Source organism: Galleria mellonella, unplaced genomic scaffold (genome assembly GCF_026898425.1).
Source record: "Galleria mellonella isolate WM207_F2 unplaced genomic scaffold, CSIRO_AGI_GalMel_v1 utg588, whole genome shotgun sequence".
NCBI lineage: Eukaryota > Metazoa > Arthropoda > Insecta > Lepidoptera > Pyralidae > Galleria > Galleria mellonella.
The window spans coordinates 1,207,425-1,279,513 of record NW_026442124.1 but is presented as its reverse complement, the minus strand read 5'-3'; the positions used below and the strand labels follow the sequence as shown (position 1 = coordinate 1,279,513).

The 72,089-nt window shown below is 32.4% G+C and overlaps 1 protein-coding gene and 1 long non-coding RNA gene across 2 annotated transcripts; both read right to left on the bottom strand.

Moving 5' to 3' along the window:
- Nucleotides 1-27,982: 27,982 nt before the first annotated feature.
- Nucleotides 27,983-28,857, bottom strand: LOC116412797 (uncharacterized). The gene is made up of 2 exons (XM_052899587.1): nucleotides 28,837-28,857; nucleotides 27,983-28,584 (listed from the first exon to the last, which is right to left on the bottom strand). The coding sequence occupies exons 1-2, from the start codon at nucleotides 28,855-28,857 to the stop codon at nucleotides 28,012-28,014; spliced, it is 594 nt and encodes a 197-aa protein (XP_052755547.1). The 3' UTR covers nucleotides 27,983-28,011.
- A 31,830-nt stretch (nucleotides 28,858-60,687) lies between these two features.
- LOC116412770 (uncharacterized) lies at nucleotides 60,688-66,951 on the bottom strand. Its single transcript, XR_008253417.1, has 3 exons — nucleotides 66,867-66,951; nucleotides 66,687-66,748; nucleotides 60,688-61,455 (listed from the first exon to the last, which is right to left on the bottom strand). It is a non-coding gene; the product is annotated as an uncharacterized LOC116412770 (long non-coding RNA).
- Nucleotides 66,952-72,089: the final 5,138 nt, after the last annotated feature.

Genomic DNA, 72,089 nt, shown 5'->3' with positions numbered 1-72,089 from the left:
ATTTTCAGTATGATGTGAGTTTGACAATGTTATGAACCATTTCTTGGTATAGGTAGAAAAAATATCGAAGCGGACTCATTATTGTCTTTAATTATGACAGTTTACCATATAGGTATAGATGACTGTCGATGTCTTTGGTCAGCGGACTGGGGACAGGCATCCGTAGTGGATCTCTCCTATATAAAGCAGCTTATGCAGGCAAAAAGCATTTCTGGAACAGTTTCTTTGGATTGATATTGTGTTGACAATTATGAATGTCCTGTGTGAACTATTAATTAAACGGATACTTTAAAAAACCAACTGTTATTATTTAAGCATTGTTTGCTATATAATATTCAAATATTGTATTAAAAATGAGGTTCTCAATTCAACGTTTTTATTTTATAATGCGTTTGATATAAATTTTTCTACAATTACATAATAAACTAGGTAGAGAGTATTTACTTCCGTCTTGGTTTCAAATTAATTTTGTTGAGATTAAGTATCCTTTTTCAATACTACGTAAACTTATATGCCTACCTTCTTGAGGAAACTAGTATTTATGTATCATTATTGTTTTAATTAAATTTAATAATCATAATTTAATAATAAAAGTAAAGGAAAAATAATATGATCCGACTTTCTATAAATATAATTTATTTCTTCTTCATCGAGATCGGCAACAATAAAGGCTATCTTAATGAAATAAAGGATCTGGTGTTCATACCGAATTAATTTTTAAAACGTTTAAGCTAAGAAGTTTATATACAATCAGGTGTCTTCTACGGCTTTAAAGATATATGCCGTGGATAATTCGTTACAGTGAGCTAATTCAACTACAACTACTCCCAATATGACGCTTTATCCTTTAGAAGTAATATTAATTGAATTTGTGTCACAATATCCCGTAGGAATCCCGACGAGGAATTATTATGTATTATTGTAATGAAACTTAGAAGTAAACCAAATTTTCAGTCTTTTTCCGTATTATTCAAATTTCTTTGATTGGGTAGGTACAGAATGTTCCGATCCATCCGTTCCGTTGATTTCAGAATCGATAGTATCGATTCTTGAAGCCAAACTGAGCAAGTGCTTGTACCGATGCTCCAACGACCATGTTTAATTGCGGCTATTAGAACAGATGGCTTATTCATTTGTAGAGCAGTCGGTCGTTGCGCTCGTGTCGTAAACTGGCGATTCGTTCCCGTTCTGACGTTATTGTAGCATTTTGTCTATGCTCCGCCATTTTATCGAGCCGTTTTGTTGTCTCTGACTGCATTTCTGTTTACAATAAAAGTTTTTACATCTTCACTAAAAATCTATGATTATACACAATTTATTAACTTTAAATATTAAATATTCTTTAAATAGTATGAAACACTCACTCTTACAGTCACTGTCCATGTCTGTCTATTTCTACGAGTACGTTTATTTCTTCTAAACCACACAACAGATTTTAAAACAGTTTTACAGATATTTTTTACAGATTTTTTTTTTATGCAACTTAGAATGACAAACAAGCTGATGGCCCACCTGATGGAAAGTGGTAACCGTTGCTTATAGACATGAGCAGTACCTGTTTCACCCATGATACCCCCCATGCGTTGCTATTCTTGAGGACTCAGGTGTTATTCCTCTGTACCCAGTAAATTCACACCATATCCCACCCTTCAAACCGAAACACAACCATGCAAACACAACTGCTTCACGGTAAAAACACAAATGGGACAGAGGTACCCAAGCGATTGACTTTTGTACAAAGTCTCCCTCTGGTGAAATGTACAGTACATCCCAATTTAACTTTTATATAAATGGCTAATTGCATTTGCGAGAACTATGAATGCTAGTAGTATGTACCTACCTAACAGGAGAAACCGGGGGAAAAAAGATTGTTAGTAATTGGGATTGGAAACACTATTACCAGCAATATACCATATCAGGTCGACCTCCTCGCGGTTCCCCTTGAAACCATCGTGATTGATTCATTAGTGAATTCGTCACGATGGACTAACTGACCTGCTTCATTTTTACCTATTCTTCCTTCCTAGTACCAGCCAGTGTATAACACTAATGCAGGCGGATTTACCATTCCATTATCATACATTGAAAAATAATAGGAAAAACCATGAAAGATTATAGGTATCCACAACATAAAAGTGAGCCGAAGTATGATGGTTAATGGGGATAAATCCTAATAACAATACTTTTACTATTCTGCTATAATACGATAAAGACAAATCGATGATGATGGCCTTAAGTAAAATCAATACAATTTATACAAATACCAGAGGGAGACTTTGTAGAAAAGTCGTTGCTTGGGTACCTTTGTCTCATTCGTGTTTCAACCGTAAAGCAGTTGTGTTTACATGACTGTGTTTCGGTTTGAAGGGTGGGATATAGCGTGAATTTACAGGGTACAGAGGAATAACACCTGAGTCCTCAAGAATGTCAACGCATAGGGGGTATCATGGACGAAACATTATACTCTGTTATGTCCACGGTACTGCTCATGTCTATAGGCGATGGTTACCACTTTTCATCAGGTGGGCCGTCAGCTTGTTTGCCATTCTAAGTTATATAAAAAAAAATTGGAATAGAATCATGTAAATATAAATTTGTTACTGTGTTATTTGTTATTGTATACACTACGTTAGTAGCCTTCGATTCATAATGTATTAATGTTTTGTCCATACACACAATTAATAATGGTACCTGTATTTTCATTCAAGAGTAGAACATATTGCTTCACAGAAAACAACAGTGAATACAATCCCGCCAAAACCTTAACAAAATATTTCATAGATCTATACAATAAATTTAAAACATTTAATTTAAAATGCGGAAACATGTATTTACGAATAAATATGCCAATAAGAATTTTTTGCTCCGCAAGGAAAAACGAAAGCTTATATCATCATAAAATTAATATGGGACCAATACCAGAATAAACCCTTCGTAAATTGCAAAAAAGATTAAAATTAGCGACAAAGTTATGTAACAGAATTTTTCAATCAGTAAGATGTTAAATTACTATTTCAAAAATATACTACCGAACTAAAAGCTTATCTACACTATCCAAATAATAGTTAAAACACTATCTAATCTAAAACTAAGCATGATTTAAAAAACAAATAGTCAAATAGCCCTTCTGGGCTCATAATTTATTGAAGGCCGAACCGTCGACAGTATTTTGTTTATATATAACAGCTCAATTAGCATTATCATCACTTGATTGTGTGATAAGGCACGTAAATACTGTCACGCCTCTTTTATGTATGTTACATGTAGAAACTGAGTGGCATTCAACAAGATGTATTAATTATTTACTATATTATAATGTCAATTGTATTTCTAATATGAAAAAAATATGAAAACTATAAAAAAGACCTTAGTAGTTACGTATTAACCGAATGATTATAATATCGAAATTGACATTAAAGTCTTGAAGTAGCCAGATCAAAATTTATTTTATTATAATAAAAAAAATTGAGCTTTAAATATTATGTATACCAATTTAGAAATTACAGTGGACATTACTATTATTTACACAATTTGGAATGGTATATAAGGTCACGGCCCATTTGATGGAAAATGGTAATAATTGTTTATAAAGATTGAAAATTATCGAGTACATTGTCAAGGTCATGACAATCCTATCTTTAGCTAAACATCACAAGATAAAAAATATTTGTCATGATGATTGATGATCCATGGTATTGCAACGATTTGTCTGTATTTATGAAAAATTTATATGGTATAAAACCCAATGCGTCAACATGCATGAACACATCCCTAGTCTGGCAACCTATTTGAATTCAATTTTGCTTACGTGAGTGGTGAAAATAAATAAAAGTGAACGAAGCTATGATACGAGGCGGGTTGCGAGTTATTGGTCCCCGTGTGCCGATGCGGCCGCTCAATTTCTCTAATTAATTAACGATCTCTTAGATAAGACATGCTGACAACCTTATTTGTGGCGAACAAATCTTTCAAACATAAATTTTACCTTACACGCTCTAAACTTGTAAACGATATAAATATGTGATCCATAGACGATAGGTAAATTGCAAAAGAAATATCGTACGATGTATTGGTACAGTTTCAATATTTTATTCTTTAAGCATACCTATGTATGCTAAACTACATTCTATGACACGTTTATTGCGAATTCGTTACAATGTTTCGACGTTTAGAAAAGTGCGTAATTGAATATTCTCGCGGCGTGTACCATAGCGTTCTCGCACTAAATATTCGTGAAAGATTCACTCCAAAGATCCAGCAATTTACATTTGTCACATAAATAAAATAAGCAAGCGGCCTCATTAGGCGACACTGACAGTACAGTCGTGCAGACGACCTGCTTACTGCCCGGTGAGCACACTCCATACTGCTACTGCTAACACATTACATTACACTGAAAAAAGATATTGTTCCCGTAGATTTATATATTAATAAAATTCTTAAATTTTCCAAATTTTAATTTAAAAATAATTGATATCAAATACAATATGAAATGAAACTCTTTTGTTTTTTTTTGCAGTGTTACTCAGGTAGTGTGCACCTTATCGGCGAGACCAGTTGAGCGAGAACCTTTATTCAAAAATTTAAGTCTATTAACGCACATAATTTATATGACTACACTATCAACGTTTGGTGACAAGTGACTCAGGGCTGGTGGCGCATGACATCTATGCGGTGGCCGGTCCTCAGGATCGGTCGCTATCGAATCCGAAGTACTATAAGCATTGGTCAATTTGTCGTCTGCTATCCCACCCTACTATCCTTTATGAACATTTTTTGTCCAACTATTTTTCACTCGGGAAAAAGTTATGAGGTTTTTAGAGATGTATACTTTTATTGCAGTAATTAAGATATGAAGTTATATTAGGGGCTTTTAGTGGAGCGGAATTTATCCGTATGGATGCATTCTTTGTCTACTATAATGTTCATAATTTTTGTGTAGAGAGATAACTTTAGTAAAGGTCAAAATGTAAGAATCACTATCTTTTTATAAGCACTTGATTTATAGTTTTATTCAATTAAGTTTAAAATGAAATTCTTAATACATATTTAAAGATATTGAACACTTATTGAAAGATAATAAAGAAAAAGTTGCCTATTATTTAGAAAAAAAAAAAATATAAATAGACACGATCAAAATATTAAAATAGACATACTGTAACTTTACATCTACTTTGCATGCACATTTTTTGCCTTACAAGAAACGCTCGTTTGAATTACTTGAGCTGAATTAAGACTCCTATTTCCTACATGATATTGGTGACAATTGATAAAACCATAAATTTATGTAATACTAGTTTTTACGACGGACATTATTCGTATGATCAGAGTATATTAATTGACCGTGTTCAAAAATAGCGTATTTCCTACCCCATTAGAAAAGGAGTAAGGGATTATCAGTGACGGGGACTATAATCTTATATGTTGATATTGATAAGTTGACTTCCACGCGGTTCCCTCTGGAAACGATCTTGGTTAATTCTAGTGGAATTCGTCACGATGGGCTAACCATTCCATTATTATCCATAAAAAAAAACATTAGAAATGCTACATGTATACCAAATTTTATGACGAAGAATTAAGTCATATAGTCATCATAGCTTAAATGACATTTATTGACTTATATATAAATTCTTTATTTAACTTATTTGATGAAAAATAATGTCTATGTAATCTATGCCTTGTAAACTCAATAGAAACACTATTTTTATCACCAAACATACTATAAGATATCACTTATTTTTTGCTGTTCCTGAAAAATGTTTTTTTATAACTAGTAATAACTAGTTACACTTACTACTTAAACAAATATTTACTTACTAGTTAAACAAATGTGTTTCAAATAGAAATATACAATAAAGCTTATACATATAAACTGAAAGTATTTGCCTTTGTATACTCTTAACCGAAATACAGCATATAATAAGTACAGATGTTTGATGGCAAAAATAAGAGTCTAATAGAGATTGTTAAAAAAAAATTATAGGCACATGTTAGATCGAATACTACATCCCTTGTTGATGATGTAGAATGAACAGAGAACTCATCGCTATAACCTCAAAATGTTATATATAAAACCGAAACACCATATATCTAAACATGCAAGTCTTATACCTAGATGTAAAAGAAAATTTACATTAATAATTCTTGTATAGCTGTCAGGTCATTCCATAAATAAATATAAGAGTAACGAGCCAATAACATATTCTATGTACACGGTGACCATCGCGCAATACAGACGCCGGTTGGCGATTCTGTGAAGTCGTTTGGAAAGCAGGCTGTGATTTGCAAGGTCACGCGTATAACACGGATGTTCCCGATATTGAAATGTACAGACGTGCTTTATTCACCTACATATCAACACATGCAATTTGAAAAGATCCCAGCCATATAGTCGACAATTTAATAAAATAAACCTTACATGACACACGGAAGTCATCGTTTCGTTTGGAGAAAAGACCGTACTCGAATGTTGCCGAATGCGACAGTAGTATGAGAATCGAATACTCATATTGAATACGAAATAGATGAACGGTACGGCACTCGGTATGGTAAATTCCGTATTGCGAATTATTAAATTATTTATGCCGCATATCGTTGCGACTACCGATCGCTGAACCACAATATCGGGAATCCCTGTTCACTACTAATGCAATAATTTGGCGTATTTTGCAATCGCGTATTGAATATTGAATAGTTGGTAAATAGTTTATGTTCTGAACGTGGATTTCAGAGGACGTGATCCGATGTGAACGGTAGCAGCGCATAGCGGTGGGAAGCTCGTTGTGAAATTACGCGACACCCACTAAACATACGTTACCAAGCGGACATTGCAAATAAAATTTTATGTTCTCGTTGTGTTTGGATTTATATCCGATATTCGATGATCACTAGATCTATTCATGCGCCTTTGAATGGTCAATCACATTTACATTACTCACGGAAAACACCCTATCTGTAATCATTTTGATCGATAAGATGCTGTCACTGATGAGATTCTCAACATCGTTGATCTTCTGACAAATTTTGCAATTTTTTATTATTACCTTTTTTTTTATTATGCCCATAATAAAACGAATAAGAAATAATGTCAAAATTATCTGCACTATGGACTACTAATAAGAAATCATTTATAATCGTAATATGACAATTTAAATGAAAATATTTGAAGTTGTTCCTCTGTATTACTCATAACTATTACCTACATTCTGAAATTATAGCAGAAGGTAAAATTTCATGCAAAATATAACCCTAGTAAAATCATAAATCTACTAGTTTCATATATATACACATCCAAAGGTCAATAAGTAGACTAAGCATGAAGATATTTTATCTTTTTTAAAGTAGATATGATCTATCTCAGGACCAAATATTCAAATGTATTTAAGCATAATAGAGTAACAAATGTGTAGTGGTTTAGATATTTTCGTATACAATCAACCCTACTTATGGAATCGCGTGCATTCAATCACTGACGAAATAGAAATTATTTAATTTCAGCGCCTCGAGGGAGTCACTATTTGCCTGCGATTATGAAGCGGTTGTACTGCGTGTGATATAGTTTGTCATAGTCGAACATCGCGTGATCTGACACCATTGTTGACTTAATGGAGTGGTAGCGAACAAATTTAAACACTGCTTACATGATTATATCATTCCATAAATTGCTTTTAGGACCTTAACGATGCATGATAAATAAATTTATTGAAGCGTTATGATTTGTAATTTGATAGTTGAACTTCGTCCATTGAATTTTTTAAAATTTTCTATAACTAGATGCATAAAAATTAAAATTCACAAAACTAATCGTGCAAAATTACAATGTGGAACATTTTAGTGCTTTGAATTTATTTTTTCCTTTAATTAACATAGTGAAGTAAATTAAATTACCAGCGTCACGAGCGAAAAAATTGAAACTTCAACCTGCCAAGAATTAAAATTTATAGTATAACAAGTACAGTTCTAAAATATTGTCAAAAATTTATAATAATATTTACGTAGGTATTTTAAGAAAAAATAAATAATGTTCACAAATATATATGATAGGAAAGTCAGAAATTCATTAATATTAAACTTTGCTGGAGAATTTTTAAAAAAAATTTAGTTTTATATAAACTTTATGTCCTATTGGACTGAACCAAAGTGTATAAATATTTTAGTCTAGTCCAATAGTACAATTCTTATATTTGCAATTAAAATCCTTGGATATCGAAATGAAATTCCATTCAATGTTTCTATAGTGAATATAAAAAAAAAAATTACCAAGTGTCAACAACCAAAGTAACTAATAAAATAAATTCATATGTTAGACTATAATGCCGTCAACATTAATGCTACTAAATTAAATTATTTTATTACTAAACTAAATAAAATGCTAATCAATTGTTAATTCAAATGCATTCCTCCACGTTTTTTACATAACAGAAATCAGTATCATAAAGCTTAGTGCTAACAAATGGAAAAAAAACTTTTTAAATACAAGTAACCAAAACTTATAATAAAAATATTATTTTTATTTTTTATCAAGAAAACATTGCAAAGAAAGACAGTGTAGTAAAAAAAAGTTAATTTCTATATAAATGGGGTCGTGCAAAGTTAGCCCTAAGGCGCAGTCGGGACAGGGCTCGTAATTGAAAAATAAAAGGGCGTAATAATAGAATTTACATTACGTGCTTTCCAATGACAAATTTTGCTGTCTGTCTGTTTTTGTCAGGAGAACGACATTGACTTTTACGAGTACATGTACAATTTGAACGACGACGCCCTACTCATTTGCTTCAATTTTGCTTCTTTTTATGTTTTTGTCGTATTTTACTTCACATTGTTAATATTCGAGGTATTTCGGCATAGTCCTGTATTAAACTTATTACAACAAACCCGTTTAAAAACCTGAACATATCACGCAATGCCATCTAGCCCCAAACTAATTATAGCTGTAAGTATGGATATTAAACAATAAAAACTAAATTGGTAAACATGATAATTTTGCTGTTTATCTATTGTTTAATTTATTAATAATAATAATTGTAATAATATAGTCAATAAATATATTGGAAATAATATTTAGGTAAATATAATAAGATATAAATTTCTAAATTATATAAATATAGTTATAGAAGTAATTTTATTATAAATAATTGTTTTTTAATAATTTTTGTAATGACTGTTGGATGTCAGTAATGATGAAATGTGTGAAACCAATTATTGTAATATTACTATATTTTTTTTTTTTTTTACAACACAGGGGGCAAACGAGCATGCGGCTCACCTGATGGTAAGTGACTACCGCCGCCCATGGTCACCCACAACACCTACGGCATTGCAGGTGTGCTGCCGGCCTTTTAAAAAGGAATATGCTCTTTTCTTGAAGGTTATGTTGTCGTATCGGTTCGGAAATACTGCTGCTGGAAGTTGATTCCAAAGAGTGGTTGTGCGTGGAAGAAAGTGCCTTGAAAAACGCACGGTGGAGGACCGCCACTCGTCCAGATGGTTGGGATGAAATTTTAGTTTATGGCGGGTTGTACGATGGTGAAAATCTGCAGCAGGTATCAATCCGAACAATTCTTCAGAGCACTCCCCATGATAAATTCGGTAGAAGATGCACAGAGATGCAACATCTCTACGCAGTTTCAGTGGGTCGAGCCGGACAGTAAGACGCCGATCGTCAACAATTCGAGCTGCCCGACTTTGAATGCGGTCTAACGGAAGGAGTTGGTACTGTGGCGCTCCTGCCCACAGGTGAGAACAGTATTCCATGTGTGGCCTCACTTGAGCTTTATACAGTTTCAGGCGGTTTTCTGGCGTGAAATATCGTCTCACCCTATTGAGCACCCCCAACTTTTTGGAAGCTATCTTAGCTTTTTCCTCCAGATGACCGCAAAACTGGACGTCGCTAGATATATCGACGCCAAGAATCCCCAGACTCGACTTATTATCAAGGGAAGCGCCCTGAAAGTGAGGTGATACGACAAACGGTGTCTTTTTTTTTGCGGTGAACGCGCAGACTTGTGTCTTCTTAGGGTTAAAGTGAACAAGATTGCGTTCACCCCAGATCGAAACTTTATCGAGTGAAGTTTCGATTTCAGACACAAGTCTGTTCCGGAGCTCATCGGTATGTGCCCGCGAGATCTTTGCATGACCGGTGTATAATGCATCTCCTGTACTGTCGTCCGCATAACAATGAATATCACTGATCTGTAACATATCATTGATATGCAGAAGAAACAGTGTCGGAGATAGTACACAGCCTTGCGGGACACCAGCATTCACAGGTTTTAAGTCAGAGCATGCTCCGTCGACTACGACCTTAATGCTACGTTCCTTAAGAAAGCTGGCGACCCAACTGCACAATCTCGCAGGTAACCCAAACGAAGGTAGTTTTGAGATTAGTGCCCTATGCCACACCCGATCAAAGGCTTTCGCAATATCCAGACTAACAGCTAAGGCCTCTCCCTTATTCTCGATTGCCACTGCCCATCGGTGTGTTAAATAAACTAAAAGATCACCAGCCGAGCGTCCCCGTCGAAAGCCGTACTGGCGGTCTGAGATCAGCTGGCGATCCTCTAGGTACCGGAGCAGTTGATGGTTAATAACTGATTCCATGACTTTCGAGAATAAAGAAGTGATAGCTATGGGCCTATAGTTAGCTGGATCTGAGCGGTCTCCTTTTTTAGGGATCGGATGCACCAGAGCAGTCTTCCAAAACTTTGGGACTATACCTGATGAGTAACAGAGCCGAAAAAGACGCGTAAGAACCGGAGCCAACTCTGGTGCGCACGTCCTAAGCACAATTAGAGGAATGCCATCGGGCCCGCTCGACTTATGGATTTCAAGGGAGAGAAGTGCTCTACGCACTGATCTTAGCGTGAATTTAACATCCGGCATAGAGCTCCTACAACGCGGGATGGTCGGCGGTAGTTTCTCCCCGTCATCCAACGTCGAGTTTGATGCAAAGAGAGATCCAAGGAGATCGGCCTTCTCTTTGGCGTTCAGAGCCAACGAGTTATCCTCCCTGCGCAATGGTGGAAAAGATGACTGACAGAAATTCCCTTGTGCAGCTTTGGCAAGAGACCAGAAAGCTCGAGATCCCGAAGGTAAACTAGCCAATCTCTTGCCAATTCTACCAATATGCTCTGACTTCGCTGTGGCCAAAACTCTTTTGAAGGACCTAGAGGCAAAGTTATACTTCTTTTTAAGGGCACTGATGTTAGAATCTCGCGATGCTACCCCTTTGGCCCAGGCTAGGAAGCACTCCTGTTTCAGGCGAGATGCTATTCTACAAGAGGCTCCATACCAGGGCTGGGATTTCCCACCGACAGGTACCACAGAGTTAGGAATAAATAATTCCATTCCCTGGAGCACCACATCGGCGATGGAATCGGCGATGGCGTTGGGATCCCCCAGTGCGAAGCAAACCTGCCTCCATGGGTAAGATGCGAAAAAAATCCGCATCTCATCCCAGTCTGCCGACCTGTAGTGCCAAACACGACGTCTACCCGTAGAACGTGGTGGAATCGGACTCATGAGAGGCACCTCGCTCCGCACCAGACAGTGATCCGACGATCCAAGCGGAGCTTCGACGGAAATCACATAGTTGTCTGGGTGGGTGGTCAGCAGAAGGTCCAGCAGTGAAGGTGAATGGTCCAACACATCAGGTATTCGCGTGGGCGAGGAAACAAGCTGCGTCAGACCATAAGCCAAAGCAAAGTCATGAACAGATCTTCCCGCATAGTCGGTTGTACGTGAACCAAGCCATTCGGTATGGTGGGCATTAAAATCGCCAAGAATCACGACTTCAGCGGAAGGAATCTGTTCGAGCAGGGAATCTGTAGCCATTTGGACGTGCTCAATGAGTTGGTCGGTTTCGATGTTCCCGCTGTGGGACCTGTATAGGCATGCATAGACGCGAGGATGGTCATTGCAGTCTACACGCAGCCATAAAACAGACAGGTCCGTTCCTTCAAGATTTCCAAGGCGGCGACAACAGATATCCTCTCTGACATACGCGCATACACCGGCACGCGAAACAAAACAATGTTCAAGTTTATAACCCGGGTACGTCAGGTATGAAGTTTCGTTTGGAGAGGATATCTGTGTCTCCGTTAGAAAGAGCAATGCCGGCCGCGCCGTTTCTAGGTGGTGGTGGACAGCGTTTAGGTTAGAATGTAATCCCCTGATGTTGCAGAAGCTCACATTGAGCGAAGGGGATGCCGTAGAAATATTGCTCCGTTTGCCCTTGGTTCCAAAGAGCGGAATTTTGCCCCCCCAGAATACGCAGGGCAGCCCGAGCGTGGTTGCTCGAGGGAGGATTCTCCAGCAACATGGTTACTGGTACCACCCTGGGGTATGTTATTTTTTTTTAATTCCACTGCCATGGTTGCGTGTTGTAAGATAGGGGGACGGGGTTGGGGAAAGGATTTTAGGAATAGGAAAGGGATGGGTATGGGATGGGTTTGGGATGGGCCTCCGGACTCCCTCACTCACCATACGGAATGTGATCGCACTAAAAATGCAACCACTTAGCGTCGGTATTCTGTGAGGGTGTGGTACTTCCCCGGTCGAGCCGGCCCATTCATGCTGCAATACCATATAGGATTACAGCGTGGCTCTACCACAGTATATCACCTTATTGTACCACATTTTTAGCAGTAAATTTCATTCATTCATTCATTTTATTATCCACTGTTGACTTTTTTTTTTTTTTTTTTTTTTTTTTTATACTACTTAGAATGGCAAACAAGCTGACGGCCCACCTGATGGAAAGTAGTAACCGTCGCCTATAGACATGAGCAGTACCATGGACATAATAGAGTATACTGTTTCGCCCATGATACCCCCCATGCGTTGCCATTCCTGAGGACTCAGGTGTTATTCCTCTGTACCCAGTTAATTCACTTCTTCATTTAAACTACTGAAGGACCTTATCTTACGTCGCGGCCTTACCGACACCACAGATAATTAAGACACTATATGACTACCGATATACATACATACTTTAATGTATTCAAATTGTAAATAAGAACATTTTTAGTAAATACGTGCACATACATAATAATTGCCAATGGGACGAGATCATTTTATTTCGAAAAAATACTTACAATTATAAAACATTTCATTACTTACATTTTAATTATTATTATGCAAACAACGCAAAATATACACTAAGTACCTACCCAACTATATACAAACCAATTTTCTAGTTTAAAAATAGGTTATTCTATTTCCTAATTAAGAGTATAAATTAGTAAGTATAGCAATTATGCAAATTTTTATTTTAATAATAATAATTTCTCTAAGCATATCACAATTATAATAACATACATTGTATTATTTACCTAACTAGGTATCATGTATATAATTATTATATGATTATTTAATACTAATAACAAGTCTACACGAATACTTTCTACGTGTATATATAGTCATTTAATTACAATACAATGTTTATGTACTCATAACTATGAAGCATCTATTCCTTCGTGACCTGCACCTTAACGGAGGCCGGATTGACAACGATTCCCACATCATTCATATTTATGTTTTAACTATAAATCATCGACGACTATGGTTCGATAATTACTGGTCTTCGAATATTCGAAGAATCAATAGCTCATACTTTTAAACAGTATATTGAATACTAACAGAAGAGGTATGAATTATATTATCATAAAATGTTTATTAATGAGTGTCAATTATATTTTAATACATATCTATATTTAATTAAAGTTAAATATGTCGACAACGTATATTTTGAAGACTTGATAAGTCACAGACTGTCCAAACTGATAAATATCGTTGCTATGGTGTTTTTATAGTTAAGTAGTTAAAAAGTGACTACAATATGTATTTATGTAACGTATAAAGTTAACAGTCTATATCAATGCAACAAATAGGCGAGTAACATATTCAGCGTACCCATACGAAGTTTCCCAAACATTTTGTATGCGCTTATGCAGATGTTACGTTGAAATAGGATTGTTTCGTGCGCAGTCCGACATTTCCGTACAATAGATTGGGCGAGCTAGTGCGCCTAGTTAGGTGCAAGTGAGATGTAAATATGCGCAAGCGCAAGGGTCGCTCCGCACTATGCTCTCTGCCGCATTGCATTACTAACAGTTCAATGTTATAGATTAAATAGATATATTTGAAATTAATTTTATAATATTCATTTCAATCATCATAAAAATATTGCTTGTGGTAACGGACAAATAAATTGTCACCACTAATTTTTATCGCACAATGATAATAATAATAAGCAAAAGAAGGAAATAATTCCTGTGCTACTGGGGTTTATTTCAAACAGATTACTATAGATAAATAAATAAATATACACAACAACAACAGATATAGATACATACGCAAAAATAAGAAACAAAAGAGTACATATAAAAAAAGGAAAATACATAGAAGAAAAAATATAATTTTTCATATAGAGCTTATACTAATCCATTTGGCCGACATGTAGGCTTATTTTTTTTTTTAGGAAAAGATTAATGTTTAATAGAAAGATTTAAATAAGTTATTAAGATTAGGAAATAAATAACTTGTGAAGTATAATGCAATACCTAATGATTGCATTTTACTTCATAATTTGTTAAAGCAGTATATCTAGTATGCACTTAATTAAAAAAGTGTCTATTCAATCAAACCTTTTCAGTTAACACACAGTATCACGCGCTCGATGTTCGTCTTCCATCATGATCGTCGACGATGTTCGAGAATTGACTGCATTTTTCCCTCAGATATTTGCATATTATCTTAGTGATAAAGAGTCTGTCTCGTCACTTATCGCCATATTCCAATTAATGTTGGAAATATGCGTTCGTTCTTGGTACGTTGGTATTTTATTAACCTTTCATAATAACAAACGTTCTACAACGATCCCAATCAAATGTAACTAGGTGTTATTATAATTTACAGAAAGTTTAAAGTCGCTCAAGCTAACGTTTAAATAAATTAAGAACCTGAATAACAGCTATCGACAGTATTAAATCAGCTTGATATGTTACAATTATTAGCCGATATAATGTTCTACGTAATCGATATAATAATTTATGTGCTCTTACATTTATATTCGTTGCAGATAGACTTTAGAAAAAATAAGACAGACGATTGCAAGTTGTACTTAATGCATCTGTCTTTTATACATACATCTAATCGTATTTTTCTTAAGACTTTTTCTATTTGACTTTTCTAATCATCATTCTTTATAGATTTCAATTCTAATTGTCATTATGTTTATGTTATATCTACAAGCTAATAACAAAACTCAATTGTCAAAAATTACTTTTAATTAAGTGGTTGAATCAGGTCGCTACAGACTTAGAGTTTAGAATCGAGTGGCAACACTTTTTGACATTTGTTCTTCAAATGTTTTTACAATATGAACATACTGCCATAAACGCTCTTTTATAACTAGTTAGTCTACTTTACTTCCATTTTTTTTGTTTGAAACGTTAATAAATTAATAATATGAATAAGTATAATACAAAACATCTAATAATATTTCTTATTAACATGTTAGTCTTTTTAGAAGATTTCACAACAAAATATATCATCCAACAGAGCAGTATAGCTCGTCCTATTTCAGTCATTTACCCTTTTCATTAGCGAAAGAAACATTACAAACATTTCAATAAAATATACTTTTATCTGTGCAGTAAGTATGCAAAATGTTTTAAAGCCAGCGCGGAGGTCGATAATTATTATTCTGAGCGGCATACAAGTATGTGTTGCAGGTAAACTTTCAAATGCGTCTATATGTAATATATACCCGTCAAAAGTAGATTGCTCGAAATGAATTGCTCGATAGAGTGAAAAATGGGCAAATCCATAAAATTTTTAAGATCTAACCAATTGAAGAGAAGTTCTGCGAAACACGATGGCATTGCGGTAGTACCTGTCTTACTTAAGTAATAATGAGATCCGAAAATCACATGACTGGATAAAATCTGATCATAAATATAGGCTCAAAACAACGGAGTAGATCCCCTTTTCTTTAATTTGGATTCCTATGATCAGCAAAGACTTAAGAAAAGCAAATATAGATACAACGATGACCTAAGACTGACAGTTACGGTGACGAAAGACGAGAAGAGCTAAGCCCAAATTAAATAGAATAAGTGAAGCAGAAAAAGAGAAAACTATATTTACCGGTATAGAATGAGCCACCCCTTTCTTTTCCATGAATATCATAAAAGGTGGCTAAAGGAACTTAATGTCGTGGTGTGGACAGATGACCTAACGATGGCAACAACTGGCAACCCCCTCTCCCCATTCTTATGAAAGAAGCCTATGTTTAGCAGTGGACAGTTAACGACTGATGTAATGTGTTTTGAAAGAAGAAAGAAGTGAATTGAAGCCCTTAAGATCTTTAATAACCATTTATCGCGCGTAATATTTAACATTTCCAAATATCAATCCAATTAGTATGTACAAGTGACAAGTTCCTAGTAAATAAGAATAATTTATTACACCTCGTAGGTCAGGTTTACTAACTGGTATTTATGTATTATATCTATGTCAACAATATTGAAATAAATTCTTCTCTACGCTACCTATAGATTTTTAACATATTTATATAATAAAGCCGAAATGTTGAACATATTTATCACATATAATTCCAACTGCAAAATCAAGGTACCTACTGCTTCCAATTGAGATTTACCCGTAACATATGCAATAGTGGAAATAATAGGCGACGCCGGCGCATACCTCGCTCCGCTCCCGATGCCCTTTGCAACACCTAATTAACCTGGGACGTGACATAGCCACATTATAAATTTTCAATCTGTTGTCTCGACTACTTTTATAAGAAAACGAAAAAAGAATCAGATTTATAAAGAGCGACGATTTATATAACTTAAATAATTTAATATACCTACCTACGGGTTTTAATTACTACAAGACTTTGGAACTATCGTATATATTGGAACTATCTTATATAAAGTAAAAGTATAATATATCTCCACTTCTTTTTATTCCTCAAATGACAGATGAGGTGACTAAGACTACAAAGCCTTTACTTAACCCATTTTTAGTGCCATTTCTGTGTAGTAACAGAGTCCCTTCTGTATAGTGGACTACTAGTGATGATATTAGGATTAGAAATCTGAGCATCTCTCTCTCTCTCTCTCTCTCTCTCTCTGTGTGTGTGTGTGTGTGTGTGTGTGTGTGTTTTAATTAACGGTAAACACTTTCTAAACTATGTATATTTATCTACTTAATACTTAAAAATCAACACGGCCATGTTTGCATGTGTGAGTAAGAACACTGGCAGTTGTATAGTGAACGAAGTAGCTGCTACCGATCATCCACTGAAATATATAAATCGAAGCGTTATCATCATCAACGATCACGTGAACGGCGGCAGACGGTAGAGACGTGAAATAAATATCCATTTCCATACTCACGCGCAGTTTGAGGAAACAAAGCGGCACGGGCGCAGAAGCGGGCGTCAGCTCCGCCTGCCGACAGACGTGACACCGAGTCGCTGATCTATAACTCCTTATTATTATTTGAATGAGATCTATTGATTCGTGAGGTGTGGAAGCTGCGATCCGATCCGACTCAGATCATTTTGTTCGACTGGAGCGACCGCTTTTGAACAAACCTGACGTTACAATGGCGGCCGTTGACGGCAATGATTTAAAATCTGTTAACAGGACAGTTCTCTTTTTAACGATTGGTATACAATTTCCATAAATGGTTTTCAGATTATCAGCATTCCGTATATATTTCGCATAATAAGGAATAACACGTCAGTAATGGAATATCAACCGGCCCTGTACGTACTAATGTACTACTGAATACAAACAATGTAGTGAAGGATAATGGCAGTAAGAATGAAACTGAAATCCCCGTCGTAATGAGGACTCGGTTCGTTGCTCCCCATATCTCTATCTGGAGTAATTATCTCCTAGCCATGTTCGAGTCGAGTACGGTGTTCATCACGATATCGACTAATGTATATTAGAAGTATATTATTGCAATTTCAATTCTATAAAAATACACCTTAATATAAAGAAATTATTAAATATGATAAACGTTTTCAAGGTTGTCTATCTTCGAATAAACAATCTTGAAATTTATGAGCAAATTTAGACAAAAATACAAAGAGATCTTGTGTATTTCAATTTTTGAATACGATATACTTCCCAATTCTGCATCGATCTTCCATATTGATTCCGTTCAATTTACTAAGTTTTAAATCCATAGTTTTATGTAATAAATAACAATTGTAAATACAGAAATTCGTATCAACAGATTGATTTGAACAGGAACAGACAACAACTGTCGAGGGGTAACTATTATTGATATTGCCTAAGTGAAATAGCAAGAAATTGACCTTGGCATCAATACAGTGCTCATCGAGTATCGACCGAGGATGGCAGCACTCGAGCCGAGTGTCGGCGTTGCCAATCATTGGTGATAAAATAATGACTCGATGCAGGAAACGTTGTTACGAGTATTCGCAATGGCGCCCGCCGCCCGCGCATGGGGGCTTTTAATCAACACTTATTGTTTAATGACCCCTCGTCCAACTCTAAATTAAAAGGGTGACGGCTCAAACCCTATTGACGAATGCGGAATATGTGAGCGGATTTAGGATGTGAATATTTAATAATAGATAATAGCGAGTCTCTGTAAGCCTTCGTTTAAACGATATTTTGAACGCTGACGGCAGATATTATATACAAATGAACTATCCCAATATACACGTATGGAATATCAAATTACCCCATCAGTGATAGCAATCATGATTATATGAGTATTTATTAATTTTTCATTCTATGTACCTACATCAAATATCTACGATACTGTTCTATGCAAAATAATATTTTTGCAGAGTTTATAATTTATACTAAGTACCTAGTTAAACATTTTTGTACTAATTTACCCATTTTTTTTAGGAAAAGAAAGCATATGTGATTATATATAGGAACTTATGTCACAGGTAATATAATACTATACCTACTAATTTTTTATACAGTAATACTACGTCTATGCCGTAACAAGACAAGTAGGTACTTGTATGATCGAAGAGCGCAGATTACAACGGGGGGTGGAGTGGTTGGCGTAGCATAACGTCGCGTGTGTTCCGATTCTACAATGATGAGTAGTAAAAGTTAAAACTATGGAGTTTTTATAATTTGAATTATGTCATTGCAAAACAAATTAAATATTAAAACACAGTAAGAATACTATGTTAACATTCTATTTCATTCTCAGAATATAGTGAGTAACCAAAATATCGAGAGCTTACATATATTCTGCAACCGAAAATCTACGTCCAAAAATCGGACTTTAAAATTATGTACACACCATAGTTGAATATATGTCTCCCTTTTAGGGGGGGGAGGCACTAGTTGCCACGCTTGGCATGTGTGTGGTGTTAGATATTAATTTCTGAAGCGATTTAAATGGTGCTTTTCACAAACATCCCATATTAATTTCACTATAAACACTAATAATTAAAAAAAAATTAAAAAGATACAACTACAATTATTAACAAGATAATTACAGACATTTGTTCACTATTGCTTTACCTATTGATTATAAACGAAATACTTTACTTATTTATTAAACAGCACAACTCCATGGTTTTCTTATTCAGAGTATTAAAGGCATTTGATCCCTGACTTTTAATGCTTCACCCCCGGCATTAAAATTATGTGTGTATATTTGTATCACGCTCGCGATTGTAGGGCCTCGACAGTACAGTGACGAGCAGCGAAACGTACACCGGCTGTCAAGGTCTTCTCACTGTCCAGCTACGGACTTACGTGTACATCCACTTAATACATCACAATATCATGTTAACACGCTGTTCAATATCGGCGTATCGGATTTTAAGCTCGTGTACTGTTTGATCTAAGTACATTCAAGACAATTATGATGGAATTTCCTTCACTTATAAAGGAAAATTCTGTTAATCCTTAATTTTGGAGACTGCATTTCTGAGTTTCTTCTGGGTTGATATATCACATAATTTTTATGCTATCTATCAACTCAAGAGGAAAAGGAGTATTAATAACAAAGACTAGAACCCACTATAACCAATTTATACTATCTGGTCCACTTCCACGCCGTTCCCTCTAGCAATCATCGTGGTTGAGTATTGGTGAATTTATCACGATGAGTCAACTGACCTGATTTCATGTACCACTTGTTTTTTGCCAAAACACAGAGCAAATGGGGTACCATTTCATTTACATCCATTTAAATATCTGAACCAAAAAACACATAGTCTATTTTCGATTTATATATTAGTTACATGCATGACATTTGCAAATGAGAGTTAATATAACACATAAATAATTGATACGTGTTTCTATTTGATAACAAAAATAAAGATATGCCCCTGGCGTTAATTACTTGGAACCTGATATCATTCATTAGAAGATCCCTAAATTATTGCGCTCTGCAAAATTCTTAATTATATCTCTTAAATTTCTAAGTAAAATTTCGCCTAAAGCGTTGGAAGGGCAGCAAAATGATATGTTTGTAAACAAGGAATATTATACCGTTAAATGTTAATTATACTTTTTGATAGCAATCTACCTGAACTGTGACAACGGACTGATTGGTTGATGAACATCAAATTACTTCAAGCCAAGGGCATTTGTACAAAAACTGCATAATGTACTTAAAACGGTTATAGGTGTTATTATGTAATTATATTATTTAGGCCTGTATTCAGCAGTGAACAAGGCATGATTTATATGATAAGTCAAAACCTAGATTCACTCCTTTTCTAATAATCAGTAAGTAACTACCTATATATGTATATCTACTTTAGTAAAAAAAAATCCTATATTAATACTAAGATAGAATATTGTCTTTTTTTCTCACTTTCTCTTTACACTGAACCTTGGTGGTTACTCTGAGTCATAGATTGTTTTATTTGCTCTTCTAATACAATTAATTATTTGGTATATTTTAATATTTTATTTATTTTATGTAATAAATAGAATATCATTTGAAAGTTAGAATTTTTAACTTTTAAATAAGACTTATTAAGCAAATTAATTAAAACATTGAAACGGTAATAGTTCATGTCACACGATATTTTCGAGAATTCTCAGTTGATTTCGATCATTTTGTTAATTACATACAATTTTTTCCACGATTGATAGTAGTACGTATTTTTGTGTAATCTGAAATTATGTGTCTTAATTAAATATAACGTAGTGATGTTTTACAGTGTAAAGATGGGGTAATACCTACATATATTCGACTTATTACTACATCGTAATTTCTCTAGACACGGGAGCGTAGGAATTATTAATTACACAGTTCATAAAATTCACGTTAAACGCTTAGGTAATGTGTTAAAAGAGCTCATCGCCCCTCCAATTAGACGGATAATGACGGTGTTCAGAGTTATTAATTTAATAAGTGGGGGAGGTCGAATGACGAGGTGTCAGGTGACTGTTTTGATGACGACGCGTGCTTCGTGCATGTACAAGCATGATGCGCACTATGCATGACGTCGACTTGCTGAAGTAAATTCTTTCTTTTTTTTACTACCAAAAGAAGAATTTTATTATTTTCGTAGCTATGTTATGCGGTTATGTCGCTAAATTTCAATCGATTTTGATAATTAGCTGCTTTTGTAATAGATAAGATTCACTTCCATATTATTTTTATTAATTTTGTTTTATTAAAGCGGCCTATTTTCCATAACAAATACTACTTGATGCGAAATAAAATCCACTTGCGAACAATTCCGTATTCCAAATTAGTTACAAATAGAGAAAGTGGCTTCAGAATCCGAGTATTTGAAAAATAAATTTATAAAAATATTGTTCTATCTATATTTTAAAGTTAACATATATGTTACGTAGTTAAATTTTAATAAAACTATTGTAAATTAAGCTAATTTTATTATACGTATACAAACCATGTAGATAGATAAGCATGTATAAGAAACAACCAAGACTTCTTTCATAAAATTTTAATACTCTAATTCACCCAACAGCCGCCCGGTGAGTAATTACTGTAAAAGGTCTTAGGCATGAATGTTATGACGGTGTTTATGAAAAGTATTTCGCTCTTGGTACAATCCATTCATTCCTTTTTCGTCTTCTGAATAACTTACCACACAATAAATTTTAGGAACAAGAGCCATGAGTATACAGTTTTCCTTCTTGTATATGTATATATTTATAATTTATGCTCTTATTTGTGAGATACGGCGGAAATGATAGACAGTATTTACGTACACTTTATTGAATCCTTTTGGCAGAATAATAATTCAGAGGGAAGAAGTCGAATTTAATAGCGAGTTTAATGATACGTGCCCTGATTGGAAAATGTATGCTTATTCAGGTCGGGCGGAGCCCTCGCCCTCCCCGGCCCTCCGCACGGCTGATTTGAAATGAATGGTAATAATGCCGGAGCATCCCGCTCGCATCGTTTTGTATGATTATTCCAGATTAATTATTTGTTGGAATTTCGTTGGCTAATTTTTCGGAACGAGATTTTTCCGCTTTGACTGACGTTTTAATTCTAACTCGTCATGGGGCGATGTTTTAAAGAGTACAGCGGCGCATAAAGACGTTTTATAGGTCATTCAATACGTTCAGTCAACAAATACGAGTGTAACTGAAGTGCAAATTTTCTACAGATTGTTTTTTTATACTACTGTGGTGGCAAACAAACCTACATGTTTTAATTGGAAACATTATAAAACAAATATAAAAATACTTTTATAACAAGTACTTAAATTAATAATGTAAATATTAAATATGTATATAATAATTAAGCTCAAAAATATTATATTAAAAAAATAAAAAATTACCTATCAGAATTCAGATTAAGCGATTAAAGAATATAGATTTATTAATTGATTAACATATAATATATTATGCACACCATCAAAACTTTATATACAATTCAATACTGCAAACTTAAGAAAGGTACGATAGGTAATATTTGAACGATAAGTATTTTCCCTAAAAAATTCGCCCTGACTAGGATACTATACAACTCTTCATCGATTTATCTAAGAGTATTTCCCATATCTGGATGTTTATAAAAACAGCATCTCTATTGAATCACATCACAGCATTCCCGGGGGCCACCGGCTGATGGGAATATCAAATGCTGCCACCCCTTGACTCCATAATACTCATCCATTAGATGACAGGGAAAGCGACACCTGTCCGACATGTGTCACTCGTTGAAATTTACGAGTCATGAAATATATTTCATATAACCTACTCAAAAATGATACCTACTATATACTACATATGTAGTCATCGTAGACGAAAAACAAAATATTTATAACTAGTTTTCAATATAATTGCTATTTATTATTTTTCTTCCTTTATTTATCTAACAACAATATTAAATCTCATTACAATATTTTTTTGGCTAATTCTCTCGCTTAGAGGGTTATATATATTTATGTATTTCTCATCCGAAGCAATATAGCTATACAAGGCTTACACCAAAAAGTGAAATAATGTATTGTTATGCAATTACAAAATCTTATGCCATAGAATTTTGATAAATCACTGAAAATGTTAGCGACGTTACATAGTAAATAATATTTATCGAGTTTTAAAGTACTTCATGACCTATGATAAATTGTTAGGATCTGTTAAATACTAGTAAGTGCATATATCCTGGGTAGGGTACAGTAGTGAGCATAGTTGGTCTTAATTAGGTATTTCTAAATTTAATTACTTGATAATAATTACTGGCTAATAAAACTAAAAATACCTCATTAACTGTGCAACTTTCTTCATTTGGCATTGATTCCGCTTTGTTTCATATTTGTCACAAGAAAGTAGATTTTATGGTAATATATAAGGTGTGATTTTTGTTTGGCAAACGGACGGTGTTTGTACTCACGACTGGACGCTCCCGGGGGACCTGAGCTGGCACATTCTGACGACTGAACTAAGTAGAAAGATAGAACAGAATTAAGCCGGCCAATTATCCCGTATTGGATTTATTGGTAATCTCTGCACGAATGGGCGCGAGGGTGCGAAGCGAACCAACTTTTGATGATGCCTCCATCGGCATTATGAAGAAAGTTGTTGCAATTTTTATGTAGGAGGATTTATTGTTTGCCTTCCTCTGTTGTTTCTCCCCCGATTGTGTGTAGACAGATAAAAGAGCGACCAGAAGCGTTTTATTAGAAATAAATTAATCTTTAATCAAAGTATATTTTTCGGATTAGCTGTCTTATCCTAGCAAGACGTCCATCCATTTCGGATTCTCTGAGAACATTCCTTTATTTTGTTATAATTTAAGTATTCTATTTTTTTCTAATTCGTCTGCGTATAATAATCAAATCCCTTTAAAAAATGTGGTACCTATTACCTATTACCTATATATAATAAGTGTGGTACTAATAGATGTAGTTAGCGTTTCTAAGAGATTAATATAAAAAGTAAGTACAGTATATACGAATAAGTATTACCTACGATAAAAAACGAGGACAGATTGAAGAACATCTATATAATAAAGTTTATTAAATGAACTTGAAAACCGATTTATTTTGATGTTATTAATCCTTACTAATAATGTTATAAATGTTGAAGTGAGTTTGTTATTTTGTTACATTATAGCACCTTAACGGCTTAAACAATTACTGTGAAATTTAATATATACGTACTATATCAAATACGGTAGAATATAGACTATTTTTATCCCGGTTAGTTAATTTATCACAATCACATGGACAAATTCAATTAATTTTGAGTTAAAATTACTTTATACTTTATATTTTCATCAAATCTACTCGCAATATACACATATGGCACATCACAATATATTATATTCTAAAAACAAATGAAAACAGAAGGTGTACTGTACATTTATTTTACTCATATCAAAATTATTGCATCACTGCTTTGTTTGGAGGGGTCAATCTTTAATAAATATCGACAATCGAAATTTTATTGTGTCCATCCCCAGCTGACCCACTATCGTATTTGTATCTGAATACTGCCATAAGGGAGGGTCAGTCGCGAGATTTATAAGCCTAACCCCCGGTGACAAAGAGCCAAAATTATCAATAGAGACAGTCCGTTCAATCCTTATCTTGTTTATGCTTACCTATATATGATATATCATTATAGCTTAAAAAATGGTTTATAGCGGTATCATAGTAGAACGACTTTCATATAGATAAATCATTGCTCCATAGATACAGCAAAATTCTTTTTTAATTATGTTATAATGTGTAACAGAAAACTTTTAAAATAATGCATACAGCAACATTATTTTTTAGATTATGTTATTATGATAGGCAACGAAATAACAGATGCAATATTTTAAAATAATGTATAATCTCGTAACACACTTTTATTCAAATGCGTTTCTTTAATATAGAAAAAATTATTCAGTCAGTTCAATTTATTTAATTATTCAGTCTAGTCAGTATAGGACTATACTCTTAATAATTTTATAACTATGAAAGTGAATTTGTTTTTATTATTACCTCTTGGCACCTTAACAGCTCAACTAATTGTCATAAAATTTGGTATACTTTTATTATTTAGAATAGAAAAAGGTATAGGCTACTTTTCGTCCCAATCAATCAACATGTTTCAATCACGCAAATGAAGTTGCAGAAAAAAGCTAGTGTATCATAAATAAGTAAGAGTATGACAACATTTACCCTTATCGTAAGTGCTTGATAGAATAGTTTTGCTAAAACACGTCTATTATAGTACAAAGTAAATTGATATATTGATATAAAAGCAAAAATATGTTCAGCGTACGTCGGTAAAAAATCACGACGATACGTCATAGCCGTCAATCGCGAATCGCCTCTCGGGTATTGCATAAAAAAGTTTTACGAATACCTACCCCCACCCTTGCGGAAAGCAGATCACACTAGTTGATTTTTTTCTATCTTAAACAGTTACTAATATATATTTTAAGTTATAATATTGTATTTCGCAAAAAAATAGCGACTAATATTATTACAAATTTAAAGGAGGATATCCAACGTTTAACTTTGCCGCAATTTAACTACCTTCTTTTTTAATCTTCCGTAAAAAGGAGGTTCTATATTCACCACAAAATTTAGTTATAAATTTTATTGTCCAAAGCTATGATCTATATATAATAATAGAAACTTTTAAGGCAAATATTGATTAAATGTTTATAAATTCTTGTTTTTCAATACGATTTGCAACATTAATGCATTTATCATAATATTTTTTTTTGTTTATTTATTTATTCAGAGATGCTGTTCTAAAATATTGGGATCCCGCCGACGGGCACCACAGAGTTAGGAATAAATAATTCCATTCCCTGAAGCACCACATCAGCAATGGAATCGGCAATGGCGTCGGGATCATCCAGTGTGTGCAAACCTCACAATAAAATGGTGTGTAATAATCCTGATGTGTGTACAGGAGCTCGGAGAGCTCGGCACTCGATCAAGAGACGCCACACCGAATATGAATATCGACGGCTCGACCCCGAGGGCCGTCAATACTGGACGCTACATTAGTGCGATATTTAAATATTAGTTCCTAATTTTTTTATACTATTAGGAATATAGCAAATAAGCTGACAGAGCTTCAAAATTCAAAACTGATAAACATATTACAATTACTTTATAACATATATTTTTTGTAAAATAAACTAGATGCTTCCCATGACGTTATCCAAGGGGAAATCCATTAAATTATGTTCCGATATAAATTTAGAGAAATCTTAGTGCTTAGGTGTGTTATTCAAAGCATCCTAATTCTTATTTTCGCCAATTATGGTTAATTACGAGTATATATTGATGTGTCAGATAATCTTTTTTTTTTAAATAGATTATTATAAGATAAATTGTTTATATAAATTTAAAAATATTATGTTGCAGGCGTCCATACACTACAACAACCATTTACCATCATACGGGCTTCTATGCTTGTTTACCACATTCATTACCATGAAAAGACATCATCTGACAGATTCTCTTATTTACCTAGATATATTGTCCATCAAAAGTTACTTGGTCAGCAACATGTATCAAGATTAATATTCCATGAGAAGGAGGAAGTTATTTCCCTAATGTGGCCGTTACGCAAAATATATTGATAATTATTTCACTTAGTCTTCGTAAATATTCAACTCGCATCACATACAGTGATTTACGTATCAGATTGTGAGAATCGATTGCAGTTCTAATAAAATGGCTGTCTGTACTTATAGTTATATTTTTTGTGGCTTTCTCACAAAAAATATAGCATACATTGAATATAAATTTTATTAGCGGTTTAAAGCTACACTGCTAGTAAATGTTACTTACAATTTATCATGTATTAAAAAGTATAATGCTTATTTTTGTACTTTATATCTATTTTGTTATTACAATCTTTGCTTTATCTCTGTTAATTATGTATACTTTCGAATAAATATTATTAATTAAACAGAACGTTATAAATAATAATAACCTATTGAAAAAAGAAAATCAGGTCAATGCGTATATTTATTTTTATGTATAATAAATGTTTACTTGTTCCATTAAATACTTTGACACCGGTGCCATTTATATTATTTTATTTATAATATTTTGAAAAACAATATTATTTGTTATCAAACATACATGAAAGTATTTCCAAATAAAAGATTTTAATTTTCTCCATGGAATTTAAACAGCCTTACTTTTATTGGAAATTTTGCTCAAATGACGATTTTATTGTTTCATTTGGAAATTATATATGCATCAAACCACAACTTCAAATCTAAATAGCTATACACTGTGCCTCTTTAGATCTATTTTTTATTTTTATCTACTAGATCTTTTAGAATATCTAACGAGTTTATATCATGCTTATATGAGAAGAATATCTTGCACTAACATTTTGTATAGAAATATAATAGAAATGTAATATTTTAATCATCAGTTGTATTTTTTACCTACTCCGTAAAATGAAGAACATTCTTACGTATCTTCTTTTTTATTCTATGTAATATGGAAGAAGACAGATTATGGGAAAAGTCGACATTATTAAAATTAAATTTACATTCATATATATTTTATTATTATTGATTTACAGAAGCCACAGTTGTGTCTGCAAAACCGTTAACAGCGCTATCACTTGCTGTATTAGTTAAATCAGTTTTAATATTATCTGCATTAGTACTATTATCCACCGTAACAGCAGTAGTAACATTAACATTATGTTGAACATCAGAATTACCGATGGTACTATTATGTTGATTGTCATGATTTTCGGTGTTATCATCATTGTCACCATCCGGCTTATCTCCATGCAAATTATCTCCTTGCAATTCTGCACCAATAGCTTCATCCTCTTGATGGTTCACGAATAGAGAGTTATCCGGTAGTGCCCATGCTGGCATTTTAGTTGTGGGGGCACCCAACTTCCACTGTGTTACCGCGCCAAGATATTTATATTTTCCCTTCTCTTTTTTGATATAACAAGTGCAATAGCAATCCTTATCGGAAAAAGCAACATCATAACGGAAGTCTAAACATTTTCTAATACACAAAAATGCTTTCTCGAAATTATTGCATTGTTGGGTCTGATGAAACCCGTAACGTAATGCCTCACTTGCATTGTCTAAAAAAAGTAAAGGACCAGTTAGAGTAATCTGTTGTATATTATGTTACAATAATATTAAATTTTATTACAATTACTTATTTCATATATTTTATTATTTAAACTTAATGTACAGTGTAATCATATTTACTTATATATTATATACATACATACATATTTACTTATATATTATTATATTTGACAATATATATTGCCAAATGTAAACTTAACGAATTATCATATCTATATCTACTGTAAAATATCAATGACTGCGTTGAAATGTCTGGAGAATGATATACTTAACCTTTAACATAAAGGACACCATACCTTCAGGAATGGCAATAGGTGCATGAATAAAAAATTCTATAGTATTCACTGGTGTTATTAATATCTATAACAGACAGTCAACTTACAATTTTATGTAACTGTCAACATCTGTTAATTTTTGTATATACATATATATAATACAAAACAGTGTCATTTTTAAATATACATCCAACATTAATGTTTAACTAAAGGATAGACAAAAATACAAAAATAAATATTGCTATGTGCAACATATTATATGATGTCACATTTATTAGTGACGTCACATTTTAGATGAACCTACCAATAATTTTGCGGATAACGTCGTGAATAGGTATTATTTATTTCAATTTTAGTATTTATTAGGTACTCAATACTTACTATTTGATGATATATTTATATTTTGCAATATATTCGAAGTCATTTCACCTAAAACAAAACACAACGCAATAATTACGGTCAGATAAAATATGGATTCTCTCTAGATGTATGACAGATGTTGACAGTACATAGACCTTACAGGATAGATACCCTGTAAGCGAACCCTGTAAGCGTATCATAAGGTTGGATAGTTATTATAGGCATATTTTGCCAACAAAATTTTATGTTATAATCGCCAATAATATCATCATTATCATATCAGCCTTTAAGTGTACACTGCTGAATATAAGCCTTCCCCTTGGGGCGGTTTGCCAATAGTTGTATTTACAAATGTTCAGCTACTAGGTCACTGTATATAATAAGTAACTTTATGTGTATACTAAGTGACATTCTCACCCACAGTCGTCGATACAGGAACTCCAAATGTACATATTATAAGTGATTGCATAAATAAAAACCAAAATACAAAATTCAGCATGGCCAGGCCAGGTAGGAACAAATTGGAATCTTTCTTACTTACTGATTAAAAAATATTAATGGCCCATTAAATACATTTTCATAGAACAACTATGAACATTAAAATATTTGTATTTATAAATCGTAATTAATACCTACCCATATGTACCTTTTAACAGTTTACTTTCTCTCATAAACTATTAAATTAACGTTAAATTGATTAAAAAAATTTTTAATGGTCAAACAAAGATTATGCCAATATTCCAAATATTTATATATACAGATACATGGATACGTTAATGATTGATAATGGAATAGTAACTTCGCCTGCTGCTAACGGTATATGCTGATGGGGTGAGGGATGATAGGTGAAAATGAAAAGGCAAGTAAGTTGACGCATAGATATGAATACACCTGGAATTCAGAATGATGGCTTCCAGGAGAGACCACGTGGAGGTGAACCTTATAGGGTATATTGGGGGAAAAGGGATTGTTAGTAATGGAGACTAAAAATTCCATTGCTAGCAATGCACCCAACCAGGTCGACCTCCTAGTGGTTCCCCCTGGAAACTGTCATGGTTAATTCCTGATGAATTCATCATGATGGGCTAACTGGCCTGTTTTCACTCTCATCGATCACCTTTCACTGGTGCTCCGGCAGCGTATCCCGTTAGCGCAGGCGGGGTCACTACTCCATTTTTACCGATAAAAAAATGGGTATATTGCTAACAATGGAATTGGTTGTCCGCATTCTTAACAATCCCTTCCCCCTACCTGGATTAGTATCTACCATATGAATATTAATTTATTACGTATCTACTATATAGAGACAACTTTGTCTTATAATAAATTTGTTTATAAACTTACTGACGTTAGATTCGTTTTCCACTCGCATGATACTTGGATATCGTTGTTTTGTTCTATCTACCTACTTAAGGTACAAATATACTGTAGCGAAAACATATCTTTCTTTTCAATTTGCCTAAGGGCACTTCTCTTAGACAAAGTTGTAAGCTGGACAATAAATTATGAGACATACAATAGGTATCATAGAAATCTGTGGTGATTACACTTTGATACCTAAATATAGACAACGGTCACCACTTTCCTTGATACAGGCAATCAGCATATTATATGTTATTTTCAACACTCAATCGTCTCATATTATCTATGCATAATGATTATTGGAAGCTCGATTTTTACAAAAACAAATCGCTCAAATATACATAGTTGAACTTGAGAAGTTGTTTAATCGAAGTTCTAGTTCTAACCAAAGTTTATATTAAAAACTTATTACTTGTCGATCAAGAAATAAGATAGTTTCCACTTATATTTTTCTGTGTTATGTATTCTTGTGTAATATAACTATGTAATAATATTAATATATAAATAATAACATTTAATTGTTAATTTACCAGAGGGAGACTTTGTACAAGTCGTGTGTTTGAAACAAGTGAATACGTCTGTTCCATTCGTATTTTTGCCGTGAAGTAGTTGTATTTTCTTAGCTGTGTTTCAGTTTAAAGGGTGGGTTATGGCAATCAAATTACAGGATACAGAAGCATAACACCGTAGTCCTCAGGAATGGTGCATGCCTTGCCTGCATGCATGGGTATCATGAGGAACACAGTATACTCTGTTATGTCCATGGTACTGTTCATGTCTGTAGGCAACTGTTACCATTTTTCACGAGGTGGACCATCAGCTTGTTTGCCATTCTAATAAAAAATTGTATAAATAAAAATTTTTGAGTGCAATCGTGACAATGTTTATTTATTGCATTTTATTGACTTTTTTCGTGGTAGAGTTTTGTATATGACTTGCCTCTGTACCTACCACTGACTAATTTCTAAAGTAAGCAGTATTATATCAATTAGAATTATATTAGAATAAATTTAAATATTAAAATATATTTAAATTTATTCTAATATATTAAAAGATAAGAAAGAGAAGTATTTACTAGATAAACCCAACTATTTTTTTAAATAAATATTAATGTATATGTTTTTATAAACTGTCTCTCAACAAATTTAAATTGTTCTATTTTATTTAATACAAACTAATATTTTTTTATAAATATATTTGAAACATGTTCGACTTATAAAATAAGAATTGAGATTAAAAATAATTCACTATAATAAATAATAAATGATAATAAACTTTATTTAATAAGGTTTCAGTTTCCAGTCATTGGTTTTAGACCGAGAAATATGAAATTTTAATTTTATTAAAAAAATCCTTGTGTGACTTAATAATTATTCAGAAAAAGAAACTATGTACATTGAAATCTCTTTACTGCGGTACAGAAGGTGTTCCTTGAATCATCGTTGTTGCTATTTTCGTTCCATTCGCGCTTCCATCTGTTTGATTCGAACCCAATGTAGTTGTAGTACTGATATCTATATTAGAACTTTTACAATAAGGTATCGTTGTATTTGTTATGTTGCTCACTGTGGTTTCTTCAGTTATGGTTGGAGGAGACAAAGTACCCACTGTATGATACAGTCGAGGACTGTACTGCTCTTGCTCTTGTGGTACCTCCTGCCAAGCGTGGCAACTACTGGCAAAACTCCCCCAATAGGGGGAGGCCTAAGTTAACAGTAGACAGTTAACGATCAAAATGATGATAATGAACCCTAGATAGAGTTAGAGATAATAATCTCCTGTTGCCATTGTAGTGAAAGTAGAACGTGATTTGTCCACATTTTCTCAAAAATACTAGAATACGATACAGCATGGATAGGTATATAAAATAGGTACTTTCGTCGCAATTTTAGGAAAAAAAAATCTGTTTGTATAATAATCTCTTATGAGCTATTATTATTTATTATACATTATAATCTCACCACCATTCAGTCAGCTGAAATAAGCATTATTATAATTTGCTATTAATTCTCTTTAGGCTATCCAATTCTCATCGATGTCATTCGCAGAACATCTAACAACTAATTAATAAATCAGGTATGTGATAATGACTTGGATGCACATTGGAGATGCTTTGTGGAGACAAAATTCTTAGAATCAACTTCTCTATGGCCACCCAAATGATGATTTCATTATCAGTATGATTTTGATTGATGCAACCAAAGAAATGCGAGCCAGATTCCTTTCATAACAAGAATATTTGCTTTGTTTATTACTTGGAACTAATTGATCTGCGGCGCCACGGTTTTTGAGTGCCCTCAATACTGATTAGAGAATTTATAAGAGAGAATTATGTTTAAATTGCACCACTCACATTTTATATACCTAATAAGTGCTACATAGGTAATCATACTTCATCATATTTGGATGTAATACATAAATTATCAAGTAAAACACATTCAATATAAGAACCATTTCATTGACTACATTTAGGTACATTTAATCTTGTGGCATTATTTACTTACCTGTGTATCTAAATAAGATTTATTTTAACCCAATAAATTAGAGGCAATTGAAAAATAAAAGAACTTTAATTTGTAATTTTAATAAGGTACAGGTTTGTTTTACTTGACAATATATTCTTTGCCACTGCTTCATGATCTGTAATAAACATTTTATTACGTGTTGTAGAATTATTTTTAATCATATTTATAATGGATGCGTGCCATGTCAGACCGTACCGACTGCCCATGCAGACGGGCCAGGCGACGTCCATCAGAAAAAAGTATTCATTATCATGGATGGCATCCCATACGAGAAACATTATGACGGGAACATAATTTTGTCATCGAACGTCACCATTCTTATAAATCAGAGCCGACCGCCGATTCATAATTATACCTACTTATTTACAGACTGCGGGATACAGCCCGCTTCCATTCTTCGTTTAATAATTAGTTTATTACTCAGAATGACTGATTTGTGTATATAAAAAAAGTCGTAAACTTAAGATGTTTATGTGTAAGCGGACAATAAAATAGGCATTGGTAAGGGAAGACGGCGTCCGAGAGTAAAGGTGACAGGTCCCCTGGCTTACGCCAACTACGGTACAAATTGCGATATTAAGCACAGGGCGTGATGAAAAAACACAAGCTGAATATAAATTAGGCAGGAGGAGCGCTATAATCGATATAAACGATGCTAAAGAAGATTAGAAAAATCCTGTAAGAAAACAAATTTCACTAGATCGAAAGGTGTGGAAGTATATCACAATCAATGTCGGCTACCTTTGAAGTGAAACTAAATTTAAAAAAAATAAATGCATCACAATTCCTAATAAATATAATATAAATTATAAAAATCGACGGAAAGAAAGAATAGGTTAAACATAGCGTTAAATTTGTCTTTGTACCAATAAATTTTAATTGTCATAAATAAATTTTATAAAACCACATACCAACTTTAATAATTTTTAATGCATTCTTAAATATAAAACAGAGAAAATATGAAGTAAGGTACTAAATAGAAATCGTAACTTCTATAAATATGTTAAAACAAATGTACACCCATCTATGGATAAGATACCTAACAGTATATTAGTACTTTATGTCATCTGATCTCTAACATTTATTTTAAAATTGTATTGGTAGCAATAACACAATCGTCGGGTTTATCCACTATATTCTTACGTACCAGGCGTCGAACGAAGCGATCCTAAAAATCGAGTAAAAAATGCAAAGACAAAATTGAATTTGATTCCGATACATAAATTTTACTTAGACTATTTGTCTCTCCCGGATCAAGCAGGAAAATAAGCGAATGTTAATTAAATTTGTTTGTCCAAAACAAAGTCACCAACTGCTTTTTTAATTGTTTCTTTTTTTGTCGATACCGAAATGGTAACAATTACACGATGTTATATTATTCAATATATCACTTAAGTATTTATGCATATACGCCAAACTAAACTATTAAAAATATTGCAATCACTAAGAAACTGGTGTAAAAAGTGATTTTGTAGCAACATGATTACGTATTCGTAATTTTTTTTAATACTTCAAATTTTTCTAACCCAACAGGCTTTCTCCTGTTCAAATGCCATTTTTTTATTCTTTTCTCGTTGAAAACCTTAGACTTGTACGAAAATTTAGAAAAAAATTAGCCAAAGATCCACCTGTTGTCAAGTGGTACATAGATCCTGAACACTTTTAAGCTCCATATTATGTGATCTACAATGTATGTGATCTAAAATATTTTATTTATATTGGAAAAAATATTTTTCAGATAACTAGACGTTACATATGTAATAAAATCTTATAATAGTTACAGATGGCCTCAAAGCTTCACTTGTACCATCGGAGCAAGACAATGCTTCGTAATAAATGACTTTCGAAATGACTTAGAACAACAGATATAACGTATTTTATCTTTGTTATGTTTACATAAAGATTCTTTGTGTGGGGTGTTTTACGGTTTTTTGTTCAACCGATTTGTATACAATTCAAAATAGATTATAGCCAGTTTTTCCCGTTATTAGTGGCAATAAATCATTGCGCATCCGCGACGGGGGATCCTTAAAATAAGATCTTTGAGGGAAACAATTATATCCGGTCTATCCCTTTCCAGTTGGATTCTACATATAAATAAATATTGATACTGATTGATTACTGTCTTCTCATTATAAAAATATGTTATCTATGAAGAATAAAGTTTTATAATATTTTTTATTGTTGGAAATGGAACAGTAAATCTACGCTATTATTTCCACTAGCATAGTACTAGTTAGAGATGATTGGCAAAAATGAAATCAGGTCAAGTTCTCCTCGTAACAAATCCAAAAAAAGCGCGGAAAATTTTGAATAATAAAACAACAAGGAAGTAAACCAATTCAATTAAAAAAAGTTATCAAAATTGGTGCATAGAAAATACTGTGCAGTTGAAAATATAACTGCAATAGTAATTTTTTCAAAAAATTCAAAAAGTGTAAAATTTCTTAAATAATCTCAAACAAAAATCCAATCCAGAATCCGAATTAATGTGCTTCACCACTGCAGTATAGTATGGCCGTCGTAATACTGTAAACGAAAATAACACGATTGTGTATATAACATGGCCTAATTATGAACCATTAATCAGGTTGACACGTCGACTTCACCTCTACCTCTGTACACCCACAGCAACAGCCTCCCCTTCTAGCAGAATGTACCAATCCAAGTTAATGCTCTGAATTCAAATCTTCCGTATCGCATTAATCCGGCCGAGGGTCGTGCCGTAATAAATTCCGTATTATACGCACGACACGCGTATTAAAATAAACATATAAACATGTTACACCCTCGCGACGTACACCCGCAAGCAAATGTCGTCTGAGAATATTTTATTTTTATATATTATGTATAGTAATAATATGTTAATCATATAATATATTTATTATAACAATTACAATATATCTAAATAGTCAGACTATTACAAATTTTATTGATATTTATCCATGTCTTGCGTTATTTATTAGACTGATACGAAAAATTTAAGATATTTACATCTATTCATATAACTAACTATCACCCTTTAATTACTGTTTCTAAGGATATCTTTTTTTTCAATGTCACAATGATAAAATCCCTACTATAAACTCAATAACTTACTATAAATAATAAATATTTTTGTGCATAACCAACAACTGTGTAATTGCACACAGGAGAATTTTTTTTTATTTGTTTCGCTAATTTTCTTACTTTTGCTCTTGGCGCACACTTGTAGTAATTTGCTGTTACAAACTTGAGCTACGATTTGATACAGCAGAAAGTAAGAGATAGTAGGTAAGAGTACAAAATAGAGAACTCTCTTCTCTATATAGTATTCATTTATCTGTGCCTATGCTATTGTTCTTACATTGTAGTAAAAGTACATAACAATAAATATTACGACATTATATACAGAAAAATAGTTAATGCGCATTCTGAAATGCACTGCGCCTGTACCGATTATACTCTGAGATGGCATTTTATTATAACAATAGCTTCTCCCAACGGAGGCCGGTGTCTGAGCGGGTGAGCGGCGAGCGGGCGGGCGAGCGGGCGAGCAGGCTGGGTGCAAGTGTATAATTCGCATGACACATTGTTCCAAATGCACCCAACACCCACTTGAGTGCGCTACATTGCTATATCAATTATTATCCTGCCTTCACTAAATAAAATTGCGAAATACAACATCGGTAACTTTTTTCTTCTTATACCGTTTTTATAACAAATGATAATGAGGCTAAAATTACAACTTTTTTTTTTAAATAAAGTAAATATCAAATAAAGAATAATATATATATATATAATATTATAATATTAATAATTTATAAAATGCTTTAATATGATTGAACTTTCCTTTCATTATATATAATAATATAATTTTTCCTTTATTGCATTTAACTTATATTTCCAAAAATATTTTTCTTTATCCTTTGAATAGGTAGCCATAGTGACAATATCTACTTACGTATAAAAATGAGTTACCACTGAACTAAAATAGAGAAAAATGATTTAGTCTGTTTAAATGTAGGTACATAGTAGAGCCTAGCATTAGAGATTCGTTATTAAAATGTAAACAAAGAATAATTAATTTGTCCCGCCCATTTCTCAAAGAACCGTTTAATTCCAGAGAATTCCCAAATCGCGCTTATAATTTATAATAACAGGGAGGTCCCTTAACGAAGAGACCGTTTTGTAGATAGGTATCTATCAAATTACGGCACCTTCCCCTCCACGGGGCCATTGTTGTCTAACATGGAAAATATTCATTTGAATATTTACTTAACACGGATAATATTTTAATCTTCCCCTTTGAAATTATACATTCTCCAACGGAGACAATTTCACGCTCTGCTTATCGAAAGGCCATAACCGTCTCATTTGACACAATCAATTATGTTTCTTATCCTGTTGACAAACGGTCGAATTAAGTTGAAATCTGTTTGGAGTTCTCCGCAATATCAATTTAACAAGATATTCCTTTTGTTAATATTCGCACACGCTTTATCAAATTCTCTAGCGGGGGTGACAATAAGCCGCTGTAAGTACTCTCTGCGACATATGGATAAAAGCTTTCATTTCACTCTTAGCTCTTTTGAGTGCTATATAAGTATAAATACTTACATTATAATAGGTAAGTATAATATATATACCTACTTATGTAGGTATCAAAGTAACATAAAGTTCCGTTTATTGTGAATTTTATGTTTTTCACATTTTTTAATATAAATAAATAGGTACTATCTGTTTTAATTACTAACTACTATTTTAAGTATAGTTCCTTACTTATATTTCTATGAGTAAAATAGGACCCGATTTGCTCAATAACTGTAAAGAATAGTTAAAGTGCCACATACTCAGTTTATAATCGAATTTCGTCCCTAGACTTTATCAGTCCGTACTACGTCTGACACCATTGTTATGTCAAATTATATCATAATTCCATTGTGAAAACTGTTAACTGTCTCCGCGACGCCCTCCTGACAAAAAAATATCTCGCACGGGGTCCTGCCCTCGTCTGTTTAATAACATAATAGCACAATTCCCTCGCCGCATGATTCAATTTGGATTTCCTCCAACCTCCCTTGTGCAGCCTAAAAAATGACAACTTCATTATATTGTTCGCCATGGAGCGGCGGAGGGCGACTTGTTTGCCAGAAGGATTATAATGATTAATTCCGTAAAATATTAATACGCATCACACCCGCGCTGCACACTTGCAATCTTTTATAAAGCTCATTGAAATTTTGGACGCAAGTGCGCTTTTGTTTCCAACGATTTGTCGGCTTGTAGAATCAATTTGACGCTACATTATAACAGAGTGACAGCACAACTTCGTGTATTATAAAATTGAAGTTATAAAACTGCAGATACTTATAAAGTAGTTAACAATAAGAAATAAAAATTGAGTTTATTTTAAATGTTGTCAAGTACTTGTGTTATATACTAAGTATTATTTATCTTCTTGTTTTATTAATGTAAAAAATATTAATAATAATTTAACCATAAAACATAATTTTATGATTTTATAGGTTATTTACAATTTTACACTCCTAATATGTCATTATTTAAATGAAATAAAATTTTTTACAAAAATACACATATATTTATAAATAAACTAGTTAATTTGTCATTTAAGAAATCTTTAATTTAAGATATTATTCCATATTTTTATACTTGCATATTAGATATAATATGTAAAAGAAACCACAACCTTATGTCATTATCAGGATTGCGTCCAATCTCTGCCATTGTCTAAGTAATAAATAAAATAATTGGATAGACACCAAATCCTCATCATAAAGAATCTCATTATTACTTTTAAAGTACAAAATATTAAAAAGTAATTGATTAAAACTTTACGTACATTTTTGACATTTCCCTGACTCGAGCTATAAAAGAAGCCTAATTAAAAGATATGAAGTGCAATATGGTGTGTAAAGCTCTAAGTCCCTCATTGCATGGGCAGTTTTCTTCGGTCCTTTGTCTGCAGGAATAAAAACTTCATCTCGCTCCCCGAGGAATTTAATTTGGAGTAATGGAAGTGTTATATTGACTTAACAGACCAGAAGCTCCCCTCGCACAGTTACAGTTATTAAAATGGAGAAATTTATTATTAGCATTCAGCCGTTCCACTATTTACATTTTAATTTTATTTGTTCTGTGATTCCATTAGTCACAGAGTAATGCATTAATTCAATAAAGTAAGCCATAAAGTGAACGCGAATTTTCAGATCGAGATTCAAATGTAAGCGCGGATAATTTATCATGTTGTTGCTGTTGAAACTACTATGACTTTAATTGAATTGTATTTATTATACACGTAATAATTTAAATTCTGAATATAAGAAATAAGTTTTATCTTAATTGTTTATAATTTGTTACCTGGTAAACTTATGACACTGGGATAAATTATATTACTCTAGGTATTTAATACCGCCCTCCTTCTAATGACTCTTCGACTCAGAATCTAGCGTTCTCGTCTCTTACATTAAAGTAAGCAAACAGAATCAATTCTTATTAATTCTCTTTGCTTGCCACATCTGTTCGTTTTTATTTAATCACAAGTCGATTTATAAAAAATTTATACAGATGTGCTTACATCCTCTCAATAATAATATAAAAAATGTTTATTATTTAATATTTATGTGTCATATATTTATATGACACATATTTATGTGTCATATTTTATAGGACAGCTGAAATCAAAAAACATCTAATAATAATAGTCACAACTAGATAAATTAATTAAATTAATTTCACCTATAGACATAGCATCGTTAGAAATAGACATTTATTTATTATGCTCTCAGGGGAAGGATGTTCAAATTCATGTAACGAGAAACGCTAGCATGCACTTGCACTGCGACCCTGAACATATCATTTATAGTCCTTTTGTCGCCGAAATTATATTTACAGAAGTGAGCAGACAATTTCACGCTCTCTTCCTCGCACCCCCACCGTGGACTCTAATCAACGAGGGGAGAGCTTTAACATGGACGTGACTTGAGTGATTTTTATTAATTATATAAAAAATATATTTAACAATTTTTTTGAACAATGTAGAATTGCAAACAAGCTGACCGACATTAATCTGATGAAATGATATAAATTAGAATATCTATAATTAAAATGTTCAATTGCCAAAAAATCTTAAGTTGTATTTATACGGTATAAAGATTTTTTTTTTATAATTATTATTGAAAGCACAAATATTTAATATATTTTGCCCTGTGATAAATGTAATATTCAAAATATGCCCAATCAATTACAATACGTATTATTAAGCATCTAAACAGATTAATCACATGATGAAATTGGAAATTAACCACATAATTTCCTCTGTACTTGACATAAATATACCAAATTGTAACCAGTTGCACACCAACTAGTTTTCGATGGTTTTAGGTCGGCAGAAGGCACCATGCTTGATAATCGTCACGGGTTTACTATTCATAATTTATTTTAAAGTGAAATTTTGTCAAATACTCTTCTTCATCATAAATATTACATATCTACTATATTTCATGACAATTAGTTAAGCCATTAAATCACCAAAGCTTATTATAATAGACTATTTGACAACGTTGAGATACATCGTCTTATCCACACTAGTCTTTGAAAATACCCTCAACCAATAAAAGGGTGAGTTCACACATGAGCGTGAAAGATTGTCCACATGTTCGGGAGGACACCCCAGCCGCTCGCCGACGAGTCACCGACCACCCATCCCAGTGCTGATCACCTTATCGCTGCTATGTATCGAATGAATAATCTCAGCCTGTCATTTCCGTTTTACCGTCCAATGTTTTTCTTGTGATTAACTGGTTTTGCGACTCATTGGTTTCTTAACTAGTGAACGCCCCCGGCTATTCGCAAATGTCAATATTTAAGAATTTTTCCGAGTCTGATTTATGTAGACAATTTAATTACTTTATTGAAGTACATGCAGATGAAATTTCAGACAAAAGCTAGTCACCTATATAAACAGTTAAAAATAATAGCTTGTTTTAATAACATTTTTATTTAATAAAAAGATATAGATTTATACTGTCTTAAGTAAATTATATCCATATCATCTACTGACATAAAATAATGGTCATGGATATGCAATAATACGTAACTGAATAGATTTATTCTTTTAGATATAATAATTAGGTACCTTGTTAAGTACGTTAGATGTTCCTAACATTAAATACTATGTTTATCGAACAAGAGATAATTTTGTCCCAAGATACATCACGTTGTTACGTATATGTAAGATTTAAAATTTTATATCTATATATATATTTATTCAGAAAGATGTACAAAGAAAAATATGTATCTTTTTTTATATAAAATGATAGATAAATTATAATACAATTATAATATAATTATAATACACCGTAAGAATGAATACCAAAATTTTTGTAATTTAATCATTTAAGTACAAAAATACTGCTAATATATGTCCACGGCTCCATATGAACGCATCAATTCCAAATCCATTGAACTGGTACACCCCCGAATAAGTCGCGTGGCGTTTTCCTGAAATTGACAAGCAAATAAATTGTACGATCAAAGCTCAGAAAAACACGTTTAAGGGGCTGGCTGTACATCATAGTGGCATGATAGTGCGGAAGAGGAAGTGACGACAGCGGTGATAGGAAGCGACGCATGGCCCCGGAATCGCCTGCTTCCTGTGGTGTTCTGCCTTCACTTATCCCAGCATGGCGCCTGGAACTGTCCCCTTCTGCGCAATATTTCATTGCTAAACAACATAATTTGTATAATTTAGTAAACTCTCTTATCGTAGTTGTTTAATGTACTGTATAGCGCAAATGGCTAACTATAGTTATATTTTTGATGAATCAATAAAATTATAATTTCGAACCTTAGATTATATACATACCTTCATACAAATCTCTTACCAAAAACAGGTCAACCTTTATATCCATGTGTACGTAAGTAGGGTTACCAAAGTATATATTTCTTACTTAATGTACAGGAGAAATGGAACACTGTGGGCTATGATCTATTAATTATTATGGTAGAAATTATAATGTAAGGTTAAAATGAAAAATAAAAACGATACAAAATTCTTACAAATATATTGGAAAGAGCAAGATAAACAAGATATAATGATTCGTAAAAATGCTTATCTTTACTGATTAATTTAAATCTGAGTACGAACATAAAATATGTTTTAATTTTTAAATCATTGAAAATGACCACCATTTTGATTAATACATGTATTTAAATTTGTAAGCATTACATCAAAAAAAAAAATAGTTCCTAATTCAAATTTAAATGAAAAAAAGAGCATTCATTTTGAAGATGTATCAAAGTTCGAGAAAAGGCCAAACGTCAAATTACATTACTAAGTTTGGAACACTCAATGCTCTATTTTTATAATCTAATCTTCAAACGTATTACACAGCATCAACGAGATCATTTAGTTAGTAATTAGAGCGTGTACTATGCGTAGTAGTAAATATTAAAGAACTGTTATACATACATTAATTACACATGTTTGTAATGTGCAGAGATTAAACCTGTAACAATAGTAATGTTGGTACTAAAAGATTATAAGAAATAAACGCTGTCTTACTCTTCGGGTCAATGAACTTTTACAAGATTCCAAAATCATTGTGTATTTACCAGAAAATAAAGCTGTAATAAATATTGATCTAACACTGTGAACTGTAATTACCTTATTTATAATATTCATAGCAAGTTACATTACAACTCTTTCACTAGATTTTATATAAAATTATGTAGGTATTAGTAACTATACAAACACGCGTAATGCATAGATATACAAAGGTTCTGTGTATATAAATAGATAAAACAAATTATAAAAGTAAAACATGGGTAACATTTACTTATGTAACTCAATTACGCCTATTATATCCAGTACAAATGAAACAAAAATGGGAAGTTACGTCAAAAAAAGAACTCATATTTTCAAGAGATAACAATCTAAAATTGAATGAAACGCTACCAAATAACCAACTTTGACTAAAAACCACAATCGGAAGTGGCAGTTATCAAGAGAACGAAGTAATTTCAAAACTAAATCGACGGTTTCATCGCGTGATGCCGAAATTAATTTATTTTCAACTTTGTTAATTTTAGGGTTCAATAACATTCCATTGTTTTTTTTTTTTTTTTATTTACTCTAATATGAAAAAAAGATTCTTATTAAGCGTGTAATACAGTGACAACAATTGATAAAGCTGTGAAACAAATCAAACTTACTTTCACATTTACAATTGTAGCGAAGACGATTATCTATAATTCGCCACTTTAACCATTTTTACTGAGTTTAACTATTATAGTAATTATCACAAGTAGATATGATTAAATAAAATAAAAAAAGTTATTTGAAACACGTGGTTATGTTGTCGATTAGATTTTAAAAATCACATCATACTACTCTGACAGCTCTGTGTCACACATGGTAATGACAAATGGTATGTCAGTTAAATGTCAGATAATCAATATATATAGTAGATGATATAATACTACAAAAAAAATTGTCCTTTCATTTTTTTTATCTAAATCTACTTATTCAAATTAGTTCAGCCATTTACATGGATGGCAATTACGTATGTTAAAATTATCTGAAGATTTTATTAAGAAGTACGAGCCATACATTTATTTTAACACTAACATAAAAAAATGTCATCAAATATATCGAATAATAGGTGAATACAGAACCCTTTATTTGATAAAGAAAAAATACTCGATCAGTATTCTATAAGTTAGGGTGCAACATGGTCGGATCGTGAGAGAACTGAGTGCGGACCTGTGTTTATATAAACGACTTTGGTAATGAGTTCCGCTAACTGCCAGCGACATTGCCAACCAATCTCCAAACTACTCAGGAACTGATAACATCAGCATAACTAACAAATTAATTTCTAACCATTTTGTAATTTTCTCATCCATACTATAAACAAAATTATAATTGATTTCTGTATTTATTATGTCGTCGCAAAAAAAGGCATGGACGTATTTTAACAAAACTTTATAATTGAATACGTAATAGCGATTAAAGTACGTACCGTAGAGAGCAAATTGTAAGACATTTGTAATCAAATACCTCTTTTAATTAAATAGTATATTTTAATCTTAGATAGAGTGTCTCCATACAAATGCTTCGAGAAAACTTTGTCAACTTTTTCATACAATTTTCCGTGATAAATAGTTATGAGTGATTCATTAATAACTTCTGTATTTATTTTGTCTTATAATTTTTAATGTGTAAAAACTCATTTTACTTATTAAATAATTAAATATAAATACGTCAAGATAAATTGTGTGCGTATGTATATAGAACATTAATAAAAAAAACGAGTAACTAATTGTCAAATTAGCTGACAAAAAGTTGACGGGTTTTTGAGACTCGATGCTCTATTTATATAATCTAAGATATTAATATAAGTATAAAAAATTTAAATTCCCTTTTTCCAAATTGCCATTTTGCAATGTGAAAGTGGTCAAAATCAAATCTTGCCATTCGCCAAATGGATTAAATCTGTTGCATCTCTTTATTAAAGTACATCCAAACAGTAGTAATGAAACGTAAACAAGTAATATCAAAAATATAAATAAATATCTAAAAATGAATCGCTAAATATTGCTAAGCGCAAATCTCGAGAACAACTGAACCGATTTTGCTAATTCTTTTTTTTTATATAATATTTCTTGAAGCACGAGGATGATCCTTAGGGATAGAAAAATTTAAAAAAATACCTGATAAAGTCTAAAAACAATACTTTTCAACCACACCATAAAGTTCAAGTGTTAGTGGAGAGGTTTCGGAAAGGCAAAACAACTGAGTGACGGGGTACGGCGTATTTTATAATTTTTATTTTTTAACATAGTGTAATTGTTGACTTATTCACTATCTTTTTTTTTCTTACTAGTTGACTTGGCATCCCGAATAACAGATTAAAAAATTAAAAAATTAAAGAATCGACTGTTAGGCGGTACGAAGTTCACGGGATCAGCTAGTAGTATATACAGAGTGAAATTGAAATCAAGTGTGTTCTACCAGTGAAACGAAACTTTTTTCGCAAGAAACGTCTGTAATGAAAAAACGACGAAAAAAATTATTTATACTAATTAAATAGTTAACTGCGCCTTGGTTAGATAGATAGATGGATGGTTAATGTTTGTTACTCTTTCACGCAAAAACTAATAAATGAATTTGAATTACTATATTTTACGCGGACAAAGTCATAGAATACAGTTAGTTATTATTTAAAATCAAGTACCTCTATTCAAAAGATCTCTGTCCATTTTTTCAAATGTATCATTCTATTTTGAAAATCGCAATAGTAGCCAATTCATTGCTAATAGCTAATAATGGAAGCAACAGCAATAATTTGACAGGGTACAGGTGTGGCCGAAGGTAACAGCGGATACGTTGTAAGTGCACTGACCAGAACTGACTGACGCTGTCCATCTAACTTGATGTTATGCCTGTGGGTTGCAACCATAGAATAGAAAGCTAACTACTCGCTTGAGGATAATATTATTTTGCCCAGATAACGAATGTATAAATTAACAGAAAGCTATATTCTATCTGTCTCAAAATATTTTTATCTGCTATGCTTATGACTTCGTCTGCCTGGCCAGGACATATCGATACTGATACAAGGAATCTATGGCTTTCTCAATTTCAAACACTTAGTCCATTATAAATTTATTGACGATTGATTATACCGTTAAAACGAGAAATAGCGAAACAAATAATGACATGTTAATAAGTTATGTACTCGTGTAATTAATGCTCATAATATTTTCCTCAATTTATTGACTCAATAATAAAAAAAATTGCATAATTGTTTTGCCCAGAATCCTGCTAAAGGTATAATCCTAATAATATTATAAATAAATATGAAATATTGAAAAGATGTGTGAATCACTACTTTACTTTCGAATTACGTTTAAATAGCTCGTAAATAGATTTGAATAAAATTCAATACCTTTTACAATACTTTTTATCGTGATTAACGAGAGCAAATATGTTAGGAATAAAGTAATTTATTTACTCAGTCCAAGTAGCAACAAATCAACACTGGACAGGTGGATTATACTGGCAACGTAGTAAACCTGAGTACTCAAAGCTTATATTACAGATGTACCTACATTAAAACGAAGGCGGACGTAGATTCTTCGTTCGGATAATATCAGACGGAACGGCCGCGCGTCACGACTATACCAGATAAAATTAGAGAAACATTATTACAAGGCACTATCATTATTGTTTTATTTGCGAAATCGCTTGTTCCACTAATGGTAGGGTTCGCTATTCACACGCCCGTCGAGCTATTGCCGTGTAGTTAACAACGACACTGAATGACAAGCTGCACTAGCAATATAGGTAATTGTTTAGTCAATTGTACTACTTCAGATCTATCTGCAGAAAAATATTATATACATCTATGTAGAATATTCGTTTGTATGAAGTTTGATATAAAAACGAATATTCTACGATGTCTATATATATTTTTTTATATACAACTTAGAATGGCAAACAAGCTGACGGCCCACCTGATGGAAAGTGGTAACCGTCGCCTATAGACATGAGCAGTACCATGGACATAACAGAGTATACTGTTTCGCCCATGATACCTCCCATGCGTTGCCATTCCTGAGGACTCAGGTGTTATTCCTCTGTACCCAGTAAATTCACGCCATATCCCACCCTTCAAACTGAAACACAGCCATGCAAACACAACTGCTTCACGGTTGAAACACGAATGGGACAGAGGTACCCAAGCAATCGACTTTTGTACAAAGTCTCCCTCTGGTAATTATATATTGCTATATTTACGAGCCTTCATGACACACTTGCATCATATTATTAATTCACTTATACTGTACCTTGATTCGTATGTTTTATGACTTGGATGTGTTTCAAGATGTTCGTTATTTAATTTTACGCATGTAAAATTCAAGGAGCTGAATTATAATTTAGTGTACTTTTTTCCCTGACTTTTTACAAAAGTCGTCTGCTTGGATACCTTTATCCCATCTGTGTTTCCTCCGTACAGCAGTTGTGTTTGCATGGCTGTGTTTCGATTTAAAGGGTGGGATATAGCAATGAAATTACAAGATACAGAAATATAACACCTTAATCCTATTGAATGGCAACGTATGAAGGATATAATAGGCGACATTATATACTCTGTTATATGAATGGTACTGTTCATGTCTATAGACGACGGCTACCACTTTCCATTAGGTGGGCCATCAACTTGTTTGCTACTACGTTGTTTTTTCCCCTTCTGGTTAAATATATATTTTTTAATTATCAGATAAGTAATAATATTTTTCTATGTTATTAAAAACAATTTAATGCCCATTATTATTATGATTCTTTTGTTAATCCAAATTTCCTCAATACCATGCATTTGTAGTTTGAGATTCAAAAAAATCAATACAACCACAAAAGGTTTACGCGATACAGAGTTCAAATTGGCATTTTATATTCATTGTAATGGAATTTAAATTGCTACGAAAGATAGCTTCCTTTAACTATTCTGGCGCACTGTGAACTCTTTCTGTAGTCACGACGATTAATTATAGTGTATTTATTAAATTCGAGACCCAAACCCCTGTTTACTTATTAAAAGTCTTATAATACAGGTATTGTGATTTGATTTTAATTTGCATGACTAGCATAAAATAAATATGTTCTTCTCCATGCCAAATACTACATGGAGAAAGGTGTTAAGTTTTTTGATGGTTGAGTAGTTGAGTTATCGCCAATAAACGAACTTAGTTTCAAATTGATAATATTATAAATCTGAAAATGAGTTTTTGTTTGTTTATTACACCTTGGCGTCTTACGGGTCGACTGATAGTCATATACTTTAAAGATAGAGAAGCACATAGGCTACTCTTATTCCGGTCGATCAACATATCTCGGTCACGCGGACGAAATCGTGTGTAGACTAATTAATATTTAAATAAATACTTTATTTAAAGTATTTATCTACTACAAAAAAATAACGCGATAATAGTACCGTATTTAATTTTTATTATTATGAACTATGAAACGTTAGAGCTTCGCGAGGATAATAATAATAATAAAGGTTGGCAACCAATTATCCAACCAAATTTTCCTTATGAAATATTATATAGCATTTCATCCATGGTTTATAGGCATGACTGTAGAAGCACCAACGTCGCCAATCCGGCGGTAGCAAGGTGGCAATATGAGCGAGGATAATGGGCTACACGCGCTTCGCAATCCAATGAGTTCTGAAACGGGCGAAACATTCAAATTGCAAACCACCCGCGCCCGCCCGTATCAAATGTTGTTTTATAGCTAATTCCCAAATTCTGTTATGGCCTATAAACGATCCGTTGGAATAATTTAAATGCGAGCCTGCCTGTATAATGTGCACACTTTACTTCGAAATTAGGTATTTGTATGTGAAATGCGTTTAGAAATAGAACTCACTTGTCAACTTTATTCCTTTTGCCTACGTAAATATTCCTAGTTGAAATGACATTTTATTACTCTGCATTTCCGAATAATTTGTTATAGTTTATTACTACGTTAGTAACTAACATTAAGTATATTTAATGGAAATTAAAGAAACTCCTTTTAAAAAATATATTAGGCTACTTTCACACGACCAATATTTCTCCGAACCGATAGTACCTAATATACACATAGTAAGTAGTAACTTCATAATAATGCGAAAGCTTGTTCTGCGTTGCCTACAAAGAACAAGTTAAATACATTAGTCAACTAACTTACAAGCACCTTTCTTCAATTTAAAACGTTTTAAATATAATAAATGGTCCGTTTAAAGGTTTTCTCTTGTTTCGGAGCTAATTTCCAGACGGACATTTCCGTTCATTCAATATGAGCGATTGTTTATTGGCTAAGTCCGCCTTTGCAACAATTGAATGAAATTACTCAGTTTAACGGGACTGCACTACGGTTCTATAAGGCGCTACATCCTTATTCTTATAGGTATTTCTATTACTTATTTACATTTGCAGATAATATGTAATAGTTATAATATTATTAGGTGAAAAACAAAACTATTAGAGAAAACACTATTTGGGCAAATCTTATGTTGATACAAAAAATAACTCCGTCGATTTCACTTCAGATGAACAAATAATTTTAAAAAATCAGCTGGAAATAACTGGATAATAATAATTTCTTCTACTTTTGCAGCAAAGACTGGTTAGGCCATAAACTATATTCAACTATTGGTAGGAATAAACTAATGAAGCCTAATTAACGATGTTTATATTATTCTCACGTCACTCAAAATTAAATATTGATACATTTTCCATCTTAATATTTGTGCAGTAACAACTCATTCATTATAAATCTTAACTGCGATCTAGGAATTCCATAAACGAATCCAACCCAAACCTCTGTATTTGCAAATTCATGCTTGGATGATTTAAAAATGACAGTCACTTGCTTCATGCTTCAGAGAGTGTGTAAAGCCATTGTCCGATAGTCACGTTAGAGGCGTTCGAGTATATAGATACAACGAAATTGCAGGGTCAAGTACCTATAGAGTTACCCAGTAGTAATCTTACAATTTGTAATGGTAATATAGGGTTAGCTGTGATAGCAAACTAAAACCTAATGATTCAAATATAATATCTATATTATATCTTAGTTATAAAGCTTATTATAGTCAATGTAATGTGAATTGTATTACTGTTGCTGTGCCTAAATGAATAAATAAATACCAAGGCGCATAATCGATATATCGAAATAATTTTTAAGTTTTCATTTAAATTGGGCTCTCACGTGACGCTAAATCGTCAATTTGGAAGGTTAAAAAGCGCAGTGCTTCTGCTTTATATGTGTATCATAAAATTAAATGCCTAATACTTATTCTTATGTATAAACACATTTAGATTCATCGTAATAGGTACTTAGGTATAAACCTAAGTCTGAAAGTCCTTCATACCTTTCCTACCTTTCAAATAAGTTAACTGTAACATATGTTAATAGTAATATACATTAATTTATTATTTGATTGATAACAGTCAGTGATATCGCTATACCAAATTCTATTTGCCGGATTATTAAGCACATTATCCATATACATTTACCGATCGACCTAACGGTGTCCTAATGGACGAAATTTAATCACAACAAATCGAATGCCACCTATTTATGAAGTCGAATGACTAAACAGCTTTTTAATACGAATCACACGTTAGCAGTTATAGTTAGTTAAGTTTTTGTATCGACACATTTCACGGTGCGATGTATTGAACTCTTATTATATTAAATGTGATGCCACATACCGCCAGCTGATGGGATCTATTATTGTTGATCCACGGATCAATATTCAATCATCATGCTACTTACTTCAACTCTGATTATGTTTCCATAATAAAAAAAAAGTTACATTGTAGTAGTTGTTTTTCGTTTTCCATTTAAAAATACCTACTGTGTGTACTCAAAATTTTATGAACTATGTATAATGCAAATCAAATATACTGTAAAAGAAAATTAAGAAATAAGGACCAGGCCGAATAAAAAGCACCTTAATTATAAAGAGCTTTGACTAATCTACGCTAAACACGAAATCAAAGTATCTAGTGAAGTAGCCAGTACCATCATGGGATCGAATGAGTGCAAAGTGCATACACAAAATCGTGATGTGGCCTTTTAATCGGTTTCACGTTCCTTCCCGTGCTAGTTTTTGTATTCGAATTTCACTGTAGCAATCTGCTGGTTTTCAGACGACCAGGATTTGTTTGGTTCGGGTCAAGTAAAAATGAACTTTCAGTTTATCCACCGAAGGTTTATTTCTAAAAAATCGTGACACCGATTCTTAGTAGCTAGGCTGTTAGAGTGCGCTATAGTAATAAGATAAAGAGCCGGGCTCATTTTGTTTTGCAACAGGCGCACTCCAATTTACGCGACGCGGTGACCATTAGCATAAGTCCGAAGCGGAGCGTGATGTGCGCGAGATTCTCCAGCGCTCGGCGTGACGTCGCCCGCGCCCGCGCAGCCGCCGACGGTGTAATTGCTCCCGCGCGACACATTTGTTTACTATTGTAAACCGTGAAGATGCCATATCGCGCACCGACACACCGCTCGACTTCTTCAAATTAGCCAACTAAATCGTACTAAACGATATTGAAAAGTTAATTTTTATTGTGCCCCTTCTTACTGTAATGTGAGGTCTTTCCTCGGCTAGATCAACATTTATTTGTATATAAAATATATATATTATAAATATAATAATAAATATATATGTACATATGAAGCCATTTAAATCACCTAACGGTATCATTAAAATACAACTTACATACAAAAGATTTTTAAAAGTTCTGAGGCCCGTAAATGGCATAAGTCTTAGCAGAACATCAAATATAATTATACTTAATTAATCATGAAATGGCTAAACAGATCTGCCATAATATCCAAAGGAATCTATCAGATATATAATTATATAGTAAACGCAAATCATAAATCCTTAATCGTAGCAGATCTAGTTGCTTTAAGGTGATAACAAGATCTTTCTAGACGTTATACTTGTACCTACAACAAAATGTAGACTTAGAATGATTGATTTTATAATAATGTTGCAATCTATCTACTTATAATAACTATTTCAATGCATAATTTTAATATATTAAATTATTTGTTCGGTGCCCAATTGTGGAATGCTGATAGTGTCGTGATGACAATAATTATTATTTAGTGTATTAAAATTAATAAACTGTAAATCTCTAAGAATAAGGATTATTTAGTTATTAGAACCATCTAACAAAAATAACTTAAAAATTATCCACTACTTTCCATGCGGCCAATCACGATAAATATTTATTTATTTATCTTTTTATTTAGGTATGTAAATATCCTTATTACTGTGTACAAAAATTAGTAATAAATGTTAGTAAACCTGGGCATTATACATTATCGGGGACAGCCACCTGATACGGCGCATCGCACCTCGCCGACACAACGCATAAAGAATTTTACATATATAACTTTTATATAAACAGCAGAACATTCTCTTTTCAGTTGTTCGTAGTCATAGACCATGTTGTTTCTGTATTCGATTAGGATAGTGTAGTTACATGTCGTGCTACAATAAAAAAAATCTTAAATATGTATATTAGTCTATAAGGTATTTATCTATGGGCATATGTTTATAATAAAACTTATTGCATTAAATAATTAAAGATATTAAAAATAATACACTTATAAAGTGCCTTCCTTGACTAAAATAGAATGTGTGGATTCAAAGATATATTTTATTTTCTTGAATTTACAGATAAATTTATTTATTTTATTATTAGACAAGTTCTTTAAATTTAATACATTCACATAAATTTGTGTAAACAAAATTTCCTAACATCCATGCAACAAAACGCGAGCTAGAAATCAGATCTAAACCATTGTTCTGATTTCGTCTACAAATCTATATATCCAGGTACACTAAGCCTTAATCCAACACGAAGGACGTAATAAACAAGTAGATAATGATTTATTTCCTACTTAAAATGAATTAGATAATCTAGGTCGTTAGGGTTGTAGTATTCTTAAGGCATTACATATATTAATGAGATATAAATGTCATTGAGTACAAACTCAATGTAAACTATAACTTAGATTATATAGTAGATTTCAAAATTTGGCGGCACACAAAGAAAAAGATAAAAATTATTTACTTACTACAACACACTGCATAAATAGTTATATGAGAAAATTTTAAATATTTGCGAAATTTGGCGGCACACTTTTAAAATTTGGCGGCACACAAAAGTGCCGCGGCACAGTGGTTGAGAGTCACTGATATAGAGAGAGCATCAAGTATCCAAATTTAGTCAGATAAACGTAACTTTGACTGTCTTAATTTCTACACGTATTTTTTTAAACAAATTTTTTTTTTTTTATCAGGAAGGTGACAAACAAGCATACAATTCATCTAATTGTAAACGGTTACTATAGCCTATGGACACCTGCAATACTAACAATGTGCGCCATTTTTTCAGTGTTGCAAGTAATTTGATTAAAATTTCCCATATCAAGTCGAGTCTCTTTAATTGAATTAAAAATTAATTTGTATGATACAATATACATATGTATATACAAATATGCATACAAACTATTTATACATTAATATATATGTCTCTTCTTCGGATTAGAAAGAGTATAAACACCAAAATAACAACTTTACAGGAGAAGAAAAAACCGTAAGTCCAAAATTGGTTCATAATTATTTTATTTGCAGACTTAAATACTTATATCAAGAAATGTTTGTATTTAAGTGCAGTTTAACTACATGCCACTTAAGTTTGACTAAAACATATATTCAAAAATGTTACAAAGGAGTTATAACCTCCAAAAGTGGATTGGAATGGCGGATACGTTGCTTAAAAAATGTTACTGATAATATACGAATATAAAATACTGATACTATATTTGTAGTATTTTACTAATGCAAATTTTGGACTTAAAAATTTATAAAAACAAAATACAAGTATAAAAAGTTAAATATATTGGACTTCATGGTCATTGCTTTATATTTTTTGTGTACATAAGAAAATAATATATAAATGTGTATAGAAAACCAAAAAAATAATTAAAATTTTAATTGAATTCAGAACTTTTTTATTTGATTACTGGGAATAACTCACTTGGTTGCGTGAGATAAAGTATTCTTTGTGACGATTCAGGTTAAATTATGATCTATCTATGAATATAAGTTTCATTTAAATCCATTTAGTTATTTATGTATACATTATTGAGGAACAAAGAAAATCCTGAATATTTAAAACCTAAAATTTTTTACATATTTGTAGTGACTAAAATTTATTTTTGGGAATAACAACTTTTTTAAATATAGATTAGTATTTATTTTAATTAATTTAATGAGAGCAAAAAACCATGTAACAAAAGATATATGATTGTCGAGCGCTTAGTGAAACTTGGAAAGCATAATTAATATTATTAATAAACACTATTTTTCCACATTTTTTAATAAATACCTAACTCTTTTCGCCGTGCAATACATTTTTAAAGATTTGTTTACAGTTGTCTTCTTTTGTCATGAAAGTTATTCTTTATTCTTTATTGTACACAAAACATAATGTTAATCACAATTCATTATAAACATAATGTACAAAGGCGAGCTTATCTCTAATAAGAGATTTCTTCCAGTAAAACGTTTTCATGTAAATTGTGTTGTTTTAAAAATAAAAATAGGCGGTCATACGATCTGCATATATTATATAATCACATAAGATATGTATACACAAAGAATAATACAAACTACACATTATAAATTACATAAAGTACATAAACCCTGTAAACATACACATATACTTACTTAAATTAAAATAGGTAGATAAATATAATTGTCACAAAAAATATAATATAATGAAATGTTAAGATAATATTTTAAAATGTTATGTTGCCAACACAGAATATGATTGCGATACGCTCCACATAATATAGATGCTCAATAAAAGAGGCACTTACAAAAATACAAAAATTGTGGATCGTGAAATAATTTTGTTTTGTTAATTATTTTTAAACTATAAATATATTTATACTATTTTGTTCGAAATATGAAATTATCAATATCTACATAAATATTGATAATTTCATATTTCAAACAAAATTTATTTCCTCCAAAAGTGATAGTTATTTCTCCTCCAAAGTAGTAATGTATTAAATAAAATGGCGGCCACTATCAATGATTTTGACAACAAGAAGTCTATCGTCAGACATAAATCATAGCAATCAATGAAGATAAGCGTCATTATTAGTCATGGTCCTCTGTTTACCTTGTTCTTTTAAGTATATACGTAAGTATTTTGTATCTTTGTTATTTTTTAACTTATCCTTACCATATGAATTTTTTTCGCATATTATTTCTCCTGCATTCTGATAATCCGATTTAAGCACACATAAATAAAAATGTTGACCTGTTTTTTGCGAAGCATTTGTATGGAGCCACTCCATCTGTATAATCTCTTAGTAAAAAAACTCTCGGAAAACAAATTTAATTTTACTAAAAATATAAGTATATTTACTTCTTTTAGAAATTACCATCATTGCATATAATTATCTAGATATTATGCTCAATTAAAAGAAATAACGCAAATAAAGATTTATACAAAATAGATATATTAAAAACCAATTACAACCATAACCTTTAATATGTAAATATAGGTATAAATTAAAATTGTTATTATTTTCTTTAACCATAAACTTTAATGTTCTTCCACATTCACCAATCTTTTCATACACGCTCGCGTAAATATCAGGTATAAATTAAAATTATTATTCTCTTTCGTATTCTTCTTTCATCCATCCTCTCCAAATGAACAAACAAACGCTATTTTCTTTCTTACAATAAATACTTGATATCGCTAATACTCAATAAATACTGTATAACACTGTATGTAAGTGCGAAACGAGAGTGCTAACTTATAAAATATTTATATCACTTTATTAGGAATCAGAGACTATAATATTAATTCTAGTAGGAATCTATAAGTCTCGCAATAAATATATACTTAGTATTGACACTGATTACACTCTGTTAGCTGAGTAGCACCTTATTAGCTAACATCATGTTAGGTTTGAAAAAATCATAGTAACGGCGTGTGCTAGTGTGGGTATTTTTAATGTTAATACAAGTGCAGTTAGCCGTATTGGCTGTGTAGTTGTCGTGTACAAGGTGCAAGTTAGAAGCACAGTGTTGCATTTATTATTGATTGATACCTTCGTTCTAAGTAGATACCTACCGCGGGTTATTCAGCGTTATAGCCAAGCCCGGGTGCGGCCATATTATTAGGGTTGGCACAGCGTAGATATCTGATTTTATGTTATTTTTATCAATTTTATGTAATTCAATTTTCATCATTGATTAATCCTAATTAATTGATTAATCCTTTTAATATTATAAATGTGTTTGTAAAGAATTTTTTATATCTGTTACTAAATCATACTTAAATGACTGAACTGAATAAAATTTGACACTGGATTACTCAAAGTATATTTTATCCTATCCACAATCGAACCACGAATTACAATTAGTATAATGGAAGAATATCGGGGACATTAAAATTACCATGGATTTTTCGAAATTTAAAATATTTGGGTTTAATACATTAACTAACTAATCAAAAATTAAAATATGTAATTAAAATAATTAAAGATTGTATTTCACAGAAAAATCGACTGCAATTGTGACGAAACCAATTATTTTGATCTAAAAACTAAACTACTAAACTGAATTTTAATAAGAAATAGAAATAAGAATTTTCCAAATCGTTTATAACTGACTAAATAATGAGGTAACAAACATAATAAAAAATATAACAGAATTGAGAACTTGTTTTTTAATGGCGGTTGAAAAGTTTTGAGTAGTAAAAAATTTCTCTTACGAGATAAATAGGCCGCTGTGCTCATTCCTTTCTTAAAGGAAGGAGATTTTAAATTCGTTTGTATTTTTTTATGTTTGTTACCTCATAACTTTGTATGCTATAATTTAAAATTTTACTGTACAATAAAGTGTTACAAACAAACAAAATGCTGAAAAAAAGACATCAATAAATTATCAATAAATGAAAAATACCTACTTATCGTTTTATGTGTAAAGTATGTAGCACTATCAATATTCGTGTCAACCCTATAGCACAGTGCAGAGTATCGGCGCACGCGCGCGCCTTCTAGTCATCATGAGAATGTAGCATCTCGAGGGATTTTCCTACTTTAGATGTAGTAATGGTCGTAAAAACAACTACCTGAGAAAAACGCACCGCATAAAAATATTGTCCTTACCGCTTATAAGCCATAGCCATTTCTGAAAATCATACGGAGCGAATAGTTTAAGCGAGTTGGTTCGCATATTTTGCCTTAAATAGTACTAGTTAACGAATGCAAAGAGGATTTTAATGGCAAGAATGTGATACGCGCTATGCATACCCCGTAGATCCATATACCTAACAAATTTATAAAAATTAAATACTAAGTAACTTTGCTAAAGCAATCATACTGTTTTCTAACAGTGCCAAAGAAGCTGTTTGTAACCCCACCAGTACACTTGGAAAACGCCATAGCATCGTTTTGAGTCGCCATTTAGTAAAACTTTACTCTTGTAATGTTTCTAAATAGCATAGCTATATAGACTAAAATAGTAACACATTGCTGATTCCATCTCCTAAGGAAAGTTACATAAAAAATCGAACATATTCGTATAACAAATATTTTCATCTAAAAAGAGATATTAATTTTTTAAAATTTATATATAGATACTCGTATTTATAATAGGTTCATTGCCGATTCCGAAATAAAAAAAATACTTTTTTAAAAAAAATTATAAATATCTACAAAAATACTAGTACAAATAAATGTATGAATGTCCTGATTGGCTAAGATAAACTTAAGTACATAATAAAACCTAATATAATCCCATTATGACAAACTAAATAGTTAACAGTTGTGCTCGACCCAAATACAATATCAACGAATGCCTGGAAATGAAGAATGAATATTTTTAACATTAAATGCCTGTCGTAGCCGTTATATAGCGTCCCGTTGCGGACATCCAGCGGCACTGGGGCAAGAAAACTGATAAAAAGTCGTATTTCGAAGTGCTCCTAATCGGGATACGATCATTAGATCTATGCCATAATCGATACATCCTGAATAGGCAAGTGGCAAAGCGTGCTCGCCCGGGAACCTATTATAGTTCATGTAGAATTTTTGTTCATTCATCTTTAGAATTTTCTTAGAGAATACTTTTTAAGTTTCTACATATAAGACACCGCTGCTGTCTGTATGGGATTTGCACACGTATAATTTTCTTGTGCCTCTACGTAATAAGGTATTTTTGTCTATGTTTTATAACATAAGCACTATCTCATATATATCTACTGAAGTTGTTTTCTTTAACACCATATTACTTATAAAGTTTTACTTTGAAATGTACGTATGCATGTATCTAAAGTCTTCTATAGAAATCTTAATCAGCACCATAATAATTTACTATTAACTTGACCAGGAGACTTGTATAGGTTTCTCTTCTAAGTATCTTCCTCTTTAACTGGTGTGTTTTTATCCCTAATTCACTGTAATTCGACGTGATATAAAAGACACACAGAGTTAATATTTTGATTACTGGACACATTTTTTTAATATCTTTTAAAGATGTATTTGACAAGAATATAATGAACAAATACTATTTACTACGACAACCAATTATTATTAATACAAGACTAGGACAATTATAAAAGTTTAAATCAATGCAGGGTGCATACACCACTTAGAATTAATAGCCGAAAGATTAGAACTGCCGATCAAATATTACAGTCACGAATTACTAGTTTTAACTATGGAACATGTGTCATGCATGTTTAAAAAAAAGACAATAAAATAATAATTAGGTGAAATGAGTTGTTGGCGTGAGAGCGCGTGGGGTGGTCATTGCGATGGTTGGCATACAAATTGAAACTGTCAGATCGGACGATCGGGCCGCCCGGACTCTCACGGAAGCGATTACCCCACCTGAGACAATAGCCTACAAGACATGCATCTATTACCCTTTTAAACTTGTAATAGACTGCCCTTTGCATTCCATTCGATAATTAATTGTTGTCTTATTCATACACGTGTGTGTTAGATTCGACGTTATTACGATTATCACTTTGTTAGGTTGCAATCATGTGTATAATACAAAGTAAATTGGATGTGAAAACAGAATTCTTAAAGAATTTGCATGAACAGGTCTCATATTCGATTCTTCATTTAACCAGATTTGAATTTGAAATTTTCTAAACTAACCCTCGATTTAACTAAGAATACATGCTATTTCATAGTCTAAAATCAGGAATTTAATGTAACTATTTATTTTCCGTTACTACCATTCTGCTCTATAGAGATCAAATTACTTTGTTTATTATTTTCAATCAAATCTGTTTGAAAATTTAACCTTAAAAATATGACAAAGAAACGTATACACTTGCGTACCAACAGAAGGAATAATAGAAAAGACAATCTAATCATAAATAAATAAGCTTGGAATCCATATGACTTCTGTGTGTACTATCCACACGAAGCAGACTGTGCCAATACTCTTATAAAGTAATGTGTATACAATTAAAATATCATTTGATATTCTGTCAACAATAAGTGCAATAACTGTATGCAGGGTGTGAGAGGCGAGGGCGGCCGCGAAACAAACAAATGACGTACACCGAAATGTACTCGCGCACCCCTACGCGGAGCTAAGCCCTATGCAAAATAAAACACTCGATTGACATCTCTTTGAAATTTATTAAAAATTCAGACGGCTTAAACTTTAAACGGGGGTTAAACGCTCAGCCGAAAGGATTACCTTATCCAAAATGCTGTTAGCTTATCTTGATTCTTTGACAAGAATCCTTTATAAATATCAACATAGCACTTACATATATTTTTGTTACAGAGATTTTGTTAAAAACTTTCCACGTACCTAGTTCGAAATTAAAGAATTAGTAGATATCTCTAAATAGTATGACGAAGTGAGACAGTTTATTGTAGGTTATTTCGTTATTAAAATAATTTCTAAAAAAACCTAAAATTAAAAGTTTAATCTATTAAAACATAAGGATTTAATGTAATTTATGTACAGCCTAACCGAGCCCAGAAACATTTCAGATGCTTACATGTTTACATATTCCTCCCAAGTAATGAGGGGCAAGTCGTCGGCACATAATATAAATAATATATATCCATTGAACATAGAAGACTTATCTAGCTATGTTTTCAAAACCCAAAATGAATTAGATATTTTTTGGTATTATTTTAGTAAGTATACATACATATCTATTATACTAAATATATGGTGTCACTAATTTATCATTTTAATTAATAATTATTTATTAATTTACCTATTCCTTAAAATTTTCATATCGAATTATTATACACAATTTTTTTTTGGCAACAATGAATATATTCGAATACTTTTACATTGTGCAACATTATCAAAGATGGCGGGTTATCTGTTTATGATGATTAGGTGGCGGACGGTTGCTAGGCGACGGGGGGTCAGTGGTCAGCCGGGCGGAGTGCTCGGGGGTCGGGTCAGTCGTTCCTCATACTCGAGTCATTCGTACGAGCACTCTACCCCCCGACCCTTATAATTATTCTCGTTGTAGCCCATGTTAACTTTAATGTAACACTTTATCTTAATAAGGCCGAGCTGACTTAGTATTCCGAGCGAAATATAAGCTCAACCGACTTAAAAAAGAAGAAGTTCTCTATTGTTTGTATTTTATCTGTATACATGTTACGCGATATCTATATACTTGTATAATTTTTAACTTTTATCTACTAATTTTATCAAATAAGGAACCGTTTTCTTGTGTAATAAAATCTTATATATATATAGACTCACAAGTAATACAAATTTAATTTAATTACATTTGCGAATATTTATAAAACTTCTCTAATTTTGTTAGGTAACTGTAACTTCTCTATGTCTCTCAAATACAGTATAAATGTAAATTTTAATTAATAATTAAACAATGTGTGATTAAATTAAATAAGAAAAAAGAGTATCGTAACACTTAAATATGATTTGATGAGATTCGTTCACAAACTTGAAAATACTATAAAATTCAAAATAGTCAAAAGTATACATAGCAAATATATATCTATAACTAAATTATAACATCAGATTATACATACAGGTTATAAGTTTCCGATAAAAAACATATGACTTGGCATAAAATTCAGTTACAAATTTGTTTTGCAATACTAAATTTGAATGGTAAATTATACTATTTACTTACTAAGTATGGAGGCAGAACAAATTAGTAATCATAAATAACAACGCGTGAGGAATATAATGGGCATTACAATGTATTCTACGATATCCATGTTGCTACTCGCATCTGTAGTTACAGCACAGTATGATAACAACTTTAAACGTTAAGCAATTTTCTGTTGCATAAAAAAATTCGGAATCAATCACTTTACAATTGACAGATTAATTAGCAAACGAATATCAGACAAACGAATGCGATTAACTAGTAATCCTACGACACTGTGCTCGCTCTCCATCCTCAACGTACATTTTCGCCATTTTCCACCCATTCTATGGTTCAAATGAGCGGATTCACTGAGTAGATCTTAATCGGACGCCACGGTCAAGGGGTCTCATCCGATTCTATTTCGGAGCTAAACAGCCATTTTTTGCGTGGTTAGAGCCTTTTAAAAAATGGGTAGCAATTCTCGCCGACGGCTTTCTGTTACCACACACAGTAAACTGCTCTTAATATGTGGTTACATATATGTACATATACTTATTGGCCTTGCCGGATGTTAAATTCAATTATAAAGCATTGTTTATTAATATTAAAGGTATAGGCACAATTTTCTTGTACATATCCTGTGAATGGAAAGGAACGTACTTTAGATACATTATTAATATTATTAATTGGGATGTTAGTTTTATTAGAATGACACGCGATCCCTCCAAGAAACCATCGTTGTATATTTCTAATAAATACGTCACGATAGACCAAGAGACCAGAGGGCCTACCACAAAATGTTTTCCGAAATTTCGGGTCCGAACGAAACACAAATTTGATGTTAAAATAAAATATTATAAATGCTAAAATATCGTTCCTTTGGACTTGAATGGTAGGATTTATGACAAATGAAATGTTAAGCACTATTTACGGGGTTAATTTCGGTATGAACAAAAACACGAATTTGACTCCAAAAATTCGGAATTTCATTTCATCGTCGTTTTATCCATTTACACAATACCGTTTACAAATACATAATTATTACTTTGACAGTGCTTTGAGTAATTTTACTAAGATATCTACATACTGATATCTACTATTAATAAGCATGAACGTTACTTCTAATTATAAATTTTACTTACTTATATTCCTTTAGAAAGACATATTAGGCTCTAAAATAATAAATAAGAGTAGAAACCCATATTCAGGTCATACCATGTATATAGTAAACATATTTACTATCATAGAAGTCGTCTAGTTAACTAAATACCTCCACAGAAGTTGTATGGTGTTGTATGGGGAATTTGAATTAATGTACAAGTATACGTTTATATTATCAATATGCGATCACTACGATACACAATAAAATAAACTATCGCACTATCAAGAGTGCATTCAACTCTAAAGCGCTACTATTATTAAACGGAATTCGATTTAAAGCCGAACCCTCCTCTACGTTTGTGAAATTGACATTTATTCTTCGTTTTTCATTGTTGCTGCAGTTAGTCGATCTATTGTTAATTAGCTTAAACGGCCCATGCGCTATGCCACGCCAAACAATCTACTTACAACCGTAACATCGGCAAATTAATGCTCAAAACAACACTTTAAATTGAATGTATTTTCTTGGATTGTGGCAATACTTTTTTATTATAAATAATTAATAAAATATTGCTTAAAAGTTATATATTTCTAACATAAAACTTTATATTTGAGGATGTAACAAAAATATGGCGCTGTTCTTCTACGGCAAACGATGGAACTACACATTACAAGATATTACTTACGTAACAACTAGCGACATCTGTTAGCGAATAGAAGAACTTAATTAAGTAGATTCAAGTAACTTTAGAATGATAATGGTTATTTGTATAATTTTTCATTTTGTAATGCAATGTAATGTAAGATTTTTTTGCTGTAGTAATAAGAATGATTACTAACATTCTAAATTTCCTACAATGCGTAGCTTTATCCGCGTGTATTAATTTATTATTATATATTATCACATATAAAATAACGGATCAGTTGAATTGGTTGCAACTTTATGAAAGTATTAGGTACGTACCATTATCATTAAAGTATATAATACAATATAAGACCGGATTCATGAAGATTTCCAATGGGAATGATATATGGGAACTACATAGTTAGAAGCGGGTAACGCCGCGGGAAACGGCTAGTTTATGCATAACCTCAATAGCCCATACATACCACATATACAATATTTAGGTACTATACTAAAACATAGATAATTATAATACGATATTAATACAATAGAATAATAATAATAGAAGCCTGTAAATACAGAAATGAATTATGTATTATGTACATATATCTGTATACTAATATATTTGATAAAGAATTTACCTCAGTTATATCTATTACCTCGCCTGCGTAAAGTAATGACATAATGCGCAAAACTGTATCAAGGTGGGAGGCGAGGTAACATTATTACATACGAGAGTTATTCGCTCCCCATCAGTCGGGAGTGCCTCGATTAAAGCCGTAAATACTTTGAGATTAATTATCTCGTAAACAGTCGCAGCGGCGGCGTCTCGCGACGACTCGAATCGCTCACCTACGCCGTGAGCGCGATACAAATTCAACTTTTCCAATTAAATTTCGTGAGGCATTAATAATTATTTGGGTACATCAATTTGTTTCGTCGCGCGGAGCGAGCTACCGCCTCCTGAAGGCTTTGTGTATACGCGATTGGCGTTCTACTGATATATCTCAAGATATTAAACCATCATAATTTTTAAATAAACTATCGTATTTTTAAGTAGAGTCTGTTAAGTTAGTCAATTATTTTTATTAATATCCAAAGTTTACTGTTACCACAAATCATCATACTAATAAACCTATTTAAACATATCGTTACTCAGTATATAATTTCGTAGGACGCAATTATACTTTGTTATACTATTTCACAGACTTTAATGTCTGACTCGATTTTAGTCCAAACTCAATTACAAATCTCAGGACTCATCCGCAAATTGTACATTGTCTTCATCGGTACGGCTCTAACTTTGGAATTAATTAAATTAAACTTGGAAATGAAATATTAACACTTTAACGTATAAAATTTAATACCGTTAAGTTATAACGTGATTATTCAACTCCCCAGCAATTTCCAAAAACATCTGGAAAATTAAATTCGCCAAGCGACTGTAGCGCCTCGCCTTTGAGACGAGCTTCCGTAGAGCTCCGCTTTTGTGAAGGAGCGAGGCACGAGGCGCGAGCCGCTCACCACTTTGCACTGTGAAATTAATTTTCTTCGTCCTTATGTAATTTAATTATAAACATTTCAATATGGCGCTCGGGGAATTTCCGCTCGGAAGAGAAGTTAAATAGAAACGTTTGATACTTATCTTCTAATACACTTCTGGAATGATTGCACGATTTCGACGAAATTAATTATTTTATTGAATACATTTGATTGTAGGTATCTAAGTACCTTCTAAATTTAACAGCACATCGACGAAGCACGTATATTTTTAAAACTAGCTGTATCTCGCAGCTTTACCCGTGTTAATTAAGATAAAAACTAATAATAAATTATCTAGATACTAAACACAATACACCAGTTCAAGAAAAGGAAAAATAGAAATAAACCTCTAAAGGGACACTTTGTACAAAAGTCGTTTGCTTGGGCACCTCTGTCCCACTCGTGTTTCAACCGTAAAGTAATTGTGTTTGGATGGCTGTGTTTCGGTTTGAAGGGTGGGATATGGCGTGCATTTACAGGGTACAGAGGAATAACACCTGAGTCCTCAGGAATGGCAGCACATGAAGGGTATCATGGGCAAAACAGTATACTCTGTTATGTCCATGGTACTGCTTATGTCATAGGCGACGGATACCACTTTCCATCAGGTGGGCCGTTAGCTTGTTTGTCATTCTAAGTTGTATAAAAAAAATACCAATCCGTTTGGCCAGCCTGAGGATAGTAGATTATATCGCCATCTTAAAAGCAGAGAAACCTATGCTCAGCAATGGAACATCAATATGTTGTTAAGATTCACACATAAATATCTATTTTGTATAAAATTTAGGTGTCATAATTAAATTGTTACCATAATTTTAATTTATCAGTAAAGTAATAGATATACTGGGGTAATTAAAGTACTTTTTACATTAAAGATATTTATGCACCTGCATAATTATATTTTTAAGTACTTAATTAACGCTAATGACTCTGCTATGCTCTCTAAAAACTTATTTTGCACTTGATTATTTATTATGATTGCACATTTGAAAATTATTTTTAATGACATAGGTAAACAATAAAATAATAAATATAGATACGTTCCTTTAGGCACTTATTATTATTATTATTTAAAAAAATTACCTGCTTCTATAATATTTTTATCTACAGATAATTATATATATAAATCTAAAGGTCTATGTTCTTGGCTATGGCGTATCGTTTGTTCAAAGTATTTTTATTGTCTATTCACCACCATGTCCAGCGTCCACTGACATTCCATCTCCGAAATTAAAAGTATCTATTTGTGCAGAGTGGGTGCACGGTTGACAGATGCCACTAGTTCGACGTTCTGCAATTTTGCTCTTAAACCGTTCACGCTTCGGCGACGAGAGGCGACATCAAACATACGCTTCCACTGCAAACCTTTTGCCAGCTTATCTCCCATTCACTATCTGAATCTTCGCAAAAATATCTACGGACTATTCATTGTCGTATGTTTATTAAATTTCATTTTACGTTTATACAACAACACTTTTGTCGGGCGTATCTTTTTTTTTTTGTAGTGATTTGGGACATTTTACGGATGGATTAGTTTGTGACATCTACTTTTGTGAGGCCGGCAGCGATGTCTTTTTGTATAGTACCACTATTATGGTTTGCTATTACGCGTATTATGTCATAACAGTGAAGTACCGATGTACTTTAGTGATCTTTTTGTTGCGCTATTTTATTTAAAATTTAATTTCATGTTGACATCATCAGCGTTGTAAACATCCTGCCTTTTATAAGTGTAGGTAGGTACTATTTTAATAAGGTACCGTTTTACCTTTGAGTGCATAAGTGCATGCAGCCGGTAAAATTGAACTGTTAAGAAATAAGTGTGTAACGAAATATCAATAAATAATTTTACTAATATATTAAAATTGTAACTATACGACATCTGTATATGTGAGATATTAGGGGAAAAGTTGTACGAGGGGTTTTATTTATTTATTTATTTTTTAGAACAGAAGAAATGCCGTGTTGTTCCGGCATAGAATGAACCACAACTTCCTTTCCCATAAGTGTCGTAAGAGGCGACTAAATGAGCCTAATGGTTTTATAGCAGTAGTAATCTATTACATTGGTTTTTTTTTTTCTTAAATCCAGGCGTACTACGTAAGCAAGCAAAAAGTTAGTAATAAATAAATACTCTCGCACATATTACACAGCGCCATCTAGTCTCGTACTATGTATACTAAACGAATGTATTATTTCTAACAGTTAATTAATTTTAATCCTCATAATACGCTTTAGAGTAATTTAAGTATATTTATATTATCCTACTTATAAAAAATTAGTCTTCTTTAATATGAAGTTGAAAAAATTATTATGTTTTCATTACTGTTACTTAGGGCACTAATGATAGGTAATACATAAATAATAATACATTCATATTACTGTGCTTTATCACTTATTAGAATTATTCGTGTATTATAAGACAGGAATGTATAAGCGAATCTTTGTCCAAGCTATATAATTATAAAAATATCTAATGTTAAAATTTAACCATAAACACCAACTAAGATATAGATTATTTATTTCACTAAGTTTCAGTCGTGTATCGTAACGTAAATAATATAGATACTGTACCATAAAAAATTTCATACATACACGTACTTAAATCACGTTCAATGGTAACCAAGTAAACATAGGAATCCACATAGTGGCATAATACTGTTCTGTAACAACGTATTATACAAAGTTTCTTTAAAAAAAACTACCAGGATAATTCTGAAACTATACACCGTAGATTAAACAATCCAGCCCTACGTCGGTACTAAAAGCAATAAGACTTACAACTCCGCCCCTACCAAAACAATCCTGTATCTCGGTGTCTTCACTAATGGCGTAAGTTCGACAGTCGAAGTTAGTTCGAGTGTTCTACGGCTGCAATAAAGATAAATCCAGCAATAATATGTTCGGTTGGCCTTACGTGTAGGATTGCCTGGGCACGAAATTGAATTTGCATGGAGTCTTAAGTCGACGCCGATTGAGGCGGCGCACTCAGGCGTCTCCGGTGGACAATTACTAGTTCGCCAATAGTTGGGCCACGATTACGCAGTTAAGCCTGTTGAGCTATTCCACTAACCATCTGTTTTAATGTCTTTTAGTAATGAATTTTAATAAATCAAGGATACCTAACAACTATATCTTCATCATTTCATAAAATTTGATACCTATCAAATCTCAAACTAATGTAGTTTTATCATCAATTTAGTCAAAATTACAAACTTTTGACCCCCTATCTTCAAAATATGATAGATGATATAAATTTGTAAACGGGTCTATCTAATATCTTTAAGACCATCATCAATGAGTAATGTTTAAGAAATTAATAAAGTTAGTATTAGCGCTTATAATAATAAGCATAATTTACTTTATTGCACTTGTAAAATACAAAGATAAGTCTTACTACATAACCAATGGAAAGACCACTAGCAAAAAGGTTGTAATTTTACAAGATCCTATTACTAAGATACCTACAGATAATAAGAGTTTTTATATCAGATATTATAGTAGTGAATACTTTACTCAAAATACTGTACGAGGGTAGTATGTATTCTACCCAACATACTGTCTCACCACAAAGCAACCGTTGCCTACTACTGGCTGCTTACCAGTGTAAAGAGCGTACGCCTGTAATATTACTGGGTTCTGTAACTCCATATCTTCATTTAAGAAGGATTATTGGCCTAAAAATTGTTTTTATTTTATAGTAACTGCTTTTATGCAATCGATCGGACGGTACCTATCCACTTTCATTTATTATAAAATCACATGTAAGTAAATACTTTTTTGTTTATTAACAAATAATAATAATTAATATCTAAAAACAATAACTTAGTTTAATATCTTTTGCAATTTCATAATGACCATTTGGCACATCACATGTTCTAACGTAAATGACTATAAATGTATATTTTTTTATAAATTCAAAGTAAAGCAATTAAAACAATATAATAAATTTTATAACTAATAGAACTTAAAGTTTTACCTCACATTAAATAAAACATGTAATGAATATTATTATATAAATTATATTTAAACTATTATATAAACATAAAACTTAATCGCTTACCCGATATAGCGAATTATATTGACTCCAAAAGAAGGTATTTTTAGTGTTCTGTTACATTATTACGTAACCATTTTTGAATTAATTTTCATTTCTTTTTGCAATGTAAAGTGTTCACTCCAGTGTTGATTTCATATTAACATTATGACGGCTAGGCTAAGCTGACATTTTTCTTTACGAAGCAAACAAAATTACTTCTCACAAAGCATACCTGATTCGCTAGTAAACATACGACACGCATTCTAAATTTAAATATTTGCAATCTAACATGTTTACGAACAATCTCGTCGTTCATCTATTTATTTTGACACTATTGAACTCACTGTTTTCTACACAATTAAATGTACTTGTTTTCGAACGGTCATTACAATCTCTCTCAAGAGATCTCGATTTATAGCTGTTATTGTCCATAATATTTAAAGAAACTGTAGAGGATATTCATCATGGATCGTGGAAATAAATAACAAATTTATATCAAATTATATGCGTTTATATTTCCACAATACACACGGGACGAATCTTATTTAGAATTAACTGCAAAAATTGTGATAAATTTACAATTAACTACAACACAAGTTTGCTATATAGGCACATACGAAGAAAGAGGACTGCAGATAAGTACTATATTTAATATATGTATATTATCATCATCATCGATATTTGTCATTCGATAATTGTCTATCAGAATAGATTAAGAATAATACCTTCAGTATCCAAAATGTCACTGTCGCGATTATATACAAGGTTCAGAAGTCACGAGAATACTATATTACGATTAATTACATTTTTTCTTTAACAGAAACATAATAGAACTATGACGTCAATCAGGCAGCATATCAGCTACGACCTATCCATACATTCTGCGGGATATAATACGTGAAGAGCAATCTTCGCCAGTAGAAGGCACACTAATCCAGACGCCGGAGGGCCAGCGCCGTATGAAAGGACGTTCCTTATCCCTTGATCCCGTTGTTTACCAGACATTAAACAGATAACAAGTCCGCGCCCCGATACCGTCGGGGCAGATTAAAGCCCGGTGGCCTTAATCCGAACTTCGATTAATTTTATCCAATACTCACTCGCAGAATACTTAATTGCTCGCGCTGTCAATTTATTGACCTCAGCATGGGACGAAGCCGGTGACGCTACCTATCGTGTATTTTTTCAATTTGTATTCACAGAATAACGGAAAAGTACTAAATCTGAGAAGCCAACAAATAGATCACATTGCAGAAGGTTATAAGAGAAATATTATGTTCGGTGCTTTACTAAAGTGATTATGTTATATTAAGAATTTAATATATAAACGCCATACAATCACTTTAGAACGTGAAACTAAGCAACGAACATCTACGGGCTCAACCCTGAATGCTCAGACTGGACACAATTACAAAAAAGTTCATTTCCTAAATTGGCCTAGGTATCAAACCTGTACAAGGTTACATAAGGAGGTCATTAATTCTTAATTTGTTTAATTTTTTAATAATACATTTTAATGCCATAATTAAAAATGTAACTTATATGTAATAAACTTTATTTAATTTTTTTGGGCTTTATTCAACGATTATTAAATGAAGTTTATTTTCAAGCATTTAACAATGAAGTTTCTTTCGATAATCATGACTTCTTTGGTTCTTATTATGAAATTAATATTATATATTTGGTTATTAATATCTACTTGCTTTAACTATCGTATTTACATCTTACTCTTTATTCTAATGCCATATATATTTCCCTTAGAATTACCTCACATTACGGTAAAAAAAAAATTAAAAGCAAAAGAAAATTTAGAACTCACAGTCGTCACTGACATTTGTATATAATTTTATAGCGGGAAGCTCGCGGGGTGGTTGGTGGCGGCACGTTGAACAAACACAGTCATCCGTGCATAAAACAACATTGCAATTGCAAACGATACCCTCGCGCAGTCGCACCCTAAATATTCTACGCAAATCATAGACATTGATGCATATATCTGGAGAAGATTCCATGTAAACTTTCCGTAAGTACTTTGAAGAATGGATAAAAAAGTAAAACCTGTTGATACTCTAACGTTATAATGACGTAACACGTCTTCAGTGATTAATAATACAGGCAAAATTACAGAATTACCAAAGACTAGGCAGACGTTGGACCTTATGCATAAAAAGCTTCTTCTAGTGTATTTTTAAAATAGCGGTTGACAAAATTAAGACAGTGATGATGATCGCCACCATCTAATAAGAAGTAGAATATGTCACCAGTAGTATAAATTAGGCAATTTTTTTATTTCACGTATAATCTTTAGATTTTTGCGGGTAATATACATTATCAGGCTTGTTTACTTTCTATATCTGTATAATCAATACAATTTGTAAGGCAAACAGTTGGCAACGATGACATTAAGTATTATATTTGCAATCAAAACACACTGCTTACTAGCAATTACGTGATTCGCTTCCCATTTTATTTATATTTGGGGTTACATTTTATGTCAACTACAATTCTTTTTTGTGTAATATTGTTTTCTTTGAATATAAATTGTAGCCTGAATTAAACCTTTCAATATTATTTGAAGTTGTGCTATATTTATTCGTATTTTGGTTGCTTGTGTGACAAGCATCGGAACCGCATACTTGAAAATGATGGAGTCTCACTTGATCAATCGACGACTTAAAATACAAATGACTCAAAATAGTTCTTTATCTAATCTAGATTTTAAGAAAGCCTAGTGTTTAGAAAAAATGCTTAGGAACATTGCAAAATCACTCTAACCCTCACTGTCCAATGCCTAATATTCCATATAAAATAATATTAATTAAAAAATATATTAAAATCGTTACATTCACTGTAAAATATTTTTATAGAGATCTACCTAAACTGAAAACACAATTCTTGCATAATGCATAATACGTTTTTGTTTTTTGGATTAAATGAGAGCACACCCTTCAAACCGAAACACAGTCATGCAAATACAACTGCTTTACAATAGAAATACGAATGGGACAGATGTACCCGCAAACGACTTGTAAAAAGTCTCCGTGTATTTTTTGTTTGTACCTAACAACTACTGGGGGGAAAGGGATTGTTAGTAATGGAGACTGAGAATCCCATTGTGCTAGCAATATACTCAACCAGGTCGACCTCCTCGCGGTTCTCCCTGGAAACTATCATGGTTAATTCCTGATGAATTCATCATGATGGGCTAACTGGCCTGTTTTCATTCTAATCTATCACCTTTCACTGGTGCTCCGCCAGCGTATCTTGTTAGCGCAGGCGGGGTTACCATACCATTTTCACCCATCAAAAAAAAAAACAACTAACTACTAAATACTATCTATCTAAAAAAAAATTCTTTCATTTATAGAAAGCTACATTGTCGGTAATCTGCTGTTTATCTACCTATCAACCCATGCAAAACCGGGATAAGTCACTAATACAATATAGGAATTACACAATTTGATGGATCTTTTTTTTTATAAATAAAATTACGAACAAACTTGTCAGCGAAATGTTACAAATTAGTGACAACATGTTTAATCAAATAAGTAAATCAGCACGCCGTATCAATTAACATGTAGTGCGCTCGTATATGTTTGTCCTAGGTAGACATAAGGCCAATTGGCACTCATTACTATTCAGTTTGAATGTGGTCCAGGCCTATCTAATTAGATGCCTCTACACCAACAAGACGTATTTCAATATTTGTGTTGAGCGTCTTAAATCACATTTGGGTGTTTCTGAGCTTTGTAACAAGCGGCCAGGTATATTTGTCGGCCAATAAAATTTAGTTTGTTGCGATCGTATTCAAGTCGTGTACGTACGTCTCGAACAACGGTAACCGCACAGTTGTAACCGCTCGCGAAATACAAATGTAATATACTTGTTTTTTGCATGAATAGTAATGGCCGAAATCATGTGATCCATTTTGGACTAGTTTAAAAAAATATGTATATTTTACAATC

Coding starts and splice junctions, on each gene's coding strand:
- LOC116412797 (XM_052899587.1), bottom strand. CDS start 28,857: ATGGTGTCCTTTATGTTAAAG. Junction 28,585..28,836: donor TGGTGTCCTTTATGTTAAAG/GTTAAGTATATC, acceptor AATATACAACAG/ATTACTCTAACTGGTCCTTT.